Here is a 72089-nt window from a genome sequence, read left to right as displayed (position 1 = left end):
GCAATTACAGCATAATTGGCAGCCTTAACCAAAAAATGGAAAACAATCAAGTTGCAGTTGTCCAAGCTCAATGAAGCCACTAAGAAGGACCACTTCCCCCTACCATTCATGGACCATATGCTTGAGAGGCTGGCTGGACATGAATACTACTGCTTTTTTGACAGTTATTTGGGTTACAACCAAATAGTTGTAGACCCAAAGGACCAGGAGAAAATTTCATTTACTTGTCCTTATGGTGTCTTTGCTTACAAGAGGATGCCCTTTGGACTGTGCAATGCACCTGCAACATTCCAAAGGTGCATGCTCTCCATATTTTCAGACATGATTGAAAGGCTTATTGAGGTGTTTATGGATGACTTCTCTATATTTGGTAACACATACTCTGATTGCTTGCATCACTTAGCCTTGGTGCTAAAGAGATGCCAATAGACCAACCTTGTTTTAAACTGGAAAAAATGCCATTTCATGGTTACAGAAGGAGTGGTCCTTGGTCATAAAATCTCAAAAAGGGCATAGAAGTGGACAGGGCAAAAGTAGAGGTGATTGAAAAGTTACCCCCACCTTGCAATGTCAAAGCAATTACAAGCTTTTTGGGACATGCTGGTTTCTATAGGAGGTTTATTAGAGACTTCTCTAAGGTTGCCAAGCCATTGAGCAACTTACTTGTCTCTAATGTGCCTTTTGTTTTTGATAATGAATGCATGTTAGCTTTTGAGGAGCTTAAGAACAAACTTTTCTTTACATCTATCATAGCACCACCATGTTGGGATCTACCCTTTGAGTTGATGTGTGATGCATCAGATTTTGTTGTGGGTGCTGTTTTAAGACAGAGGAAGGATAAATTGGTGCATGTCATTTATTATGCCAGCAAGGTCCTTAATGAGAATCAAAGGAACTACACCACTACAGAGAAGGAATTACTTGCCATTGTCTTTGCTTTTGATAAATTTAGATCATATCTCATGGTTCTAAAGTAATTGTATTCACTGATCATGCAGCACTCAAGTACTTGCTTACTAAACAAGAGTCCAAGCCAAGGCTAATAAGATGGATCCTGCTACTCCAGGAGTTTGACATCGAAATTAAGGATAGGAGTAGAGCAGAGAACAAAGTTGCTGACCACCTCTCAAGGATACTACGAGAAGAAGAAGGAGCATACCATCTTGTAGTGAATGAAAGCTTCCTTGATGAGCAATTGATGATGATACAAGAGACCCTTTGGTTTGCTGACATAGCCAATTTCAAGGCCATTGGGGAACTACCAACCAACATCAACAAACACATGAGGAGAAACCTTATCAAAGATGCCAAATACTATATCTGGGATGAGCCATATTTGTTCAAAAAGTGTGCTGATGGGATCTTGAGGAGGTGTATATCCCATGGAGAAAGACAAGAGTTGCTTTGGCAACGTCATGGATCTGCATATGGAGGCCATTTTAGTGGAGAAAGAACAGTAGCCAAGGTGCTCCAATGCGGATTCTACTGGCCAAGTAATTTCAAGGATGCAAAGGACTTGGTGTCAAGGTGTGATGAATGCCAAAAGGCTAGCAATCTACCCACGAATAATGAGATGCCACAGAGATTTATAATGGAGCTAGAACTATTCGATGTATCGGGGATTGACTTTATAGGGCCTTTCCCATCCCCCTACTCAAATAGTTATATACTTGTGGCTGTAGATTATGTGTCAAAGTGGTGGAGGCTATTGCCACCACCACAAATGACAACAAGGTTGTAATGAGCTTCTTAAGAAAGAACATTTTCAACAGGTTTGGAGTTCCCAGGGCACTCATTAGTGATGGAGGAACACATTTCTACAATAAACAACTGGAAGCACTTCTTCTCAGATATGGAGTCAAGCACAAGGTAGCAATCCCTTATCATCTGCAAACCAACGGGCAAGCAGAGATTTTCAACAGGAAGCTAAAAAAGATTCTTGAAAAAACTGTTGGAAGCTCAAGGAAGGACTGTTCTAAGAAGCTAGTTGATGCTTTATGGGCCTACAGCATAGCCTTCAAGACCCCCATTGGGATGTCACCATACCAACTAGTATTTGGTAAGGCTTGCCACTTGCCAGTTGAACTTGAGCATAGAGCTTTCTGGGCTCTAATACTACTGAACTTTGATGAGCAAGCTGTTGGAGAAAAGAGGCTAAGGCAACTTGATAAACCCCAATTTTGGGGTTTATATTATGCTTAATTTGGGGGAGTTTTTGTCAATATTTCTCACACTTATTCACAAGAAATGCATGGTTTTGTGTTCACTTCCTAATATTGCTCAATGATATAAAACATGCTTATTTTGCCTTAGAATTGCTATGTTTTGATCCTATTTATTGCCATTCGATGCCGTGACGTATTTGTTGAGTGATTTCAGAATTAATAGGATAAGAATGGCCTAGAAGAGTGAAAGAAAGCATGCATAAGAGGAAGGAACATGAAGATAGCTGGAAGTTATGCACAAGGACGCGCACATGACGTGCACGCACAAATCATGCGCACGCGTGGATGAGGATAGCTGAAAGCGGCGCACAAGGATAGACGCATCCGCGCAGGCCAAAGAATTCTAACCGATGCGCACGTGCACTTGGCGCGCACGCATGGATCACAAAGGCAATCGGCATGCACGCACTCATGGCGCACACGCGCGAGAAGTTGCACGTGACCTCGTTAAAAGAAATCATGCCTGGCGATTTCTGAGGCTCAGTAGGCCCAATCTCAAGATGTTTCTGCATGGAAAAGACCCAAGGATGCTAGGGAGAAAGGGGGGATCAATCATTTTTACACTAAGACACATTTTTCTAGTTTTTGGGTTCTTTGTTCTTCTAAAGAGAGAACCCCTTGTTCTTCTCTAGATCTAGCTTTAATTTGATCTTCCCTTGTTGAATCTGAATTGGATTTGTTAATTACTAGTTTTGATTGTTAATTTGAACTCCTTAGTGTAATTTTGCTTAGATCTTGTGTTAGTTTATGGATTTTTGTCAATTGTCACTTTATATCCATTTCATGAATGTTGTGAATCTTGACTTGTTGATGTTACATTGATTATTTCTATGATTAATTGTGTTGTTTGAGTGATTGTAAGTTGATATTTGTTAGTGGGTATTTTTTAATTTCAATTCAATTGCAATTTGAACATGTCTTTTGTTAATGCTTACCATGTGTTTGATGAATTGTTTACTTTGATTATGGAGTAGTTCTTTTTTACTCTTGGCTTAGGCCAAGGGAATTGGGTAAACTTGAGTAATTGGGTCTAATGGATTTGATGATTTGGGAACCCTTAGTGATCAATTTGATAGCCATTGAGACTAGCCTACTACTAGGTTAATTAGTAGTGAGGTTAGACCTTATGGGTGGATGTTGACCAAACCATTTAACATACTTCAAGTGTAGAAGTAGACTTCATGGGTTTGGTTCCTTATAATTGTCAAGATATGGTTATTAGACAAGGATAGTGACCCCAATTCCCATGCCTAGCCAAGAGTTTCTTTTATTATTCATATTTGAAAACCCAAATTCTTAATTGTCTTGCTTTAGTGGTAGCTATTGTCTAGTTGAGAGTAGAATTAAATTGAATGTTGTCTCCTTAGTTTGAAATTGCTCACATCTTGCTTAGTTACTTGAATTAGTTCTTTGTACTTTAGATTATTTGTTTGCTAAGATTCCTAGTTTACTTTCTTGCTCATTTCTTACAACCCCGGATTTCTAACCAATGTTGAAGCACATGTTTGCCCATTTCTTGTGAGACGACCCGAGGTTTGAATACTTCGGTTACTTTATTAGGGTTGAACTTGTGACAACCAATTCCTTTCTAAATTTGATCCTCAAGGATTGTTGTTGGTAGAGCTATACTTGCAACGCAACTTCATTAAGAAATTCTCTTCCGACACAATTCCCGTGGCTATCAAATTTTTGGCGCCGTTGCCGGGGAATGGTTGCAACATATGCCTTGATATTGGTTATGTGAATATGTGAATATTGTAGATAGTTTGTTTTCTTTCAATATTTAGCTATAGTTTAGCTTCTTTTATTTTTGTGCTATGACTCTCAAGTTTGATGACTCGTCTCAACCGAATTCTAGCTTAGCCGATTTTGAAAGAACTTTGTTACACACTCGGCAAGCTAGACGGCGGTTGGACTATACGGCTAGTACTTCGGCCTCTCTTGAGGAACATACCGAATCACAAAATGATACCGAGAGTGACTTAGAGTCCGCTACTTCCTATTCTTCTGATGGCACTACTAATACATCTTTGCATCCTACAGGTGAACCACACATGGCGGAGCCACTCCGGATCACTTTACATGAGCAAGGAGCTCCGAATATTGTACTTCAACCATTGCAAGCAAGGTATCTAAAGGATTTTCAAGTTGCTTGTTCTACGGCTCGAAGGCATGGAGCCGATGAGGTGGCTATCATGGTTTTTGCCTTCCCTTTCTCTCTTGAAGCACAAGCAAAGACATGGTTTTATTCACTACCGGATGAGATTGCTACCAATTGGGATTTCTTGAGAACAGAGTTTCTAGATAAATCCTTCCCACCGGAGAAGACCGACTACATCCGGAAGGAGATTTTGGGTATAATACAAAGAGATCAAGAGAGTTTGTACGAATATTGGTCTCAGTTCAAGAGGCTATTGGAATCTTGTTCGTACCATGGAATGAACACTCACTTGCTCATTAGCTACTTCACCGGAGGTCTTTGTGTGAAAGATAGAAGATTGCTCACCGCTTCTAACGGTGGTTCCCTTTCGAAAAACAAGATGGAGGGAGAAGCTTGGAGTTTGATAAAGGATGTTGCCGAAGCTACACAACATACAAGGGTGAGAAGTAATCCTCTCAAGGGTGTGGTAGAACTGTCCCCTTCCGAATCAAACCTAACCAAAGCACTTCAGAATATGACCACCATCCTCACACAGATACAAAAGGATCAAAAGGAATTCTACTCCATCCAAGCCGTCCAAGCTCCATCTCTAGTTGCTCAACTTGAAGGCCCTCCTAGGATTTGTGGTTTGTGCTCTAGCACTACACATTACACCGATCAATGCCATCAAATTCAAGAGGAACATGCTCTTGTAGTGGCCAATGTGAATTACAATAATCGTCCACCTTATCCTTCTCAAGGCCAAAACCACTACCCTCATGGTATTAATCAACATCAAGGGTGGAAGGATAATGCACAAGGGATCAATCAAATCCAAAGATGGAACAACTCTCCTTCTCATTACAACAATAACCAATCTTCATCTCAATACCACCACAACAACAACAACTACTAAGCTAACCAAAATCACCACAACCAAAACAAAAATAACTACACCAAGTACCAAGCACCACACCATATACAATAATCTAACCAAACCTCTCCATCTCCCACCAATCAAGTTGACGAGCTTAGAGCTGCTGTGGATAAATGGGATGAGGGCTATAAGGCTCAATTCGAGGCCATGAGTGCTCAATTGGCCAATCTTGCCGACATGATTTCGAAGATGTCCATGTCCTCTTCCAACAATACCAACCAACCCTCAAGTTCTTCTAACCTTCCATCCCAACCCCAACCAAACCCAAAGGGCTGTCTCAACGCCATCACCCTACAGTCGGGAACTACATTAGAGGAGATACCTCCAAGGGTCTTGGAGGACATTCATGAGGAAGAAGTGATTGTTGAAGCTCCACATGAAAAGGGGGAGGTAGACAAGAGGCATGAGGAAGAAGGAGTAAACCTCAAGGAACCCAAGAGGAAAGCTCTAGTGGATGAGTCCATCCCTATTCCATTTCTTTCCATGGTGAAGAAAGCAAAGAAGACACCGGAATTTGATTTGAACATGCTTCAAGTGTTCAAGAAGGTTGAGGTAACCATGCCACTTCTTGATGCTATTCAACAAATTCCAAAGTATGCAAAATTCTTGAAAGACTTGTCTACACACAAAGATAGGATATGAGAATTGGAGACATTATCCTTGGGTAGTTCAATTTCTTCCTTGATAGAACCTATTCCAAAGAAATGTGGTGGCCCTGGGCCTTGTTTGGTGTCTTGTTGTATTGGTGGACACACTTTTCATAATTCTATGTGTGATCTTGGAGCTTGTGTAAGCATCATGCCGCTTTCTACCTTTGTGCGGTTGAATTTAGGTCCATTAAAGAAGTCGGCGGTGAGGTTTTCCTTGGCCGATAAAAGTATGATCACAGTAACAGGAGTAGCCGAAGATGTATGATGAGTAGATTTTTGACGGTTTAGAATTTTACTAATAAAATCTCGTTGTAAAGTATAGTCTCTAAACCAAGCAATAATCCTTTCATACAAAAATTTGTTTGTCACAAGTAACAAACCCCTAAAATCTATAAACCGAAGTATTTAAACCTCAGGTCGTCTCTCAAAGGACTTGCAGGGTAGTGTTCTTGTTATTGGTTGTTTATTTTGGGGTTTTGAATGAGAAACATGAAAAGTAAATGGAAATGAGACTTTATTAACAAAACAGTCTTGGCAAAGTTCGATGGTCAAGGACCTATATCATTATCACTAACCACAATCATGATAGTTGCAAGGATCAATCTCACTAAGTCATCCTCTAACTAATAGCAAAGGAAAGTCAAGTGAGTTATATCAATCCAAGTCCATAAATCCTAGTTCCCACTAATTGAATTAATGAAAGCTAGAGTCAATGGCTATCAACTATCAATCACTTGGATATTAGTAACCCAAGAGCTCCTAAGTTATCTTCCCAAGCCAAGAACATAAAATTCTATTCTAACATCCTCCCAAGCATTTCATCAAACACTTGGAAGGTACAAAAGAAAAGTATAGTAAATCACAACAAGAATGAATTCTAACAACAATTGAATGTAAAGAATTAACAACAACAATCAAGGAAATCACAATTATCATGAATTACCTCAAATTGCATTATTAAAAGAAAACAAGAGAACAAGAATAGATCCACAACAAAGTGAAGAATTACAAGAATTGAAATACAAAACTAGAGAGAAGGAGAGTAGAGGAGTAAGAATTGATAGAGGAAAAGTAAATCAAAGCATGAATTAAAGATCTAAGAGGAGAGATTAACCTAAACCTAATCCTAATTCTAGAGAGAAGTGAGAGCTTCTCTCTCTAGAAAGTACTTCTAAACTAATGCTAATGTGTATGTATGAACTAAACTAAGCTAGACCTTCCGGATTCTCTTGAATGCCGCCATCAGTTCTAGCTTATACCACGAAGATTCCGGTTAAAGAATCCAAGAGATACCCACTCAATCTAAGGTAGAACGGAGGTGGTTGTCAGGCACACGTTCATAGGTGAGAATGATGATGAGTGTCACGGATCATCACATTCATCAAGTTGAAGAACAAGTGATATCTTAGAACAAGAACAAGCGGAATTGAATAGAAGAACAATAGTAATTGCGTTAATACTCGAGGTACAGCAGAGCTCCACACCTTAATCTATGGTGTGTAGAAACTCCACCGTTGAAAATACATAAGAACAAGGTCTAGGCATGGCCGTGAGGCCAGCCTCCCAATGATCTAAGATAGCATAAGAACAAAGATAGCTACCAAGATGAAAATACAATAGTAAAAGGTCCTACTTATAGAGAACTAGTAGACTAGGGTTTACAGAGATTAGTAAATGACATAAAAATCCACTTCCGGGCCCACTTGGTGTGTGCTTGGGCTGAGCATTGAAGCATTTTCGTGTAGAGACTCTTCTTGGAGTTAAACGCCAGCTTTGGTGCCAGGGCGTTTAACTCCCATTCTTGTGCCAGTTCCGGCGTTTAACGCTGAGAATTCTGAGGGTGACTTTGAACGCCGGTTTGGGCCATCAAATCTTGGGCAAAGTATAGACTATCAGATATTGCTGGAAAGCCCAGGATGTCTACCTTCCAACGCCGTTGAGAGCGCACCAATTGGGCTTCTATAGCTCCAGAAAATCCACTTCGAGTGCAGGGAGGTCAGAATCCAACAGCATCTGCAGTCCTTTTTAGTCTCTGAATCAGATTTTTGCTCAGGTCCCTCAATTTCAGCCAGAAAATACCTGAAATCACAGAAAAACACACAAACTCATAGTAAAGTCCAGAAAAGTGAATTTTAACTAAAAACTAATAAAAATATACTAAAAACTAACTAGATCATACTAAAAACATACTAAAAACAATGCCAAAAAGCGTACAAATTATCCGCTCATCATGGTTCTAAAGGTTCTTGCTCATAGTGAGCACAAGGATGTGGTACGGGTGATTGGTCATATAATGGATATAGGTCACATAAAGGTACTTGGTGGAAAGGGGCTTGTGAGTATGATTGTGCCTCATGTTGAGGATAAGATTAATAGGCATATGGTGGTGGTTGAGTATCACAAAAGGAGTCACCATAGCCATTGAATTGACATGTATTAGGATGGAAATTATACCTATAAGTATCTGGAGGTTGTTGCTAATAGGCATGATCAATTCCTTGAGGCTCCTCCCATCTATGTTGATTCCATCCTTGGTACATGTTATCATTGAAGTTCACATTCCCTACGACACACTTAGAGCCAAACTCATAGCCAAAGTGAGAATTCATTATGAAAGGACAAAATAAAACTAACAAAGTCTAGTAAACAAGCAAAAGACCTATTCACAATATTCACATATGTACAATAACCAATAACATAGCACCATTGCAAATCCCCGACAACGGCGCCATTTTGATGACTAGATTTTTGACGGTTTAGAATTTTACTAATGAAATCTCGTTGTAAAGTATAGTCTCTAAACCAAGCAATAATCCTTTCATACAAAAATTTGTTTGTCACAAGTAACAAACCCCTAAAATCTATAAACCGAATTATTTAAACCTTGGGTCGTCTCTCAAAGGACTTGCAGGGTAGTGTTCTTATTATTGGTTGTTTATTTTGGGGTTTTGAATGAGAAACATGAAAAGTAAATGGAAATGAGACTTTATTAACAAAACGGTCTTAGCAAAGTTTGATGGTCAAGGACCTATATCATTACCACTAACCACAATCATGATAGTTGCAAGGATCAATCTCACTAAGTCATCCTCTAACTAATAGCAAAGGAAAGTCAAGTGAGTTATATCAATCCAAGTCCATAAATCCTAGTTCCCACTAATTGAATTAATGAAAGCTAGAGTCAATGGCTATCAACTATCAATCACTTGTATATTAGTAACTCACAAGAGCTCCTAAGTTATCTTCCTAAGCCAATCTATTCTAACATCCTCCCAAGCATTTCATCAAACACTTGGAAGGTACAAAAGAAAAGTATAGTAAATCACAACAAGAATGAATTCTAACAACAATTGAATGTAAAGAATTAACAACAACAATCAAAGAAATCACAATTATCATGAATTACCTCAAATTGCATTATTAAAAGAAAACAAGAGAACAAGAATAGATCCACAACAAAGTGAAGAATTACAAGAATTGAAATACAAAACTAGAGAGAAGGAGAGTAGAGGAGTAAGAATTGATAGAGGAAAAGTAAATCAAAGCATAAATTAAACCTAGATCTAAGAGGAGAGATTAACCTAAACCTAATCCTAATTCTAGAGAGAAGTGAGAGCTTCTCTCTCTAGAAACTACTTCTAAGCTAATCCTAATGTGTATGTATGAACTAAACTAAGCTAGAATGTAAAAATGAATCCTTCCCCTTCAATCCTTGGTCCTTTAAAGTGCTTTGGCGCCAAAATTGGTTGTGACTGGTGATGTGCGGAAAATGGTCCGACACAAAACTCACCGGCAAGTGTACCGGGTCGCATCAAGTAATAAAACTCACGGGAGTGAGGTCGATCCCACAGGGATTGAAGGATTGAGCAATTTTAGCTTAATGGTTGATTTAGTCAAGCAAACAAGAGTTGATTTGAGTGATTTGTATCCGACAGAAGCTAAATTGCATGAAATTTAAAAGGGAGAGGGATAATTGCAGTAATTTAAAGAGAACAGGAAGTAAAGAGGCTGAATCTTAAAGTGCAAGTAATATAAATTGCAGAAACTTAGATTGCAAGAAATGTAAATGACTAAAACTTAAAGTGCAAGAAATGTGAATTACTTGAATTATAAAAGGAATTGGAAATTGGGATTGCAGAAATTAAACAGAGAAAAGTAAAATCAAACAAGCAGAAGAGTAGAAGATGGACTCAAATTAACCGGATCTCAAACGGAAATGAAAATGAACTTGGAGAAGCATTCAATCAAAGAAATCAAAATGGAAACCGGCAGATCTCAGGACCCAAGAGACTAGATAACTAAGTCTAGATCTCACTGCCTTCCTAGATCCAAGTTTAGAGAGCGATTGCAAAATTAAAGAAGAGAGCAATGTAGAAAAGTAAATCCAAAGTTCAATTTCTCAAAATGGTTCGGTAAATCAAACAGTGAGGTGAGATTGAAACAGAATTTCTTCAAATCTCAACCCAAGATTCAAGACAAGTGTAAATGAAATTGAAAACAAGAAAACTAAGAGGAAGAGAATTCAATTCTCCTTCCCCAAGACTCAGAAGATCAAAATAACTCAAAACCAAAAGCTCTTCAAAACTACCCAGCAAAACTAAAAGGAAAGCTCTCTAAAAATTCTCCAAAGAAAGCTCTCCGAGAAAAAGCTCCCGGAAAACTTAAATTCTAAGCTATTTATACACTCTCTTCAAATGATCTTCAAGCCTTGAATTGGGCCCTTGCTCTTGATGGAATTGGGTTGACAAAAGCCTCTGTTGATTGCTCTTGGTGTTGGAAAGAAACCCACTTGTGCACCGGGCCATGAATCATTTAAGCTTGAGTCAAAGTTTGATGCAAGCTTTGACTCAAGCTTTTCTTAGCAGATTGCCCCTTTGTGCTGCCATCCACATTTGGCTCAACATTTGAGGTCAAACGTGAGCTCAAACGTGGTTCCTCCGTTGCTTCTCTTTTGGCCAACGTTTGGCCCAACGTTTGAGGCAAACGTTGGCGCAAATGTTAGCTTATCCAAGGCTTCAAACAAAGTGCTCTTCCTTGCTAATATGGTGCCAACGTTTGACCTCAAGCTTGAGGCAAATGTTGGCGTAAGATTTTGCTTGCTCCAGGGTTGGTTTTCCTTGCTGCTTGTGGCCAACGTTTGACCTCAAGTTTGAGGCAAACGTTGGCGCAAGCTTTTGGCCTCCCTGGGTGAAATGATGCTTCTCCTCACGTTTGAGCTTAAGTTTGAGGCAAACTTTAGCTCAAACGTGAGTCCTCCTTTTTGCCCTTGCCATCTTCTTTTCTTCAACCTTCTTCAAAGCTTTTTCACCTATCATCAATCAATCAAAAGCATCAAAGCTATGCTCAAAATCATGAGATTGTTTCTCTTTCATAATATATGACAATTATAGCACAAAATCTCATGAAAATGCATCAATTTATCCATGATTGATTGAATCAAAGGAAACATGAAATTCTACCCAATTGGCTTACTTATGGCTCAAGAAAGTGCATAAAATCTATTGAAAACACAAGAAAAAGACTAGTGAAACTAGGCTAAGATGACCTGTCATCACAACACCAAACTTAAAGCTTGCTTGTCCCCAAGCAAGAAAAGAATTTATTGAGAAGAAAGAATGAAATGGAAGAGGATGTTTATGCAAGTAGAGTATTATTGATAGCTCATGGGGTTGTATGCAGATATGTAACTACTCACTTCTTATTTGACATTTAGGCCTAGAAAGTCTCCTCCAAGTATCAAGCAACACACTGCTATGACCTCTCATTATTCCTTTGTCCTTGGTTACTATTTTTTTCTATAAGCTTTAGTTTAGTGTCATGTGTAACAAGCTCTTTTCTTTATTTATGCTTGACACATTATTCACTATAGACACTTGGCTCACATTCCTTCTTAGAACATTGATGCCCAGCACCTCTTTGGGTTACTAAATGTCTTGTAGTTAGGTTGCTCTTGATAGTGGACTTTCAGTTGATAATCCCGGGTTAGTTAACCCAAGTTACCAAGTGTTGATGCACTCCAAAGAACTTAATAATCCAAGCAGATCCTAGTACAAAGACACCACAGGCATATATTCCAAGGTTCAAGCTATTGGTGTCTAGCTTTATTCCTTCCTTCTTTTGTTCTTGCTGCCACCTTTGGCTTTTTCTTTTCTCTTTTTTTTGTTGTTTTTCTTTTTAACCAAGGACTTTTATTTGATTGAGATTCATAGACAGTGAGCTACTTTCTACTTAAAAGGAGAACAGTTTAGTCCTTTTATTCACTAAAAGTGAGCTACCACACAATCATACATACATGCCACCACTTACTATTATTTGACTTCCAGCTTGCAATGAACCATCTTACTTCATGTTTCAAACATTTCTTTTATTGAATTAAAAAGATACAGGGGATAGAGCAGGCATTTAGTAAACTGAAAGTAAACACACAAGCACACACTTAGACTAGCTTACTTGTTTCAAGAAGTGATTCTACTTGTACTAAATGAACACTTTAGCAAGACATAAGTCAAAGCATTTCTCAACAGCAAGAGTTAAGTATAGATACAACCTATTGGTTTGCCGTCCTCTTGTCCTTCCTTCTGTTGTGCTCCTTTTGAGTTATGAGTTCTCTGCACAATTCTCAAAGGTTGCTTGCTTCTCAAGCCCTTAGGTGACTGGTTAGTGTGCATGACTTTCTTGTAGGCTTTTGAACTTACTTTGGTGTGTGAACACCAAACTTAGTTCCTTGCCATGCTTCTTATGCATCAAAGTAACCATATGCGAAATTCTTGTGTCTTTGCTAAAGGCAATAAAACTAAAAACTAGAAACAGACAATGATTAAATGATTCATCTGATTGCTTGGAGCTAGCAACCCTTTATGCAGAAGGTGAGAATGTGTTTTTAAATGAGATTTTGGTGGAACACCAAACTTAGAATCTTTCATTCTCCGTTAAATTGTTTTGGTGTGCAACACCAAACTTAGCTTCTTGTAATACAGGTGAATCTACTTAACCTTTTTATTGAACTAGCTATGAAAAAAAAACTACCTCAGGTTGGGTTGCCTCCCAACAAGCGCTCTTTTAATGTCACTAGCTTGACATCCTTTATTCTTTGATCATGGGGGTTGAAAATCATAGTGCCTCAACTTTTCTCTTCTTACTATGAACTTCCTTCCAGTCTCCTCTTTAATGATCTCTAGGTGTTCAAATGAAAGGACCCGGTTCACAGTGTAGTATTCAGATAATTGTGGAGACACCTTCATTGGTTGTGTGTTTAACACTACTTTATCCCCTGGTGAAAAGCCTTCAGTAGGGATCTTCTTGTTTCTCCACCCTTTTGGCCTTTTCTTCTTTTCTTTCCCAGAAAATAATTCATGCCTTGGTGGTTCTTTATTTAGGGTGTTGAGGTTCTTATCTGGGGGTTTTGGATCTAGTTCCTCCCTGATTTCTTTGGTCTGTTGCACCATCTCTACTTCTTTCAATCGTGGATTTAGAAGTCTTGGATTTGACTCATTGAATGCCTCCTTCAAGCTTTGATCTCTGGCCTTATCCTTCATAAAATCTTCTTCTTGAGTGGGCTCATGCAGGGTTTTAAAAACATGGAACGCTAGGTGTTCATCATGCACTCTCAGTAACAATTCCCCTTTTTCAACATCTATCAATGCTCTGCCCGTAGCTAGGAATGGCCTCCCCAAGATGATGGGAGTGTTAGGGTCCTCTTCTATATCTGAGATAACAAAGTCAGCAGGGATAAAGAATTTTCCCACTTTTACCAACACATTCTCCACAATTCCAAGTGCTTGTTGAATAGATTTGTCAGCCATTTGGAGAACTATTCGTGTGGACTTCAGCTCAGAAATTTTAAGTTTCCTCATTAGAGACAAAGGCATCAAGTTTATGCTTGCACCAAGGTCACAGAATGACTTCTCAATTGTTATGTTTCCTATGGTGCAAGGTATGTAAAAACTCCCAGGATCATCTTTCTTCTCTGGCAACTCTCTTTGGAGGATATCACTACATTCCTTTATCATCTCAACAATCTGTCCTTCCTTCAGGGATCTTTTCTTTGTCAGCACTTCCTTCATAAATTTGGCATATAGTGGCATCTGTTCAAGTGCTTCCAAGAAAGGAATATTGATGCTGAGTGTCTTGAATATGTCCAGGAATTTTGAGTATTGCTTATCCTCATTTTCTTTTTTGAACCTCTGAGGGTATGGAAGTTTGGGGACACAAGGATTCACTCCTTCCCTCTTCTCTTGTAGTTGTGATTCAAGGATGTTCTTGTCTCTCTTTGAAATTTGTGCCTTCTTGGTTGTCTGATCCTTTTTCACTTTTCTCCTCTATTTCTTCTTGTGGAACTTCTCTGTTGTGTTGTTCATGATTGATGACTTCCTTCTTCATAGTCTTCTCACTTCCCACTGTGATTGCCTTGCACTCCTCCCATTTTGTGGCTTTTCCTTTGTCCCTTGGGTGTTCTTCAATGACATTGGGGAAGGTATTTGCTCTCTTCTCACCCATTTCTGAAATTTGCTTAGCCATTTGCCCATGTGTCTCTCAAGGTTTTTGATTGAGGCCTCTTGGTTTTTGAATACCAGGGCCTGATCTTTCCTTGCAGTTTCCTGATCTTGTCTTGCCATCTCTTGATTTTTCATGAGTTTCTCCATCATTTTCTCTAGACTTGAGATTCTTTGAGAGTCTGGATTTGGTTGTGGTTGTGTGAAATAAAATGGTTGTTGCTGGAAGTTGTTTGAATTAATTGTGGGGGTACTTTGAGGGTGGGATGTGGATGTAGAAAAGTTATTCTGGAGGTTTTGTGAGTTGTTATGTGGTTGGTGATATGTGTTTTGTGGGTTTTTTAATTGGTTAGTATTATTGGATGAATGGCTTTGGTTGTTTGTGTTGCTAAGGCTGCTATAGTTGAAGTCCCTTTGTCCTTGATTCTGGCACTCACCCCACTTTGAATTAGAATGAGTCTTCCAGGGTGTCTTGTGTGCATCACCATAAAAATTATGTTGAGATGAACTTGAAGTGTTATTCATGCATTGCACCTGCTCAGGGCTTTGTTGCTCATAATTGAATGTCCCAAAACTTTCTTTAGATTGCTTCCACCCATGTGAGGTTCGAGATTGGCTTTGTGTATTTACTGCAGCGATTTGCAGTCCATCAATTTTTTAGCCATCTGCTCAAATTGTTGCTGAATTTGTTGATGCATCACTTTGAAGATGGTATCCACACCTTCCAGTTCCAATACACCCCTTCTCTGGGCTGGTTGGCGTTGTCTTTGATGAGCAAAGAAGTATTGATTATTTGTCACCATCTCTATAAGGTTTTGGGCTTCCTCTGCTGTCTTCATTAGCTACAATGAGCCTCCTGCTGAATGATCTAATGCTTCCTGAGCTTTCTGGGTCAACCCTTCATAGAAGTTTTGGAGTCTATCCCACTCACTGATCATTTCTGGGGGACACTCCTGATTAAGGCCTTATATCTCTCCCAAGCATCATACAGCGACTCTCCATCCACTTGAATAAATGTTTGCACCTCTGTTTTCAGCTTGATGACCCTCTGAGGTGGGTAGAACTTGGCTAGGAATTTGCTCACCAATTCATCCCAATTGTTGATGCTCTCTTTGGGAAAGGTTTCCAGCCATTGAGTAGCATTGCCCCTCAAAGAAAATGGGAACAGAAGTAATTTGTAAATGTCAAGATGAACCCCATTTGTCTTGACCGTGTCACAAATCCTTAAGAAAACAGACAAATGTTGGTTGGGGTCTTCAAGAGGGCCACCTCCATAAGCACAATTATTCTGCACCAAGTGATTAGTTGAGGCTTCAACTCAAAGTCATTTGCCTGAACATTTGGGGTGAGGATGCTGCTCCCATAATGTCTTGGATTGGGGATATTGTAAGAGGCCAACACCCTTCTTGCAGGCTGGGTATTGTTGCTCACTCCCTCTTCACGCACCTCAGCCTCCATGACTTGCAAAAATCACAAACAAACCAAATGAAACATGAACATTCTAATGCTAGAATGCGGTTAGAGGGTTAGGTGACACAATGTGTCAAACAGTTAATGTGCTTAGAAAAAATAAAGAAAAATAAAGAAAAAGTGCTTAATCTAAACCACCACCTTACTTAATCATTGCTAATCAAAGGGAACATGAAATTCTACCCAATTGGCTTACTTATGGCTCAAGAAAGTGCATAAAATCTATTGAAAACAAAAGAAAAAGACTAGTGAAACTAGGCTAAGATGACTTGTCATCAGCGGTCGCGTGGATCCATTTGTGCCAGAGGCACGCCTCCAGCCATGCTCTCACGTGACTCTCTGTTCAATATTATTTCTTCCCCACGCACTTGTGATGCGGACGTGTCAGCGACGCTTACGCGTCGCGTGCGTTTTTTTTTTAATGTAGTATGTAGAATGCAATGCTTAATATGAATGCTTTGCAAGTATGCATGATTCCAGGTTCAATCAAAACTCAAAAACAAACAAAACAAACTAAAATGAAAACTGAAAAAGGAACGATCATACCATGGTGGGTTGTCTCCCACCTAGCACTTTTAGTTAAAGTCCTTAAGTTGGACATTTGGTGAGCTCCCTGTTATGGTGGCTTATGCTTGTACTGATCCAGGAATCCCCACCAATGTTTGTACTTCCAATAACCTTTGGGATCCCAAATCTTATTTCTACACCCGTCTTCAAGTTGATCATCAGTGTTCCAACCGGGTGGCAGGTAATCTGAATTCTCACTAAAGCGACCAAACAACTTCCTAGACCCATTCAGTTGAGCTTTACACCAACCTTTGCGTTTAAATTTTGAGCATACAACCATGTTGAACCTTGCAGGACAACTCTTACTACTAACCATCTTCCTTTTACTCTTGATGCCACAAAGAGCTCTAAGCTGACCATCCATCTCTAGTAGCCCATATTCAAGTAGGAAAGTAAAGGACAAGGATAGGAATTTTACCCACTTGAACGTTGTGTTGGATGGTAATGGTCTTGGGAGAGATATTTCTAATGAATTTGCAAGCTCCACTCCCTTGTGCTCTTCTCTGACAACTTCCACCTCTTTGCAATCTTCTTCAATATAAACCTCTTCCTCTTGGTGGCTTTCTTCTGATTCAATTTCTTCTTCATTGTTCACCAAGGGAATGGGAGATTGTGCTTCTTCTTCTTTAATCTCCATGTCAAGTCCAATGGGAGAGGATGCAATTGTAGATAAGAATTCATTAATGATTGAATTCATCTCTTGATCGTCTCCTTCAAAGTCTTCAACCATGATATGCTTTGGAGGTTGTACACCCTCCTCAACATCAGTTTCAAACATATTTGAGGGAGGCTCTATGAATGGACTTTCTAATGGAGGTTCAGCATCTTCTAAGTCTTCAACCACTTCTTCTTCTTCAATGGCAGGCTTAGCTTCTTCCAATTGTTCCAATACAAAATTATGCTGCTCACTGTCCATCGGAGTTTCTAACTTCTCCTCCATGCTACGTTCTTCATTAGATTCTCCACATAAAGCCATGAGGGTTTCCTGAGTGTCCGAACGTCTAGAAGATAATTGATTTATTGCTTGCTTCAGTTGATGAAGAGTTGCATGAAATTGATCTACTGATTCTTCGAAGCAAGCCTGTGATTCTTGGGTTGATGAATATGGACATGGTGTATATTGAGGTGGTGGTTCCGGGTATGGTTCATACGGTGGTTGGTGTGGTAAATAAGGATTAGGGTCATATGGAGGTGAATGGTGGAAGGGGGCTTGTGAGTGTGGTGGTTCATAGTTATGTTGTGAGGATGGTCTCCGAGCATACTTTGGGGCTTGTTGGTAGCTACTAGGCGGTCCACCATATCTATCAGCTTGGTATGCATTGTAGAATGGTCTCTGTCCATGATATCTAGGAGGGTGTTATTGCCTAAAGGGGTGATCAGATCCTCTTGGCTCCATCCATCTTTGATTGCTTAGACCTTGATGCATAGTCCTGTTATAGCTTCCATTCCTTGCAACAAAATTAGAACCAAACTCAAAGCGAGAGGGGTGAGAATTCATAGTAGTGAGAGAAAATAAAAACAAAAACTAACAAAAAGAAAATATTTTGAAAAAGATATAATTTTTGAAAAAGGATAAGATAAGATAAAAATTTTTAAAATCTGAAAATTTTTTTTTTGAAAAATATTTACAATAACCAATAATAAGGCACACGTTTGCAATTCCCCGGCAATGGCGCCATTTTGAAGAGAGAACTTTTGCGTGGTCTAGAATTCAAAATAAATTTCCGTTGCAAGTATAGCTTCTAAACCAACAAAAGCCCTTTCTTACAAACGTTTTGGTTGTCACAAGTAACAAACCCCTAAATAAATTGATAACCGAAGTATTTAAACCTCGGGTCGTCTTCTCAAGGAATTGCAGGAATGTGTGTTCTTATTATTGGTTATGAGTTTTGTAAATTAGGGGTTTTGAGAATGAGGAACAAGTATGATAAATGACAAATAAAATAAATAAATGACTGTAAAATAAACTCTTGGCAAGGTATGAGAAATTGGAAGTCCTATCCTAGTTATCCTTATCAATGATGATGAAAATTGAATCTTAATTCCACTTAGTTAACCTCTGCTAGTGCGAAGGAAGGTCAAGTGGCTAATTAGTTTGATCTTTAAATCTAGTTAATTCCTAGAAAAATATTGGGATTATAAAAGTTCAAGCTAATTAGCAAAGATAGCGATTATCAATCACGTTGAGTTTGATAACTCAAGAGTTACTGATTTCTTAACCAAAGCCAGGAATGTAGAAAGCTAAATTAAAATCATAAATATCTGGAATACCTCAAATAACATTCATTCAAAGCAGTCAAATCTAACATGGAAAATATTTATAAGCCAATTGGGCAACATAAATCAAACATAAATAAAAGCATTAAAGTATCTCAAAGTAGAAGAGAAACATAAATTATTGAGCCTGGTATGAAGAAACAATCCTAATCCTAATAGAAATCCTAATCCTAAATCCTAAAAGAGAGGAGAGAACCTCTCTCTCTCTCTAAAAACTACATCTAAAACTGGGTTTAAAAGCATGTTGAGTCTCTGCATATTCCCTGACTTTAATCTGTGTTTCTGGGCCAAAAACTGGGTTGAAATGCGGCCCAGAATCTCTGCCAGCAACTTTTGTAATTCTGCAGATCGCGCATGTCAGGCGTCCGCGTCGTCCAGGTGATCGCGTCACTCAGCGTTTTTCGTACCACGCGTACGCGTCGTCCACGCATTCGCGTCGTTTGTGCAACTTCCAACCCGCGCGGTCGCGTCAGGCATGCGAACGCATCACTCTGATTTCTTCCATTTCGTGCGGTCGCGTGAGCCATGCGACAGCGTGACTTCTCGCTGGTCATCTCCTTAATTTCTTGTATTCCTTCCATTTTTGCAAGCTTCCTTTCCAATCTCCCACTCATTCATGCCCTATAAAGCCTGAAACACTTAACACACAGATCACGGCATCGAATGGTATGAAGGGAGATAAAACTATACAACAAAAAGGTCCTTAGGAAGCAAGTTATTAATCATAGGATATTTTTAGGAAGGAATTGTAAATACATGCAAATCATATGAATAAGTGGGTGAAAAGCTTGATAAAACCACTCAATAAAACACAATATAAACCATAAAATAGTGGTTTATCACGCCCCAAGCCAAAGTCCATGCTTACATCACTTTCTCTCTGCAAATAAAGCTGAGCCCACTGAAGATTCCCAACTGCTTCAACTTAAGATCAAAGGCCCATATCTAAGACTTGCAGAATTGACTAGAAGACTAAGAAGAGTAGTATATATAGGAAGAGTTTTGAACTAGAAGAGGGATTGGCACATTTGGAGAAAATTACACTCTGTATATTTTATTTTTCTGCAACTTCTAGAGTTAGAATGTATCTTTCTTCTTCTTCATTTCCATTTTCCAGAGCTATGAACAACTAAACCCCTTTCATTGGGTTAGGGAGCTCTGTTGTAATTTGATGGATCAATCATAGTTTTCATTATTCTTCTTCTTTCTTTTCTCTTGATCTTACTAGAAAGCTTTCAATCTTCATCTAATTGGATTGTTATCTAGGAAAAGAAACTCTCCATAATTGGATCTCCTCTGAGCCTTAGAAAAGGGATGAGGAGATCATGCTAGAAATGCTTTCTCATGTTGGACCAAATTGGGGTTTGGATGGGTATAGTGACATATAACCCTACCAACACTTTGATTTGGAAATACATGTGGTATAATCAGTGACCATACCTCATCTCTTCTCATGAGCAACTAAATCAAGGAATTGGGCAATTGTTCAAGTTTAGAGAGATTGGATTGCCAAGGAATTGGGATTCAATCACTTAAGATTGCCAAGGAGATCAATGAATGCATTGATTGAGGAAGAGATAAGAATGAACTTGATCCGGAGAATGCAATACCTCCTGAACCCAATGATTTTCCCATTTCTGATATTACCCATTCTCTTTACTTTCTGTCATTTACTTTCATGCTAATCACCCCAATTTCCCATTTAAGATTCTGCACTTTATTTTCTGTCATTTACTTTCCCGCCATTTAATTTTCTGCAATTCTATATCCACTTTCTACTTAGCTCAACTAGAGTATTATTTCAATTAAAATTGCTTGACCAATCAATGCTTGTGGGATTCGACCTCACTCTATTATGAGTTTTTACTTGACGACAATTCGGTATACTTACCGAAGAAAATTTGTTGAGAGACAAATTCCTATGCATCAACGGTTTAAAAGATATTATGAATACTATAAAAATTTATAATGTACTCAATTTACTTGTTCGTATTTCAAAATACAATAAATCAAATTAAGTGGTTTTGATTTATCACATGCATCAAAATTATTAAATCAAAACCAATGTATTCGATTTACCTTGGATGTAGTTCAACTTTTATAGCTGCATGAAAGCTGCTTCTAGTAAATTGAAGTTATTAGCTTGGTTTTAAGTAAATTCAATTTACACTGAATGGTTCAAATCAAGCTTAATACCTTTGATTTACATTGAAAAACTAGTTTCGAGACATGCAGGTAACGTAGAACTAATTAGGACATTTATGAAATATTGTACTCTATTTGGTGTTTTTATTTTATTTACCCTAAATGACATAAAAAAATAGAGTACAATCTTTCATAAATGTTCTTAATGGTTGTACGTTACATGCATGTCATAAAACTAGCTTTTTTTATGTAAATTAAATATACCAAGTCCAATTTGGACCATTCAATGTAAATCAAATATATAGGATTCAATTTACATAAAAATAATATATTGGATTCAATTTACGTAATAGTTTTGATTTAGTAGGAGCAGCTTCCATGGAGTAAATCGAAGCTATAAGAGTCGAAATGTCTAAGGTAAATCGAATTCATTGGTTTCGATTTAATGGTTTTGATGCCTATGGTAAATCAGAACCACTTAATTCGATTTAATATTTTTTTATACACGAACAAATAAATACATTATAAATTTTGGTAGTACTCATAACATCTTCTAAGCCATTTATAATAATTATAAACAATTATTACAATAAAAAATTTAAAAATTTTATAAAATTATTTAATTTAAAATTGTTATTAAAATTTTAATTATAATTGTTAAAAAATGAATAATTACCATAAGAATTTTAAAAAATTATAATAATATATAAATACAAAATGAATGAACGATTTAACATGCTACAACTAACTTAACTTAGATAAGTTTATAAATTTTAAAACTTTTTTAGAAGATATTATGAGTACTATTAAAAATTTCTTAATGAATCGATTACATAAATTGACTTATAAACTTTTATAATATTCATAATATCCTCTAAAGAATTTTCAAATTTTATAAAATTATTTAAAATCAGAGAACATAGATAATAATAATAATAATAGTAATAATTATAATAATAAAGTTTAAACCTATTTATTGTATTAAGTTAGATAAAAATTTAACTATTTAAATAAATAATTTGATATTTAGAAATCAAGTATTAGAATAGTTTTTTGGGGTATTTTTCGTATTATAAATTCTTATGTAATTATGAGAAGATTTTATTTTTTAAATTACGTTTTTAAATTAATTGACTTTCAATATTCAAAAATTTATCCTATTTTTAAATCGTTCATTCATTTTGTATTTATATATTGTTATAATTTTTAAAAATTTTTATTGTAATTATTCAATTTTCTTTTTTTACCAAACACTAAAATATTAAATATTTTTATAAAATTTTAAAATTTTTTATTGTAAATATTTTTTATAATTATTATAATTAGTAAATGGCTTAAAAGATATTATAGGTATTATAAAAATTTGTAATAAACTCAATTTATTTGTTAGTGTATCAAAATACAGTAAATCAAATTAAGTTTCGATTTACCTTGAGCGTGAATGCGTGTTCGACTCTTATAGCTCTATGGAAGGTGCTTCTACTAAATCGAAACTATTAGATTTGATTGAGTGGCATATCATATACCTCCTTAATAATTTCACTTGGGTTCTAGTCCATCCAAAAATAAACTCATGTAGTGTGTGTGAGTGTATTGTCTAGAATTAGGAGTTGCTTGACAAAAAACAAAATTATTAGCTTCTCTTTAAGTAAAACAAATCTATTAAATTTCATTTGCATTGAATAGTCCAAAGAAAAACTAGTTTCAGGACATGTATGTAAAGTAGAATCATTTAGGACATTTACAAAATATTAAAATCCATTTAGATTTTTTATGTCATTTATCCTAAATTAAATAGCAATAATTAAAAATAAAATTTTTAGTGAATATTAGAAATAAAAATAAAAAAATGAGTAAATGATTAACCGTGAATAAGAATTTATTCATTTTTTTTAAAGTTATATGAACATAACACCTAACTCATATTAGTTAAAAAAATTAATTTTAATATATAAAGAGATAATATATTTTAATATAATATAAATAAATAGATTTATAAGAGGAATAATTTTTTTAATTTGTTTCTCTTAATTTTTTGTCAAATATAATTTTTTATTAATTAATAATTTTTCACATACTATTTTAGTCCTATTTTAAATGTATATAATAAAAATTCTTACTTAATAAAATAATAGAAAAGCTCTGCATACAAGCCCTAATGGCTTGTATGCTTTACAAGTTCATTAACCAATAAACCCTCAAAACGCGTTGCAACCCTACATCCAATACACGCGCTATATAACTACCAAATTTAAAAGATTTGCTTCCTTTCTTCGTTCTTCTTCTCGTTCTTCTTCTTCTGGTTCTTCTTCTTCTCGTTCTTCTCTCCTTATTTCTAGATTTGTTTCGTTCTTCGTTCTTCTCCTCGTTCTTCTTCTTCTTCTCGTTCTTCTTCTTCTCGTTCTTCTTCTCCTTCTTCTCGTTTTTGTTTACTGAAATCAAAGTTTGGATTCGTTTTGAAGATAATGGTTGATTCAACGTCAGATTCTCAGCTGAATCAGGGCGAAGTGGATTATGAATTTGAATCTAACGAAGTCCCTGAGATTTGATTTGCATACGTTTACTCTAAATTTTGTTGTAGTAATTTGTATAGCATTGTGTAGCTGAATAATTCGTGAACATTGACTGTGAGACTAACGTGTTAACATAAATCTATGGATTGAATGTAATGTATTAGTTTTGATTGATTATCTGGAATTTATAGCAGACGCTCGGGTGTAGATCAGAACTTTTTTGGGTGTATTTGTTTCGGTAGTGTGGGTGTATTTACATTTATGGCTTTTTCTGTTATTTTAGCTGAGTTGTTGTCGTTTGGGTGTATTATATCAGATATGATTGGGTGTGTTTTTTGTTTTTTGTGACGGTGTATTCTGCAGCATGTGTGTTTACAACTTATGGCTTTTATTTTCATTTTAGTTGAGTTAGTGCCGTTCGGGTGTATTATATTTGCAATAGTTGGGTGTATTTATAGTTTTTGACATGGTGTATTCTGCAGCCTCTCTCTGTTGTTGATGACCAGTTTATTCCGAAGGTTGGAATGATCTTTACCACCCTTGAAGATGCTGGAAAATTTTACAGGAACTATGCCAAGGTTGCAGGTTTTTCTACAAGAGTTCGGAGCACAAATAGGAAGGAAAACGAGATTAAGAATCAATTGGTTACATGTAGCAGAGAGGGAAAATGGAAATCTAAAATATCTCCGACCGAGAAGACGAATCCGACAGCCGGTTTAAACTGTCCTGCAAGAATTTATATACACACATTGAAGGATGTCGGTGCTTGGATCATTTCAAAGGTTCTGCTGGATCATTCACACCCCTTCTATCCAAGTAAAGCAGAGATGCTCAAACAGCACAGGGAACTAAGCATTTCCATTCGTCGTACAATAGAGAATAACGAGGAGGCCGGTATCAGACCAAGCAAAACCTACCAATCATTTGTTGCGGCTGCCGGGGGTCACCGCGAGTTAAATTTTATCCAAAAGGACGTGAGGAATTACATTACCAGCGAAGTGCGGAATGTTTCCGAACAAGAAGATGCAAAGGAATTCGGGAAATATTTGTTACGAATGAAAGAGAAGAATCAGAATTTCTTTTTTAAGCTTGAAGTCGAGGAGGATCAATCGATTAAGCTGGCTTTTTGGGCCGATGCAAGAAGTAGAGCTGCCTTTGAGTATTTCGGAGACGTCATTTCATTTGACACCACCTACAATACAAATAGGTAACAAACTGCCCCTGTTTATGATGCTAAATTAATGCATTTTTATGAATCCACAGCAGAGTTGTATATTGGCTGTTTTTTGGGTGTATACGAAGCATGTGTTGGGGTGTACCTAATGATTTTGCATTCTACACTATGGTAATTTGTTTCAGGTGTAATTTGGTTTGTGGTTCTTTTGTCGGGGTGAATCACCACGGTCAGTCAACACTTCTCGGATGCTCTTTGATGAAAAACGAAGAAATTGAATCATTCAAATGGTTATTCAATGTTGGCTTCGTTACATGGAAGGAAACGCTCCGAAAGGGTTTCTCTCCGATCAATGCGCATCAATGAAAAGGGCTTTAGAGGCCTGTATGCCAACAAAAATTCACCGTTGGTGTATGGTGCACGAAATTGTGATCATCAATGGCGCCATCAACATGGTACGCATAATTGTAATCCCAACTCTTTATCACAACTTCGCACAACTAACCAGCAAGTGCACTGGGTCGTCCAAGTAATAAACCTTACGCGAGTAAGGGTCGATCCCACGGAGATTGTTGGTATGAAGCAAGCTATGGTCACCTTGTAAATCTTAGTCAGGCAAACTCAAATGGTTATGGATGATGTGTGAATAAAACATAAAGATAAAGATAGAGATACTTATGTAATTCATTGGTGAGAATTTCAGATAAGCGAATGGAGATGCTTTGTCCCTTCCGTCTCTCTGCTTTCCTACTGTCTTCATCCAATCCTTCTTAGTCCTTTCCATGGCAAGCTGTATGTAAGGTTTCACCGTTGTCAGTGGCTACCTTCCATCCTCTCAGTGAAAATGTTCAACGCAACCTGTCACGGCACGGCTATTCAGCTATCGGTTCTCGATCATGTCGGAATAGAATCCAGTGATTCTTTTGCGTCTGTCACTAACGTCCCACAATCGCGAGTTTGAAGCTCGTCACAGTCATTCAATCATTGAATCCTACTCAGAATACCACAGACAAGGTTTAGACCTTCCGGATTCTCTTGAATGCCGCCATCAATTCTAGCTTATACCACGAAGATTCCGATCAAGGAATCCAAGAGATAAACATTCAAGCCTTGTTTGCTTGTAGAACAGAAGTGGTTGTCAGGCACTCGTTCATAAGTGAGAATGATGATGAGTGTCACATAATCATCACATTCATCATGTTCTTTGGTGCAAATGAATATCTTAGAACAAGAATAAGCTGAATTGAATAGAAGAACAATAGTAATTGCATTAATACTCGAGGTACAGCAGAGCTCCACACCTTAATCTATGGTGTGTAGAAACTCCACCGTTGAAAATACATAAGTGATAGTAGTGATCATTGGCTTCGGCCCCAGAGAGGGAACCAGAAGAACCAAGATCTGATCTAAGATCTAAAGTGATCAAAAGATGAAAATACAATAGTAAAATGTCCTATTTGTAGAGAACTAGTAGCCTAGGGTTTACAGAAATGACTAAATTACATAAAAATCCACTTCCGGGCCCACTTGGTGTGTGCTTGGGCTGAGCATTGAAGCATTTTCGTATAGAGACTTCTCTTGGAGTTAAACGCCAGCTTTTGTGCCAGTTTGGGCGTTTAACTCCCATTCTTGTGCCAGTTCCGGCGTTTAACACCGGGCAGTTTTGAGCTGATTTGGAACGGCAGTTTGGGCCATCAAATCTCGGGCAAAGTATGAACTATTATATATTGCTGGAAAGCCCACGATGTCTACTTTCCAACTCCGTTGAGAGCGCGGCAATTGGGCTTATGTAGCTCCAGAAAATGCACTTTGAGTGCAGGGAGGTCAGAATCCAACAGCATCTGCAATCCTTTTCAGCCTCTGAATCAGATTTTTGCTCAAGTCCCTCAGTTTCAGCCAGAAAATACCTGAAATCACAGAAAAATACACAAACTCATAGTAAAGTCCAGAAAAGTGAATTTTAACTAAAAACTAATAGAAATATACTAAAAACTAACTAAAACATACTAAAAACATACTAAAAACAATGCCGAAAAGCGTACAAATTATCCGCTCATCACAACACCAAACTTAAATTGTTGCTTGTCCCAAGCAACTGGAAATCAAATAAGATAAAGAGAAGAGAATATGCAATGAATTCCAAAAACATCTATGAAGATCAGTATTAATAAGATGAGCGGGGCTTTTAGCTTTTTGCCTCTGAATAGTTTTGGCATCTCACTCTATCCTTTGAAATTCAAAATGATTGGCTTCTATAGGAACTCAGAATCTAGATAGTGTTATTGATTCTCCTAGTTAAGTATGATGATTCTTGAACACAGCTACTTTATGAGTCTTGGCCGTGGCCCAAAGCACTTTGTCTTCCAGTATTACCACCGGATACATACATGCCACAGACAAATAATTGGGTGAACCTTTTCAGATTGTGACTCAGCTTTGCTAGAGTCCCCAATTAGAGGTGTCCAGGGTTCTTAAGCACACTCTTTTTGCCTTGGATCACACTTTTATTTCTTTCTTTTTATTTCTTTTTCTCTTTCTCCTTTTTTTTCGTTTTTCTCCCTTTTTTCTCTTTTTTTTTGTATTCACTGCTTTTTCTTGCTTCAAGAATCATTTTTATGATTTTTCAGATCCTCAGTAACATGTCTCCTTTTTCATCATTCTTTCAAGAGCCAACATTCATGAACAACAAATTCAAAAGATTTATGCACTGTTTAAGCATACATTCAGAAACCAAAATATTGCCACCACATCAAAATAATTAATCTGTTATAAAATTCAAAATTCATGCAATTCTTCTCTTTTTCAATTAAGAACATTTTTCATTCAAGAAAGGTGATGGATTCATAGGACATTCATAACTTTAAGGCATAGACACTAAGACACTAATGATCATAAGACACAAACATAGATAAACATAAGCATGATTTTTCAAAAAACAGAAAAATAAAGAACAAGGAAATTAAAGAACGGGTCCACCTTAGTGATGGCGGCTTGTTCTTCCTCTTGAAGATCTTATGGAGTGCTTGAGCTCCTCAATGTCTCTTCCTTGCCTTTGTTGCTCTTCTCTCATGATTCTTTGATCTTCTCTAATTTCATGGAGGAGGATGGAATGTTCTTGGTGCTCCACCCTTAGTTGTCCCATGTTGGAACTCAATTCTCCTAGGGAGGTATTGATTTGCTCCCAATAGTTTTGAGGAGGAAAGTGCATCCCTTGAGGCATCTCAGGGATTTCATGATGAGAGGGGTCTCTTGTTTGCTCCATCATTTTCTTAGTGATGGGCTTGTCCTCATCAATGAGGGTGTCTCCCTCTATGTCAACTCCAACTGAATAACAGAGGTGACAAATGAGATGAGGGAAGGCTAACCTTGCCAAGGTAGAGGACTTGTCCGCCACCTTATAAAGTTCTTGGGATATAACCTCATGAACTTCTACTTCCTCTCCAATCATGATGCTATGAATCATGATAGCCCGGTCTATAGTAACTTCGGACCGGTTGCTAGTGGGAATGATTGAGCGTTTGGATAAACTCCAATCATCCCCTAGCTACGGGCTTGAGGTCATGCCTTCTCAGTTGAACCGACTTTCCTCTTGAATCTCTCTTCTATTGAGCGCCCTCTTCACAAATGACTGTGAGGACTTGGTCCAACCTTTGATCAAAGTTGACCCTTCTAGTGTATGGGTGTTCATCTCCTTGCATCATGGGCAAGTTGAATGCCAACCTTACATTTTCCGGACTAAAATCCAAGTATTTCCCCCGAACCATTGTAAGCCAATTCTTTGGGTCCGGGTTCACACTTTGATCATGGTTCTTGGTGATTCATGCATTGGCATAGAACTCTTGAACCATTAAGATTCTGACTTGTTGAATGGGGTTGGTAAGAACTTCCCAACCTCTTCTTCGAATCTCATGTCGGATCTCTGGATATTCACTCTTTTTGAGTTTGAAAGGGACCTCGGGGATCACTTTCTTCAAGGCCACAACTTCATAGAAGTGGTCTTGATACACCCTTGAGATGAATCTCTCCATCCCCCATGACTCGGAGGTGGAAGCTTTTGCTTTCCCTTTCCTCTTTCTAGAGGTTTCTCCGGCCTTGGATGCCATAATAGGTTATGGAAAAACAAAAAGCAATGCTTTTACCACACCAAACTTAAAAGATTTGCTCGTCCTCGAGCAAAAGAAGAAAGGAGAGAGTAGAAGAAGAAGAAATAGAGGAGATGGAGATGGCTTTGTGGTTCGGCCAAAGGGGGAGAAGTAGTGTTTAGGTTGTGTGAAAATGAAGGAGTGAAGATGGGTTTATATAGGAGTGGAGAAAGGGGTAGGGTTCGGCTATAGGAGGGTGGGTTTGGGAGGAAAAGTGTTTTAAATTTGAATGGTGAGGTAGGTGAGGTTTTATGAAGGATGGATGTGAGTGGTGAAGAGAAAGATGGGATTTGATAGGTGAGGGGTTTTTGGGGAAGAGGTGTTGAGGTGATTGGTGAATGGGTGAAGAAGAAGAGAGAGGGTGGTGGGGTAGGTGGGGATCCTGTGGGGTCTACAGATCCTGAGGTGACAAGAAAAAGTCATCCCTGCACCAAGTGGCAAGCAAAAATGCTCTCTGTGCCAATTCTGGCGTTAAACGCCGGGCTGGTGCCCATTTCTAGCGTTTAACGCCAGCTTCTTGCCCTTTCCTGGCGTTTAACGCCAGTCTGGTGCTCCTTTTTGGCATTAAACGCCCAGAATGGTGCCAGACTGGGCGTTAAATGCCCATTTGCTACCCTTACTGGCGTTTAAACGCCAGCAAGGTCGTCCTCCAATGTGTGCTGTTTTTCTTTCTGTTTTTCATTCTGTTTTTGCTTTTTCAACTGATTTTGTGACTTCATGATCATCAACCTACAAAAAACATAAAATAACAAAGGAAAATAGATAAAATATAACATTGGGTTGCCTCCCAACAAGCGCTTTTTTAATGTCAGTAGCTTGACAGTGGGCTCTCATGGAGCCTCAAAGATACTTAGAGCAATGTTGGAACCTCCCAAAACCAAACTTAGAGTTTAAATGTGGGGGTTCAACACCAAACATAGAATTTAGTTGTTGCCTCCCAACACCAAACTTAGAGTTTGACTTTGGGGGCTCTGTTTGGCTCTGTTTTGAGGGAAGCTCTTCATGCTTCCTCTCCATGGTGACAGAGGGGTATCCTTGAGCCTTAAACACAAAGGATTCTTCATTCACTTGAATGATCAGTTCTCCTCTGTCCACATCAATCACAGCCTTTGCTGTGGCTAGGAAGGGTCTGCCAAGGATGATGGATTCATCCATGCACTTCCCAGTCTCTAGGACTATGAAATCAGCAGGGATGTAATGGTCTTCAACCTTTACCAGAACATCCTCTACATGCCCATAAGCTTGTTTTCTTGAATTATCTGCCATCTCTAGTGAGATTCTTGCAGCTTGTACCTCAAAGATCTCTAGCTTCTCCATTACAGAGAGAGGCATGAGGTTTACACTTGACCCTAAGTCACACAGAGCCTTCTTAAAGGTCATGGTGCCTATGGTACAAGGTATTGAGAACTTTCCAGGGTCCTGTCTCTTTTGAGGTAATCTCTGCCTAGTCAAGTTATCCAGCTCTTTGGTGAGCAAAGGGGGTTCATCCTCCCAAGTCTCGTTACCAAATAACTTGTCATTTAGCTTCATGATTGCTCCAAGGTATTTAGCAACTTGCTCTTCAGTGACATACTCATCCTCTTCAGAGGAAGAATACTCATCATAGCTCATGAATGGCAAAAGTAAATCTAATGGAATCTCTATGGTCTCAGTGTGAGCCTTAGATTCCCATGGTTCCTCATTGGGGAACTCATTGGAGGCCATTGGACGTCCATTGAGGTCTTCCTCAGTGGCGTTCACTGCCTCTCCCTCCTCTCCAAATTCGGCCATGTTGATGGCCTTGCACTCTCCTTTAGGATTCTCTTCTGTATTGTTTGGAAAAGTACTAGGAGGGAGTTCAGTAATTTTCTTGCTCAGCTGTCCCACTTGTGCCTCTAAGTTTCTGATGGAGGACCTTGTTTCAGTCATGAAACTTTGAGTGGTTTTGATTAGATCAGAGACCATAGTTGCTAAGTCAGAGTGGCTCTGCTTAGAATTCTCTGTCCGTTGCTGAGAAGATGATTAAAAAGGCTTGCCATTGCTAAACCTGTTTCTTCCACCATTATTGTTGTTGAAACCTTGTTGAGGTCTCTGTTGATCCTTCCATGAGAGATTTGGATGATTTCTCCATGGAGGATTATAGGTGTTTCCATAGGGTTCTCCCATGTAGTTCACCTCTTCCATTGAAGGGTTCTCAGGATCATAAGCTTCTTCTTCAGATGAAGCGTCCTTAGTACTGTCTGGTGCAGCTTGCATTCCAGACAGACTTTGAGAAATGATATTGACTTGCTGAGTCAATATTTTGTTCTGAGCCAATATGGCATTCAGAGTATCAATCTCAAGAACTCCTTTTTTCTGATTCGTTCCATTGTTCACAGGATTCCTTTTAGAAGTGTACATGAATTGGTTGTTTGCAACCATTTCAATTAGTTCTTGAGCTTCTGCAGGCGTCTTCTTCAGATGAAGAGATCCTCCAGCAGAGTTATCCAAAGACATCTTGGACAGTTCAGATAGACCATCATAGAAGATACCTATGATGCTCCATTCAGAAAGCATGTCAGAAGGGCACTTTCTGATCAATTGTTTGTATCTTTCCCAAGCTTCATAGAGGGATTCACCTTCCTTCTATCTGAAGGTTTGGACTTCCACTCTAAGCTTACTCAATTTTTGAGGTGGAAAGAACTTTGCCAAGAAGGCATTGACTAGCTTTTCCCAAGAGTTCAGGATTTCTTTAGGTTGTGAGTCCAACCATATCCTAGCTCTGTCTCTTACAGCAAAAGGGAATAGCATAAGTCTGTAGACCTCAGGGTCAACCCCATTAGTCTTGACAGTGTCACAGATTTGCAAGAACTCAGCTAAAAACTGATGAGGATCTTCCAAAGGAAGTCCATGGAACTTGCAATTCTGTTGCATTAGAGAAACCAATTGAGGCTTAAGCTCAAAGTTGTTTGCTCCAATGGCAGGGATAGAGATGCTTCTCCCATAGAAGTCGGGAGTAGGTGCAGTAAAGTCACCCAGCACCTTCCTTGCATTGTTGGCATTGTTGTTGTTTTCGGCTGCCATGGGTTCTTCTTGTTTGAAGATTTCTGTTAGGTCTTCTACAGAGAGTTGTGCCTTAGCTTCTCTTAGCTTTCGCTTCAAGGTCCTTTTAGGTTCAGGGTCAGCCTCAACAAGAATGCTTTTGTCTTTGCTCCTGCTCATATGAAAGAGAAGAGAACACGAAAATATGGAATCCTCTATGTCACAGTATAGAGATTCCTTGAGGTGTCAGAGGAAAAGAAAAATAGAAGGAAGAAGTAGAAGAATTCGAACTTATCAAGAAAGATGGAGTTCGAATTGTGCATTAAGGAGGAGTGTTAGTCCATAAATAGAAGGATGTGAGAAGAGGGAAGAAATTTTTGAAAATAAATTAAAAAGATTTTAAAAACATTTTGAAAAACTCTAATTGATTTTCGAAAACTAAGAGTGGAAAAGAAATCAAGTGATTTTTGAAAAAGATTTTGAAATTAGAAAGTAAAAAGATATGATTGAAAACTATTTCGAAAAAAATGTGATTAAAAAGATATGATTGAAAAGTTATGGTTTTAAAAAGATTTGATTGAGAAGATATGATTTGAAAAACAATTTAAAAAGATTTGATTTTAAAAATTAATGACTTGGCTAACAAGAAAAGATATGATTCAAACATTAAACCTTTCTCAACAGAAAAGGCAACATACTTGAAATGTTGAATCAAATCATTAATTGATAGCAAGTATTTTTGAAAATGGAAAGAAATTGATTTTGAAAAAGATTTGATTGAAGAGATATGGTTTGAAAAAGATTTGATTTTGAAAAATTTTGAAAACCTGAAAAAAATTTGAGTTAAAAATAGAATCTTCCCTTTTGTGCCATCCTGGCGTTAAACGCCCAGAATGGTGCACATTCTGGCGTTTAACGCCCAAAACTCACCCCTTTTGGGCGTTAAACGCCCAGCCAGGCACCCTGGCTGGCGTTTAAACGCCAGTTTGCCTTCTTCACTGGGCGTTTTGAACGCCCAGCTTTTTCTGTGTAATTCCTCTGCTGTATGTTCTGAATCTTCAATTCTCTGTATTATTGACTTGAAAAGACACAAATAAAATTTTTTGGATTTTTAATAATGAGGAATAATCAAAATGCAACTGAAATCAAATAAACAATGCATACAAGACACCAAACTTATAAGTTTGTATACTACTGACACTAACAAGTTGAGAATGCATATGAGAAACAACAAAACACTCAAGACAAGAGAATTTAAAGATCAGAGCAAGTAAATCATCAAGAACAACTTGAAGATCAATGAAGACACATGATAACTGCAAGAAGAACAGAAACATGCAATTGACACCAAACTTAAAATGAGACACTAGACTTAAACAAGAAATATTTTTGGTTTTTATGATTTTGTAAATTTTTTTTGGATTTTTTGAAAATTAAGTGGAAAAAGAAAATAAAGATATCAAAATTCTTAATGAGAATTCCAGGAATCATGCAATGTTAGTCTAAAGCTTCAGTCTAAAGGAATTAGACATGGCTAGCCAAGCTTCAGCAGGACATTGCATTCAAGAGCTAAATTGATGAAGATCAATCAGCTTTGGTGATGATAAGAAAATCACCTTGAAACACTAGAATTCATTCTTAAAAATTCTGAAAAATACCTAATCTAAGCAACAAGATGAACCGTCAGTTGTCCAAACTCAAACAATCCCCGGCAACGGCGCCAAAAACATGGTGCACAAAATTGTGATCATCAATGGCGCCATCAACATGGTACGCACAATTGTAATCCCAACTCTTTTATCACAACTTCGCACAACTAACCAGCAAGTGCACTGGGTCGTCCAAGTAATAAACCTTACGCGAGTAAGGGTCGATCCCACGGAGATTGTTGGTATGAAGCAAGCTATGGTCACCTTGTAAATCTTAGTCAGGAAAACTCAAATGGTTATGGATGATGTATGAATAAAACATAAAGATAAAGATAGAGATACTTATGTAATTCATTGGTGAGAATTTCAGATAAGCGAATGGAGATGCTTTGTCCCTTCCGTCTCTCTGCTTTCCTACTGTCTTCATCCAATCCTTTTTACACCTTTCCATGGCAAGCTGTATGTAGGGTTTCACTGTTGTCAGTGGCTACCTCCCATCCTCTCAGTGAAAATGTTCAACGCACCCTATCACGGCACGGCTATTCAGCTGTCGGTACTCGATCATGTCGGAATAGAATCCAGTGATTCTTTTGCGTCTGTCACTAATGCCCCACAATCGCGAGTTTGAAGCTCGTCACAGTCATTCAATCATTGAATCCTACTCAGAATACCATAGACAAGGTTTAGACCTTCCGGATTCTCTTGAATGCCGCCATCAATTCTAGCTTATACCACGAAGATTCCTTTCAAGGAATCCAAGAGATAAACAATCAAGCCTTGTTTGCTTGTAGAACAGAAGTGGTTGTCAAGCACTCGTTCATAAGTGAGAATGATGATGAGTGTCACATAATCATCACATTCATCATGTTCTTGGGTGCAAATAAATATCTTAGAACAAGAATAAGCTGAATTGAATAGAAGAACAATAGTAATTGCATTAATACTCGAGGTACAGCAGAGCTCCACACCTTAATCTATGGTGTGTAGAAACTCCACCGTTGAAAATACATAAGTGATAGTAGTGATCATTGGCTTCGTCCCCAGAGAGGGAACCAGAAGAACCAAGATCTGATCTAAGATCTAAAGTGATCAAAAGATGAAAATACAATAGTAAAAGGTCCTATTTGTAGAGAACTAGTAGCCTAGGGTTTACAAAAATGAGTAAATTACATAAAAATCCACTTTCGGACCCATTTGGTGTGTGTTTGGGCTGAGCATTGAAGCATTTTCGTGTAGAGACTTCTCTTGGAGTTAAACGCCAGCGTTTGTGCCAGTTTGGGCATTTAACTCCCATTCTTGTGCCAGTTCCGGCGTTTAACGCCGGGCAGTTTTGAGCTGATTTGGAACGCCAGTTTGGGCCATCAAATCTCGGGCAAAGTATGAACTATTATATATTGCTGAAAATCCCAGGATGTCTACTTTCCAACTCCATTGAGAGCGCGCCAATTGGGCTTCTGTAGCTCTAGAAAATCCACTTCGAGTGTAGGGAGGTCAGAATCCAACAGCATCTGCAATCATTTTCAACCTCTGAATCAGATTTTTGCTCAAGTCCCTCAATTTCAGCCAGAAAATACCTGAAATCACAGGAAAACACACAAACTCATAGTAAAGTCCAGAAAAGTGAATTTTAACTAAAAACTAATAGAAATATACTAAAAACTAACTAAAACATACTAAAAACATACTAAAAACAATGCCAAAAAGCGTACAAATTATCCGCTCATCAATGTATTTGGCATATCATGAAGAAGATTCCAAGCAAATTAAACAGGTACAAGGGACATGCAGATATTGAACAAGAAATGAGGCAAGTTATTTTTAACTCTTATAGCAATGACTCATTCGATAGGAATTGGAATGATTTTCTGCTGAATTTTGGTCTTGTGGAGAACAAGTGGCTTTCAGGTAATGTTTGTTTAAAATCTGCAGCAAAGGTGTAAATTGCATGTTTTTTCGGGTGTATTTATAGTCTTTGTTTGGGTGTATTCTGCAGATCTGTATGAAGACCGTCATATATGGGTTCCTATCTATCTAGATCACCACTTCTGGGCAGGGATGAGAAGCACACAAAGGAGCGAGAGCATGCATTCATTTTTTAACAAGTTTATCACCTGGAACAGCTCACTTATTTAGTTGGTCAAACAATACGATAATTGCCTCGGAAGCAGGGTGCAAGCAGAGAGAGAATCAGATGCTGCAGATTTTCATACGGTCATACCGTGTGCAACCAAATCCTCCATTGAATCTCAGTTTCAAGATGTGTACACTCATCAAAAGTTTAAGGAAGTCCAAGCGTAATTCAGAGGAAAGGCGAATTGCATCACCAGATTAACGAATTCCGCTCTAGGCTATTCAGTATACGAAGTCGGAGAACAAGTTTTCAGCTCAATATTCAATAAGTTTGTGGTTACTTACGACTCAGTTGCAGCCGAGGTAAAATGCCAATGCTTATTATTCGAGTCGAGAGGGATACTGTGTCGTCACGCACTAAGCGTGTTAAGCTTTGAACAAGCCAAGTGTCACCTAGATATATACTGGAACGATGGAGCAAGAAGGTAAAGAGGCGACACACACACATCAAGAACAGCCACGACGAGCCACTGATGGAGCCAAGAAGCAAGAGGTTTGACCAATTGGTTTTTCGTTCGCAAAATATTTGCGAATTTGCATCCGAATTGGAGGAGCTGAGTGCAATTCTGCACCGTGCGTACGATAACATCATGGCTGAGATGGAATCATTAAAAGCCAAAAGGAATGGGACATCTTCTTTATCCCATGAAGACGCTAACTTGGAATCCGTTAACGAGCTTCAAAGCCCACCAAGGATCCGAACAAGAGGACGTCCAAAAAATAGGCTAGGTTCAAAGTTGGACAAACAGATTGCAAATGCCACAAAGAAGAAGAAAACAAAAGTTTTAAGCGAGGTAAAAGTAATGTTCTTTAAATTTGTGGTGATTGAGTTTATTTTTCTCGTTAATAGTTTAGCTAATAAGTGAGTGTTATATTCAGATAAACTTGTTTGATGCTGCATCAGTGTTGCATTCAAATTCCAGCCAATATCAAGGACATGTTATGAATTATCAGTTTACGGTACCAGCAGCAGGGGATAACTCTTTGGGTGTATAGTTTTACAGAATATGGGTGTAAAAACACTGTTTCTCTTGGGTGTATTTTTGTGAATTCACATTTTACATTTTAAGTGTTTAGGGTTCAGGGTTTTAGTCTCAAAGCATCATGGGGGGGATAGATTTCAGGGTGTATATTAAACTTTATTTGGGTTTAAAAAATCGCAGGTTATAGGTGTATATTTGATTTGATGTTTTTCTTCATATTTTAGTACCTGTAATTCATAAATTTTGAATACAGCACAGACAGTTTAACAGCACAGACAGTTTGGGTGTATATTTTAAGCAATCTTGGGTGTATATTAAACTCCCGTTGGGTGTAAAATTTATAATCTGTGTTTAGATTTGCCTTGATGTTTTCCTTCATATTTAACCACCTGTAATACAGCTTTTGAATACAACACAGACAGTTTAACAACACATATAGTTTAACTATGGAAAAAAATTTCACTGAATAGAAGTTGTTTATAAATGGCAATTTTTTACAGCATCTGTTCAATTTACAAACTAGCTAGCAGTTGGATTACACATTTTCTATATCAGTAGAATTTATCTGACAAAACGGACTCAATAATACGGAGGATGGCTTCGACAGTCTTATTGCATTACTCGCTCTAATTGCTTCATCTCTCTCTTTACTCATTTCATTGAATAGTATCCGCGAAGCATACTCTACTCTATAGTGGTCCACCTCGTCCTACAATTAAAAAGTATATTCTGTTTAAACAGCAATATTAATTCAGTAAAGTAATACAGAGTTATATAGTTTTAAAGACAGTTACCTATTTCCAATTATCTCATTCATACTTCTCTTTTTTAATGTTTTCCGGCTCAATTAACTCAAGCCACTTCATAACGTAGATAGCGTAGTCATATCTGAAAATGAAGAAAATAAATTACAAATCTCATTTTGGAAAGTTTAATGCTCATAGTCACAAATTTATACGTTGATTTTTGGCCTGATATCTTAACGTATGATGCTTTAATTTCCTTCTCCTTCTCGCCTTTCTTCAGAGGTTCCCCGCCAACATATGCTCTCATTCTTGAAATTACATATCCCTTAAATACCAAAACAAATCAGTAATACACCCGAATGAAATACACCCAAATGAATGCAAACAATGATTATTTAGAACATACTAAAGATATAAAATACACCCAAATTAATGCACAAGATACAAGCAACTGAATAAACAACATACACCCAACTTGATTAACAAAATACACCCAAATGGTACCACAAAATACACCCAAAGGAGAACACAGAGCCAACTTACAGTGAATTTATTAAACTGCTTTCTCTGATCGCTTGGAGCTTTCTTGTGTAGCAGGTCAAGTATATGAAATCTCCGCTTTCTTGTATCAATCACCCATAACCACCAATGGTCCGCGTGGCAAACAGGTGCAAAAATCTGAAGGATTGCCATATTTCAACAGTGTGTTATTTTATTTGGCATATAAGTAAAGAACGGTACTAACAAATTTTACAAATGAAAACTTACATATGGATGCGAAGTTAATTTTTTTGCATCTATAAAGGGAATAAAACTTGGGTAGTCTTCCACCCTGAATTCTTTATTGGTTTTAGGTGATAAGAATTCCCCATTTGGGTGCTTCGAAATGGCCATGTTCTGCAATAATTGTGAAACAACAAATGAAATACTGAAAATACACCCAAGTGAATACTATAAATACACCCAAATGACTACACAACTTACACCCAACTGAACTTAAAAAATATACCCAAATGAATACAGAAAATACACCCAAAATTCGTAGAAGTAACACTTACCACAATATCGGGGGGGAGACAGTATACTTGTTCTTGAAACCTTTTATCATTTGTCTGGTTGAGGATGAGGCACATGGCAGATACAATCTAGAAATATATGCTAAAATCAATTTATATTAATAAACATTGCAGTAAACTTTGGTGTAAAAACATTAATGTTATTCTAATATTACCTCAGCTTCTATAAAAGTTGCCGCCTAGAGTGATGCAATGTGCATTTTTGTCAAAATGTATTTATCTTGGACCATCAGAGTGCACATGTTTTCATACTCGTTAGTTCGGCCATCTGCGTATGTCTTCACTCGCGTCCCCCAGATGTAGCACTTCTGTTTCATATCATCCGTATTCAGATTTATTCCCGCAGGAGTTTCAAACCTCCCAGAACTTTCTCCCCCAGTCTCCCTTTGAATTTGTGGACTTTTACTTTCTTCTTTCGCTGCATTTCTTGCTATTTTTGTACCAAATTATCTAATTGTTCTAGCAAATTTGCAGTTTCTGGAGATTTTGCCCTTTTTGCCTCCTGCGTTGATGCTCCCTCCTTCGTTGATGCTTCTTCTTGGCTTGAAACAGTGAGGCCAAGGCTGAATGATGGCATCTGATCTGTTCTAGGAGCATACGGTATTGTCCGTGCCATCATCAATAGGGCAGCAGCGTCTTCTACAGCTGGATAACTGCGTCATCATGTATAACGTATTACAAAAATAAGAATATACGGATGATAAGCAAAGATTGATTTCAGTCTGATTAACTTACATTTTAGTTGGAGTTGGGGGAAGCGTGGGTGTGCTTTCTTGAAGTTGTTGGGGGGGTTCAGGAGTGCTGCACAGTTACACACAAATTAATCATGGCTTAAAAAAAAAACTATTCAGGAACAATATACACCCAAACTGTTAGCATATATACCCCCGAACTGTAACCCAATATACACCTAAACTCTAAACAAATAATACTATTTCTTACGTTTTTGTAGTTCTTTCAATTTTGTAGCAGAGGGGTTGGTTCAAAATCTGTCTCAGGTGTTTCTTCAAATTTTGGCACAGTGGTTGTTTGGGACACTGGCACAAAAACTTGAATCGGAACTCTAAACAAGAAGAAAAATGAAAGGTTAACAATGCCTTTAAAAATAATAAGGTTATAAGGTTGAAATATTCTTGAAAAACTCACATTGCAAGTGCTTCCGACGGTGTCTGTTCCCTCACAACCATCATATTCGAATCAGCCGACTTACTGGCTGACTGTTGAACTGGACTCAACCTAAAATACAACCAAAGAAAGTCAATAAATACACCCGAACAGTTCAAAAAGAAGACAGGCTTTGTTTTTTGAGAACTTACATACTTGCAGTTTTTGCTTTTTTTTCCTCCCTTTTTTTTCTCGAATAAAATAATAAAGGGCTTTTTTTTCTAAAAAAAATATATACAGAATTAGAAGTAGAAGGTAATAGAAGAACAAAAGTAACGGTTCTTTGAAAGAGAAATTACATGCTCTCTGCTGGCTTGTTTACACTACTTTGTTCTGTGCATCCTTGAGAGGAAGGATCATCACTTCCCAAGTTCACATCCGGTATTCTAAACAGATTTCATGTTATTCAGACAAAATATGATATAGGTATAAAATAGACCCAAATGAATGCACAAGCTACAACCAACAGAATGGATAATATACACCCAACATAACAAACGAAATACACCCAGCTTAATAAACAACATACACCCAACTTGATCAACAAAATACACCCAAATCATGATAACAAGATTTTATTAAATAAAGCTTCTTACGTTTCAGAGGAGACATAGCGACCTTCTGTCGATCGCAGGTCAGTTTCGTTCTGCCTGTGAAACAAGAAACAATTATTAGCAAAAAAACACACTAAAATCTGAAATATACACCCCAACAAGACATACCCCTCTGCTGCAGATTTTTCATCGATTCCCCTTAATAATTCATCTAGATCTTCACTTCCTATTTATATCTCTCACTACATTTATAAAAGAAGATGTTAACAAAAATAATTATAATGATAGACGGTAATATAGCTTACGAGGTACTGTACCCATCATTGTATTGATCTTCTTCAGGAGATGAATGCTCAACAATAACCTTTTTCTTTTTGGATTGTGTTTTGGGTGGAAAAAACAAGTATGAATCAGAAATAAAAAATTAATTTTATCACAGAATATTATCCAAAGAAGTGCTTACTTTTTTGGTGTTCTTTGTGTCTTTTTCTTTTTCTTTTGCTTCTCCACCGGTGATGATTCTTCGCTTCTATAAGTTAATAAGAGATACTTCAGTTAATACACGAAATCTTTATAATGAGGCCAAAAGAAAGGAGTAATAATTTCAGAACATTACTCATCACTTGATTCAGATTCTGAATCAGAATCTGAATCCTCTTGACTCTTCTTTCTTTTTTTGGAGTCCATTCTGAAAGGCAAACAATCATTATTTAGAACATACTAAAGATATAAAATACACCCAAATGAATGCACAAGATACAACCAACTGGATCGAAAATATACACCCAACATAATAAACAACATACACCCATTTTGATAAACAAAATACACCCAAATGGTTCCACAAAATACACACAAGTCGACGAAGAAATTACACCCAATTATGGTACTTACTTTTTTCCTTTTTTGCTTGGTTGTTTTCTTGGTGAATCCTCTGAGTCTTCTTGAGTCTCAGACTCAGAGGTAGAACTATCACTGTCAGTTGTTTCTGTCTCCGAAGACGATGTTGAACTCGCCTTCCTTTTTTTGTTTTTTTATTTCTTGTTTTTTTCTTTTTTCTCTATTTTTTTCATTTTCTCTCTTGTTTCCGCCATCTTTACAATCCCCTGAAACATTAGATATTTTAGTTAGCAGCATTCAGGTAAATAAAATACACCCAACATATTACGTTCACTTACCAAAATTTCCTCTGTTTCTGCACTCATTCTTTCGACCAACTGCTCCTTACTCCAGTTGGCAATCCAGGGTTTTGGCGGTCTTTCAGCCCTCTTCTTGCCCTTGTTTTTAGAAAGATGAAAGTAAATTATCATCAGGGCAAAGAGGCAGCCATCAATTGCCTTCTTCTTTTTCTCCTTGTAGTCGATTATGCCCTTGACCATAAAGGTTAAAACATGCCCCCCCAGTTTCGCTCCGTTATGCTGTCCATCTCAAAAATTGGGGCCAGGTGCACAGGCGAGATTTTGTTTATTGTCGTTGGTAAAAGGAACGCCATATGTATATAGAGGATGAAAATCCTCTTGAACATTAGGCGTTCCTCTTCATTACCAACGCCAATATCCATCATCTCATCTGTAAGACTTTTAAGGGTCTTACCCTGGAATCTTCTAAAAATTACTTTGTCATCCTCAAAAAGTTTCTTATAATCGACTTTCTGAGGAAATAGATCTCCTACAAAAAGGAAAACAACAAAGTATCAAATTCGGTTCAAATACACCCAAGCATCAACTTAAATACACCCAAGCATCAATTAATATACACCTATAGTTTTTAGCGAGTTACCTGTTGCATTGATGCCAAGCGCATCACCTATTTTTCTTGGTGTTATTTTAAAAGAATCATATCCCGTTTCCAGTTTGTTCTCCCCTAGTTTGAAGTTGTTAGCCAGCTCCCTTAACACTTGGTGATGCACCCTTAGTGGTGGGATGTGCATCAAGCCACCGAATCCCAAATCCCTCACAATTGTTTTCTTTTCCTCACTCATGTTTCTGAATTTATCACTTAAGAGATGTGTTGCACACTTAAGGTCTTTTGTTTGCTGTAAACAAAAATAAAATTATAGTCAGATATAATTCTATTATATAAAACTGATTTCATGTAAGACATATATTTGTTCTTACATTTCTTCCAGGTTGGTTTCTCGCTGTCATTTTCTCTGAAATGAAAAATGCACCTAAAGATATCAGTAAGATACACCCATATATATGAGTCAGATACACCCATTGATAACAGTAAGATACACCCATAGATATGATTCAGATACACCCATATATATCAGTCAGATACACCCATAGATATGAATCAGATACACCCAACAATTTATGCCATATACACCTAACAAGTTACTCCATATACACCCACTAAATTATGCAATATACACCCAAGAACAACCAATATTACAAGGACAAGAAATATTAGAATAGTTGCAACATTTGATTATATTACACTATATCAGTTCAGAAATTTACATCCAACAAATTATGCCATATACACCCAACAAATTACGCAATATACTCCTAAAAATCAGTTATGAGATAAACTAGAACAAGAAAATCAGTAAAGCGTAGAATAACTAAGAAGAACAGTAAAACCTAGAAAAACGTAGAAGAACATTAAAACGTAGAATAAGAAGAATATTAAAAACAGTAAAATGAGAGATAGAACAAGAATAACAGTAAAACCTAGAAGAACGTAGAAGAATAGTAAAACCTAGTTCTTCGATTTTGAAATGTGAAAAATCTACAAGATGAGTAAAATAGTAACGTATCTTGAGTAATATTTCTTCGTTTTCTGTTGAAATTGTTGATCGAGAGTTCTATCTTTTGTTGAAGGTTTCTGCTAATCTCTGCGACGAGTTCTATCTTTACGGTTTGGAATGTTGCTCGAAGTTTGAAGGTTTGTGTTTTGTTCGAAGGAGAAGTGGAAGAGTGCGCCATAACGAGCGCCTTTTGCGAAGCGTAACGGTTGAGTTATGCGCGTGGCACTGACGCTCCATTCAAAGGGAGTGAGTGCGCGTGTCTTTATCTTGGACTGGGCCAACTTGTAACACTTGTAGGTTTTTTTTGCTTGTATGTGTAACATTCCCCATAAAATAATTAAAAAAAAAATGGAGAAGATCTATTCTATCATTATCAAGATCCTTTTAACTCAAGCACATGGCAGTTAGCACTTAGCACCGCACGGAATGGAACACAAGGTTCTTGGCTGTTGGCTCTACTTAAATCTTGCCCATCACTCCGCTCCTCTATCAAGGGTTTCTCTCTCTCTGACATCACACTCACTTACTCCACTACCTAACAAAGTACATATCTTAAATAACATAACAAACATTAGACACCCCTCACCGCATTCACATTCACATTCACATTCACATACCCAAATTAATAATCCTTCCTTTTCATAGTTACAATACAACCACCACCCCCATCATTAAATCTTTTCACGTTTCCATTCCCAAACACATACTCGGGCTTCTCACTACTCTCAAAGGGGAACAAGATCTGAAGGTAATTTCCACTTTCTCTCTTACTTTTCCCCTTTCTTGCTGTTCCATTGAACTCGCACTTTTTCCCCTTTTAGTATATCAAAATCTTTCATTGGATTTTCTTGTTGCATCAATTTTATACGTGCAACTAAGACCTATTTCTAGTTTTCCACGCAAAAGTAGAAACAAGCTCTTAAAGGGAACTGAATTATGTTTTCGCTACTAAATTTAGTGAATTTTGCACATTTTTAACAATTTTGCATATTTTGTCTGAATTTGTTGTAGCTTTGAATGCTATTGAAAATAATTGGTGAAAATGAGGATAATAACAAGGAGTCAAAGTAGGAAAAAGATAGGAAGGTACAATCAGAATCAGAATGAGAGTGAAGGTGATGGTGGAGATAGGATCAGTGATTTGCCGGATTCAATTCTGTTGCATATAATGTCATTTATGATGATTCATGACGTCATTAAGACTTGCATTTTGTCAACAAGGTGGAAGAATCTTTGGAAATCCATGCCTAATATTAAATTACACACTGCAGACTTCAGGAATCATTGTGTTTTCTCTGAATTTATTTCCGGTATTGTGTCGTGCCGTGATGGCCGCGGCGATGGCGATCACCCCTTGATTAGCCTGGACTTCAGTCGCCATGGCTATTTGCAAAACTATATCTTGACCGATCTCATGAGATATGTGGTGTCGAAAGATATACAACATCTGAAAATTTATGTTCCATATAATCTTGGTTTGCCTTCTTTTGTGTTCTCTTGTAGCTCCTTGTTATCGCTTGACCTATCGGTTTCTTCGTATGATCTCAAGAGGAGAACAAGAATATCAAAGCCTTTAGAACTCCCGTCGTTGGTGAGTTTGCGCCTTGAAAGTGTTGCAATTTCTGTAGACGAGAATTGCCAAGCAGAACCCTTCTCAAAATGTGTAAAGTTAAAAACCCTGTCCATCAACAATTTTCTGATGATCTCGCCTGATTCTGACATAGACAGGTCAGGAACTCTCGTTATATCAAATGCTAAGCTTGCCAATTTGACCATCAAGGAGTATAAACGGTACAAGATTTTAGTGTCTACACCTAATCTAAGATCATTTACTTTGGATGGTTCTCCTTTTCAACAGTTACGTGGGAAGAAAGGGATGGCTATTGAGCTTCAATCTTCCTCACTAGCATAAAGGTAATTTCCTCCTTTTGTTTCTAATGGAGTTCCTTTTGGCCTACAATTCTTAAAATTATTTTGGAAATTTTGAACAAAGTTAGTTAGTCATGACACTGATATTGTCTATGTTGCATTTCAGTAGTCATATCATGTTACATGTAGTATCATTGTCAATAAATGAAAGCATTGGTAATATTCTGTTGGGTAATGTGAGTAGAGCTGTAAATATCTTCTAAGATTAATGTTGTCAAATTAACATAAATCTGGTTTTGAAAAAAGGTTATTTTACAACTTTACCTTTTCCTATATAGTTACAAAAGCTTAAAACTTGTTTTTCTTAGAAGCTATCTTGTATAGCTTTTTTTTTTTTGATGAAAGAGATGAAGACTGTAGACATGATACATGACAGAACTCAATAGTGTCGTTTGATTTATGTAGCCGACCCCACCTAGTGGGACAAGGCTTTGTTGTTTGTTTGAAAGAGATGAAGACTGATTTTTTTTGCTCGAAAAGTTGAAACGAACATGCTGAGAACTAATTAAATCTTTGATATAACAATAACTTGAGACTTTTTCCCTAGTGAGTACTTAAAGGTAACTTTTCAGCATGCATGCTTATTTGTGGAGTATTGAACCGCTTATGTAAAAATGTTATTGCAAATTGTTGACATACTTCTATAGTTCTGTCTTGCAATGCTTTTGTTCTTCAAAGCACATCCAATGAAATTATAGCTAGCTAGCTCATAAATTAACCTGATGTCAATTGCATGATAATTAAAGAGAGAATAGATTGTGACTTTTTTGCTAACTTAAAAGTGCAGTTTCTTTACATTGCAGTGACATTACTAGCGCTATTAGTATATTGACTATCAAGTTTTGTGAAGTCTCATTGCATGAGAAATTGTAACGTACCTTGTATGGTTTAGGGGAAGGAAATAGAAAGTAAGGGGATTTCATTGTTGTAACTAACTCTGCCAGCTTGGCAAAGTAGTGGTATTGTATATAAGTTATGCGTACACCAAAAATCAGCCATCAAATCAGCTACTCGTATAGAATACATATAGAAATACAATATACATTGAAAATGAGCAAAGCAACACATAGTGTGCACATAGAATTTTTGGTATATAAAAGATAAGAATCATATTGGAAATTAGGCTGGACTGGATCCATAGGAGAGTAATAGGCTCTCTTATGCTCTTTGTATCTTCCCTTTCTCTGAATATTTCTTACTACATTCACTAATACATTTTCAGAGGCAAGAATGATATCTTAATAATATTGTTCAGCCCATCTGCTTCTATTCCATCTTCTCTATTTTTCTACTCTATTATCTGTTTTATCTTTTAGTTGAGCTGCAAAGGTACTAGGATCTTACAGAAATCTACAAGGATTACATAATGTTTCTACAAATTTTGTTTTGATAGACCTGCTCAGAGCTTTTGAAATAATGGAAAAAACGAAGTAACTTGCTACAAGATTGACACAAAAACAAGCACGAGTTTCGTAAAATGTTTTTCAATGGAACATTTAGAAGTTGGCAATATAGTGAGATGCTGGTACATATTAATTACGTAAGTTGCTAAATGAGTCTTATTTCAACATGCATTTATATCCAAATACATGTTGTGAACTTGTGATCTTTCTCTCTTTCTTGTTTTGGCTTGGCTTGTTAGATACATTATGAAGAATGTGTTGTACAAAACAGGTAAATCTTGATTTGCATGGTCTTTTCATTTATCACTTCCTAATTTGTTTTGTTAAATGTTGCAGTTGTAGAAGGTAATAGAAGAACGTTTTCATTGAAGGAAGTAGAATTTCTCATAATCAATTAACTGGAGCAATACAATCAATCTGTAGCTTATTTATGTTGATTAGGTGTATGATATTATATTATGACCATGACCATAGTTGTAGGAGTAGTAATATTAAAACAAGAAATTCATGAAAGAATAGTGTTGAAATAGAAAACGGTTCATAGTTGTTCCTTAACAATAGGGAATTGACTAAGATAAAATAGTTGTTCCTTATAATTTACATGGATATCATTATTTGATATGTACATAGCTCGCTTGCAATTGCAAGGAGCTTGTTCTAAATGTAATTCTTTCTTTTTTTTTTTTATTTCTGATTTTATCCGGGTTATTTGTCTTATTCAACAGGGGATTAATGATTGGAATGTCCTTGGTCATTTATTGTAAATAGCATGATTGAAAACACTTGCAAAAAAAAAAAAATTCTATTTTATAATGACTATTAAGCATGATTGAGTGTAAAAATCCCTGAATTATTTTTGTAGGGAAGAAAGAGGCAACAGCAACTCATCGTGAAAAAATCGTTGTTAAAGTTACTCTTATTATTTCGATTGAATGTTGGAGTTATTAAATAGTTAAATTTCAAGTCAATTCATTTGCAACATTTCTTTAAAAAGCTATTATATGCACAAAAGAATCAACTATTAAATTAGTTATTGTACGAGACTTTGTTAGTACGGATTGAGGGAAGGATCAAGGACTTGCCGGTCTCGTTGATGATGTGATCGGATTTTTAGAATGGGGATGACACCTGCAAAGACACTCTATCGCTCAAGTTAAAATGGATCTAAGAGATATAAGTGAGGATTAGGAGTGTGTAATGTACCCAAGGGAGCATTTTGCTCCCTTTATATAGTTTTGTCTTGTTATTTTATCTTATCTTATTTGTTAAGATAAGAGATGTATTTGACTTTAAATGTTGGTTGGTGATGACCAATTAGTTTGGACCATAGAGAAGGTTTTGGGCCTAGGAGCCTTGTTGTTGGACCGTTTTGGGGTCTCCGGAAGCTAGGCCCGGAACAGTTGCTCCTGAAACGGGAGGGTAAGATTGCTTAATCTCTTCGCTGACATAGTTCATCTTTCTGTGAGTCGGGAGGTTGCCGACCTCGCCTAGGAAGGTGGAACATTGCCTTGCGTTTTCAAAGGTCCTTGGATTTTCTGGTAGGCTGCTTCGACGTTTCTGTTATGGCTTACGAGTTCAGTTTCTCGTATTATCCGAGACATCTAGAGTTAGCAAATGGGATGAAAGGCTGTTTCCACTTCTGTCTGTTACCTTTCGCGATGGTGAGTTTTCGTCCGTTATGCTTTCCAAGTTGTTATAATGACGCTTAATAAAGGGGGAAGTTTGGATTTTCCATTTCTGCTCCTCGTCACTCCGTATTTTCATTTGAAAGTTGAGGGTTTTATTTCTTCCCTTATTGTAACTGTTCTCTCTTTACATTTTCTTTTATTGTTTTTCAACTTTTCTGCTAAGCGTTTTTTGTTTTTGGTACTGTGCCTTGGCTTGGTTGTGCTTGGTTGTTTGAGGCTTTTAGCATTGCATTTCTTGTGTCCGTTGCTACAATCGTCACTTTCGTAAGGCTTTTGAGAACAGGTTGGTGTTTTTCATTTTCTCCTGTCATTTCGCACATTGTTTGCTTCTAATTCCTCCTTTTGTGTGTTTCCTTGCATTGTAGTAGTAGAAAATAATGGGGTGCCATTGTTTTGGTATGGCTTAGGTTTTAGTAGTTTTAGTGCAGGATTTGTATTCTTCTATTTCTAGGGAGTGGGCTGACGGTGGGCCCCTTTGGCTATAGCTATGGTCCGGCGGAGACCCGAGGCTAGGGTGCGTCTACTAGGTGGGAGGCATTCCTAAGGACTATTATTGTGTAACCTCTGATGTGTTGAGTACGCCCTCCCGACTTACAGAGGTGGATCTTCAGAAACTATATGCCAAGGGTGTAGTGTGCGGTGGGGGGGGGGGGAGGGGGGATGTTGAGCGTCTATATGAATTGGCGCTCTCTAGGGAGAAAGAGGGGGTTTGCTATATCAACCTTAATCCCCCTTGGTTGCCGACTTGATGTGGGTTTTACGAGTCCATGTTTACGAAGTTGGGAGTGTAGTCCCCTTTTCCACATTCATCCAGGCCCTCCTGAATCGGTGCTTGGTAGTGCCGTCTCAATTGCACCCGAATAGTTGGGCGGCCATCCAGACTTTCGAGTTGGTTTACGAATATTTGGAGCTTCTTGCTCAGGTGGAGGTCTTCTTGTATTTTTTTTTTGTGTACTATCCCGAGTAAGGAGGGGAGGCACAAGAAAGGCTATATGTCATTCCGTGCTCAGCCAAACTGTCCGATTTTTGGCTGTTCGAGGATTCCTTCCATGGCTTTAAGGAGAAATATTTCAAAGTTCATCCCACCTAAGGACATCAATTTCAACGCTACTTACTCTAATTTCAGCGTGGGTTTACTTATGAGCCCCCCGGCGAGAATAAAGATATTGTCAACGTTTTGTTAGCTGTCCTTGGGGACAGGCCGTTGAATCCTTGGGATGTTATAGGTGATCCAAGGTCGTGTCGGTCATACGCGATGCGGATTTTTCAAATAAGAAAATAATGGCAAATTTTTGGCACCGTTGTCGGAGATTAATCGTGATTAACAAACTACGAATCAATTGATTACCTAGATTAGACCCTTTTGCTTTTATTTAGTTATTGTTTTTGTTTTATTTCTCCCTTGGGAATTCCCTTCGTCACTGTGAAGGGAGTTTCAATTTGATTTTTTTGTTGTTTTTGTATATGCAGAATGACAGGGATAAAGAACCTCTTCAATCCGATCCTGAGATTGAAAGAACTCTTTGACGACAAAGGAAACAAACTAGATATCAAAGAGTTGAAGAAGAAATTGAAGAGGCAGTTGAAGAAAAGTTTGAATTCAACATGGCAGAGAATGAAATCACAAAGCTAATGCTCTTAAACCTAGGAGGACCCTTGGATCTTCCACTACTCCTAATCCAAGGAGTTATGAAAGTAGTATTGCGACACCTACTATTAATGCCAATAACTTTGAGTTGAAGCTCTAGCTTGTGACACTAGTGTAACAAAATTGTCAATTTAGTGGGAGCCTACAGGAAGATCCTAACTTGTTCATCTCGAACTTCCTGCAAATTTGTGACATGGTCAAGACAAATGGTATCCCGCCTGATGTTTATTGGTTGTTGCTATTCTCTTTTGCTGTAAAGGATCGGGCTAAGCAGTGGCTGGATAATCAGCGCAAAGAGAGCATAACCACATGGGAGGACTTGGTCACTAAGTTCCTAACCAAATTCTTCCCACCTTAGAGGTTAACCAAGCTCAGAACTGACAGCATGAAGGAGAGTCCCTTTATAAAGCTTGGAAGAGGTACAAAGAGAAGCTGAGAAAGTGTCTGTCTGACATGTTTACTGACTGGGTCTAACTTCAGATTTTTTTATGATAGGATCACCCCATCCTCATGGGTTTCATTGGATAATTCGGCTGGAGGATCAATGCATATGAAGAAGACCACTGATGAAGCATTGGAGTTGATTGAAATGGTAGCCAACAATTAGTACCTCTATTCCGAAAGATCAATGAGGAAGGGAGTTATAGAATTAGATGCCTTGGACACTCTGTTGGCTCAAAATAAATTCATGTCACAACAAATCAATGCAATTACTCAACAATTAGGATACATGCAAGTTTCAGCAGTTTTAGCAGTGAATGCTCAAGAGAACTCTTATGGCAAGAGTAATAGACTACATCAAAGTGAAGGTTTGGAGTATGGACATTCTTCTCTGGAGCAAGTATATTACATAGATAATCTTTCAAAGCCATCTCGCAATGATTCCTTCTCCAAGACCTATAATCCTAGACGGAGAAATCACCTAAATTTTGGGTGGAGAAATCAAGGTCAGAGGGGCAACAGTTTCAACAATAATCATCAAGAAAATCACTTCCAACCTCAACATAACCCTTTCAACCACCATCAACACAACAGCCACCCTCTCAACCTTCAAAGTCACTCTTACCAACAACAATCACCCCTCACCCAACCATCTCAAGACTTTCAAAGGCTCTCCAATCTTGAAATGGCTATAGAGAAACTCTCCCAAAATATATTTACATTCATGCAAGAAACAAGAGGTTTCATTGACAAAACAAGGTCTAACTTCCAGAATTAAGGTGCCTCAATTAGAAAGTTAGAAGAGCAAATAGGCCAAATTAAGCAAAAATTGGCAAAACCCACAAATGGCCTTCCCAATGACACAATTTGAAACCCAAGGGAAGAATGCAAAGCTATTTATCTGAGAAGTGGAAAGGTGGTAGAACAAGAGGACAAGGAGGAGACCGATGACAAACAAGGGAATGAAGCAAAAGGGGACACCAATAGTCAAGTGGAGCACGTGACCCCCACCTCTCAGGAACACATATTCAAGCTTCAAAAAATGCATCAAGAGAGAAGGTCCAAGTGCTAGAGTATGAGCCAAGAATTCCATATCATCAAAGGCTTCAAGGGAAATACAAGGAAAAGCAATACTCCAAATTCTTGGAGATATTCAGGACACTGCACATAAACATTTCATTCATAGAAGCACTTGAATAAATGCCCTTGTATGCTAAATTCATGAAGGAATTGTTGTCCAAGAAAAGATCCTTGATGGAAGGCCAAACAGTGGTGATGACCAAAGAGTGTAGTGTAATTATTCAAAGGAACTTGCCAACAAAGAAAAAAGATCCAGGGAGTTTTCAAATTTTCTATAATATTGGCAATACTACCTTTGAGAGAGAATTATATGATTTGGGGACAAGTATTAATTTGATGCCTCTATTTGTGATGTAGAGGCTAAAAATTTAAGAGTTGAAACCCACAAAAATAGTTCTACAAATGGCAGATAAATTAATGAAGCATGCACATGGAATAGTTGAAAATATCTTTATTAAAGTGGAAAAATTCTTGCTCCCAATGAATTTTGTTATTCTTAACATGAAAAAAGATGAGAATGCCTCCATCATTCTAGGGAGACCTTTCCACGCCACTGAGAGAGCCCTCATTGATGTTGAAAAAAGTGAATTAATGTTGAGGGTGCATGAGGAACATTTAGTTTTTTTATGTTTTCAAGACCATGCATCACTCAAGTGATCAAGAGGATTGCAAGAAAGTTGGCACCAAGGATCCAAACTTGAAGGAAGCATCTAATAAATCACTTTCAGGAGATCTTTTTCCATGCTTGGAAATAAAAGAAGAGAAAGACAAAGTGCAGCAAATTGGAAACTTATTTGAAACTAACAAGAGCTTGCAACCAAAGCCTCCATTTGCAATCAACAAACCCTCCGACATCAAATCTAAGTTTGGTGTTGGGTGTGCATCAAATAAGGAGGAAGCTCCCAAGAAGAAGGTGTCAAAAGGGTGGAGGAACAAGAAAATTTCTACTCAAGATTTTTCACCAGGTGAAGTAGTGTTATCTCACCATCCATTATTGTCATATACTGTGAACAAAATTTTTTCCCTTGATCATGTTGAGCTATTACATGAGGACACAAGGAGGAGATTCAAAGTGAGAGCGGAAGAGTTGAAGCATTATGATCACCCTCCACCTTAGCAAGGAACAACCGTCATGCTAGTGATGTTAAAAAAGCGCTTGTTGGCAACCCAACGTCAGGTATTTTCTTTTCATTCTTATTTTTATTTCATATAAGGTTGTGTATGTGTTTCTAGATTAAGTTTGGTGTGCTAAACCCATAGGACAATTGCACTTCACTGGGTACTTGGCCTAGTTTCACAATGATTATGTCAGACTAAGTTTGGTGTTCTCACACTATGTTTGGTGTTGCCACACTTCACCTATGCAAAGTCCACCCTATGCAAATACATTAGCAACTTAGTTATTTTACTTTATTTTAGCTTTCATTTCATTTGTTTTAATTTAGTTTATTTTATTTGAATAAGCCTCTGTATTACTTGATTGCCTTCACTTGATCAACATGTTTATCCCTATTTCCATCACCTTTATTTTTTTTCTTTGTTGCTTGAGGACAAGCAACCATTCTATGTTTGGTGTGCGAGGCTATGCTCTACATAGTCTTAGAGAAGATGAAGGCAACAATTATGATTAAGGTGGTATCATTTCCTTTAAGCTTCTAGCTTTCAATTTTTCTATTTACTTTTTATTCTATTTTTCTATTTTCATGTTTTCCTCATGCTTACTGAATTTATTACTTATGAAGTCCTCTTAAGAACTATAAACATATGAAAAAGAATTGCAGAGATGGAGAAAAGTTGAATTTGACAAATAAAAGTCCTCTGATAATAAGTGGTGGTGCACTAAGTGTGATGATCATGAATTAAGCTAAAAGGGATGATGATCTCGTATGAAAAGGAAGGATGATTTCTTACGAGCGTGAGGTTTAGAAAGGTATTATGAGATCTCTGACTAAAAGAAAAGAATCATTGAACGTGAATTGAAAAAAAAGAAAAAGAAAGAGACAAAAGAAAGAACAAAGAAAAATCAAGATAAAAACCAATGATTGCAAAACTCTGAGCATCAATGATTAAAGAGCCCAACTTATCTGTCTGTGGTGTGATTGTCCAAGGATAGGGCTTGGGTAATTAGATCCGAGGCGTGCCTTGTTGGTGCGCGAAATTAGAACTCGCACAACTTAACCGACAAGTACACTGTGTCTTCCAAGTTATACCTCAGGTGAGTGAGGGTCGATCCCACGAGAATTCTCAGACTGAGCAAGCAATGGTTGTCCTGTGGGACTTAGTCAGGCAAATAGTAAAGGTTTTTTGTAGGTGTAAAGTGCATAAACAATAATAAGCAATTAAATAAGAAAAGCAATAAAAGGTTTGGAGTAAAACAATGATGAGAAAATAGTTAAGGTCTGAGAGATGTTTATTTTTTCGGATTAAAACATCTTACCAACTTTTTTAACAATGAGTGATTCATTCTATGGCAAACCATAAGTGATTAACCCTAATCTCTTAGTGATTTAATCTCCCCTAACCTTTATCAACCACCACTCTCGTGGTCACTCAATTCTGATTAGAGGGTTAAGTTCAGAAAACTAGTTTAACCGCCACAAAAACCCTAATTACCCAAAAGTAATAGGATTATATGTCACATATCCCAATTAGTTCATGTAATTAGCAATTTAGAAAGATTTTTTTCATGTTGTAGCTCAAGCGAGATAACTCTCTCGAGAATCACAAGAGCTCATGTAGAAAAGGGTCATACTCTCGTTCCACCCAGTTCATAAGATTAAGAACGAAAATAACACCTTAGAATTGAATCAAACATTAATTAAAATAGAAGAAAAATAGTTCTAATCCATAGAAATAAATAGAGCTCCTAACCTTAACCAGGAGGTTTAGTTGCTCATGACTTATAGAGAAAACAGGATTCTGAAAAGTGCGAAAGGAAGAAGATCCTAAACCTAATTGATCTTTTCCTTTAAATACTAACCTAATAATAAATGCTAGACCTAAAAGATATTATTTATAAATAAATATTACAAAAAGAAAATAAAATAAACTAATAAGTGCTCAATCCACTTGGAGACCCAAAGAGGTGTAAAACGGGCTGCTGCTGGCATTCAACTTCAAGATTGGGTGTTGAAATGCCAGAAGAGGGAAATGCGCTTCTAGTCTTGTGGCCCCTTGTTGGTGCCAAACGCCAGGTGGGCGTTCAGCTCCTAGGGAGGGTGCTGCCAGCATTTTCCTTTCTTGCTCCAGGCTTATCCAAACTGCTCCAAATTTCACCTAAAACCATAAAAACCCAAGAAAAACTCAAAGTAGCATCCAAAGGTAATTTTTGCACTAAAATCAAGTAAAAGTAAGTAAAATATAATTAAAAACAATATAAAAATAACCAGAAAAAAGGTATAAGATGCTCACGCATCACAACACCAAACTTAAACTGTTGCTTATCCTCAAGCAACCAAAACAATATAAGACCAAGGAAGAGAGAACACATAAGATTCGAGTTGTCAATCAAGCTCAGGTCTAATCACTGAATGGAGCTAATGGCACTCTATTTCTGAATAGCTTTGTCATCTCACTATACTTTGAAGCTCAGAAATATTAATGTCCTTAAGAACTAGAACTCGGATGATATTATTGATTCTCTCCTTTAGGCTCTAGTTGATTCCTGAACACAACTTTTCTTTTCCACGGTGCTTTGCCCCTTTGATCCTAGCCGTGACTCTAAGTGTTTTGTCTTCAAGCTTAACTTGAAACAAGAACACCACAAGAACTTAACTGGGGGAACATTTTGGGTTCGAATTTGTCTTTTGCTTTTTCTCCTAGACAGTGGTGCTCAGAGCCTTAGGCCTACTCTGTAACAGCATTAGGTCACGACTTTAAGTGTTCAGTCTCAAGGGTTACTTTACACTTTCACACCACAAGCATATGGTTAGGAAAAAGCCCTCTTTTGAGCTTTAGATCGCTTTTGACCCTCCTAACCATTGATGCTCAAAGCCTTGGACATTTTTTCTTTGATTTTTCCTTTCTTTTCAATTCTTTTTGCTGTTTGTTTTGCTTCAAGAATCCTTTTCTTATTTCAGAGAATCTATAATATTTTTCTAAATTCCTGTTCCTCAATAACCAATATACTCAACTCCAATATCAAACATGCACAATTAATTCATACATTTAGAAATAGAGGTGAGGCCACCATATCAAGGCAATTAGAACACATAAGGAATATATAACTCGAATTCTTATGCACTTTATTATTACTGTTCTTCTTAAAACTTTATTTAAGTTTAATGGGTGGTACATGAGATATTTTTCAAAATTAACTTACTAAACTAGAAAGCAAGAAATCCTAATAGTGATCATGTAACTCAGAATGGAAAAATAGAAAATCAAATAAACTACTGAAAACAGAGATAAGATAAGGGAGATGAGAGTGAAACTCAACCACCTCAGTCATGGTGCCTGCTACTCTCTCTAGAGGATCCCTTATGGTGCTTTAACTCTTCCAATTCGCGCCCCTGCTTCTTCTGCTCCTCAATCATCTTATGAAGGATGATAGACTAGCCTCTGTGTTCTTCTTTCAATTGGTCCACGATGGATATTGATGAGCGGATAATTTATACGCTTTTTGGCATTGTTTTTAGTATATTTTAGTTAGTTTTTATTATATTTTTATTAGTTTTGAGTTAAAATTCACTTTTCTGGACTTTACTATGAGTTTGTGTGTTTTTCTGTGATTTCAGGTATTTTTTGGCTGAAATTGAGGGACTTGAGCAAAAATCTGATTCAGAGGCTGAAAAGGATTGCAGATGCTGTTGGATTCTGACCTCCCTACACTCGAAGTGGATTTTCTGGAGCTACAGAAGCCCAATTGGCGCGTTCTTAACTGCGTTGGAAAGTAGACATCCTGGACTTTCCAGCAATATATAATAGTCCATACTTTGCCTGAGATTTGATGGCCCAAACAGGCGTTCCAAGTCAGCTCAAGAATTCTGGCGTAAAACGCCGGAAGTGGCACAAGAATGGGAGTTAAACGCCCAAACTGGCACAAAAGCTGGCGTTTAACTCCAAGAAGAGTCTCTACATGAAAATGCTTCAATGCTCAGCCCAAGCACACACCAAGTGGGCCCGGAAGTGGATTTTTATGTCATATACTCATTTCTGTAAACCCTAGCTACTAGTTCTCTATAAGTAGGACCTTTTGCTATTGTATTATCATCTTTTGATCACTTTAGATCTCTAGATCATCTTTTGATCATGTTTTTATGATTGAACCCTCTTTGGGAGGCTGGCCTCTCGGCCATGCCTAGACCTTGTTCTTATGTATTTTCAACGGCGGAGTTTCTACACACCATAGATTAAGGTGTGGAGCTCTGCTGTACCTCGAGTATTAATGCAATTACTATTGTTCTTCTATTCAATTCGGCTTATTCTTGTTCTAAGATATCACTTGTTCCTCAACTTGATGAATGTGATGATCCGTGACACTCATCATCATTCTCACCTATGAACGTGTGCCTGACAACCACCTCCGTTCTACCTTAGATTGAGTGGATATCTCTTGGATCCCTTAATCGGAATCTTCGTGGTATAAGCTAGAATTGATGACGGCATTCAAGAGAATCCGGAAGGTCTAAACCTTGTCTGTGGTATTCTGAGTAGGATTCGAGGATTGAATGACTGTGACGAGCTTCAAACTCGCGATTGTGGGGCGTTAGTGACAGACGCAAAAGAATCACTGGATTCTATTCCGACATGATCGAGAACCGACAGCTAAATAGCCGTGCTGTGACAGAGCGCGTTGAACATTTTCACTGAGAGGACGAGACTGTAGCCATTGACAACGGTGATGCCCAACATACAGCTTGCCATGGAAAGGAGTAAGAAGGATTGGATGAAGACAGTAGGAAAGTAGAGAGACGGAAGGGACAAAGCATCTCCATACGCTTATCTGAAATTCCCACCAATGAATTGCATAAGTATCTCTATCTTTATTTTATGCTTTATTCATAAATCACCTATAACCATTTGAATCTGCTTGACTGAGATTTACAAGATGACCATAGCTTGCTTCATACCAAAAATCTCCGTGGGATCGACCCTTACTCGCGTAAGGATTATTACTTGGACGACCCAGTGCACTTGCTAGTTAGTTGTGCGAAGTTATGATAAAGAGTTGAGATTGCAATTGAGCGTACCATGTTGATGGCGCCATTGATGATCACAATTGGTTAGATTTTCGAAGTCCTAGCCAACTCCTAAGGAAAGACTAGAGTTAGTGGAATTTCAGTTAATTAGCCGACATAACAATCAATCATGAATAGTTGATAACTCAAGAGCTTCCAGTTAATGAATTAAAGCCAATAATATAAAAAGCTAAATTAAAATCATAAATATCTGGAATACCTCAAATAACATACATTCAAAGCAGTCAAATCTAACATGAAAAATATTCATAAGCTAATTGGGTAACATAAATCAAACATAAATAAAAGCATTAAAGTATCTCAAAGTAGAAGAGAAATATAAAGTAAAAGGAATATTGAACCTGTTATGAAGAAGAAATAAATCCTAATTTCTAAAAATCCTAATCCTAAATCCTAAGAGAGAGGAGAGAGCCTCTCTCTCTCGCTAAAACTACATCTAAAATTATGGAAAGTAAATTCTGAGTCTCCTCTTCATTCCTCCACTTTGCAGCCTTTAATCTATGCTTTCTGGGTCGAAAACTGGGTTAGAAATAGCCCAGATATCTCTGATTGTGAAATCTGGTCCGTACAGGTCACGGCAAAGTGACGCGGAGGCCTCATCCACACGCTTGCGTGGATTGAGGTTCGCAGATGCGATGTGTCCGCGTGGAGCGAGCGTTCGCGTTGTCTTCCTGTATGGCTACTATAACAAATTATATATCAAATCGAAGCCCCAGAAGTTAACTTTCCAACACAACTGGAACTGCATCATTTGGACCTCTGTAGCTCAAGTTATGACTATTTGAGTGCGAAGAGGTCAGGCTGGACAGCTTAGCAATTTCTTCAACTTCTTGTGTTCCTTCCACTTTTGCATGCTTCCTTTCCATCCTCTAAGCCATTCCTGCCCTGTAATCTCTGAAATCACTTAACACACATATCAAGGCATTTAATGGTAATAAGAGAGGATTTAAATAAAAGAAAATAAAAGCCAAAGAAGCATGTTTTTAATCATAGCAGGAAATCAAGAAGGAATTGTAAAACCATGCAAATCATATGAATAAGTGGGTAAAGAGTTTATAAAAACCACTCAATTGAGTACAAGATAAACCATAAAATAGTGGTTTATCAACCTCCCCACACTTAAACATTAGCATGTCCTCATGCTAAGCTTAAGAGAAGCTATAAGGGAGTGAAGAGGAATGATAGGATATATGAAATGCAACCTATCTTTATGAATGCAATTACATGCAAAATGTTTCTACCTACTTGGTTAAAAGTAAATAAGTTTTCCAAGACAAATATGAACCAAATTCCACTAATTCAAATCGTACAATAAAAAGCAAGTAAACTTGTAAAAAGATAGCTAATGAAAGAAGGGAACATAGAATCAAGCATTGAACCCTCACTGGTAGTGTATATCAGTCTAACTCTCAAGTGTCTAGGGTCAATCACTCTATTCTTCTCTAATCATGCTTTCTAAACTTTGTTCTTCATCTAACCAATCAACAAATATTTAATGTATACATACAAACATCATGAGGTCTTTTTCAAGGTTGTAATGGGGCCGAGGTAAAGGTAAGGATGTATATATAAGGCTAAGTGAGCTAATAAAGTGAATCCTTGATTAGTCTAAGATCTCACCTAACATACATACTTTATATAATTTGAAATGCTTTACCCAGCTACCCAAATTTTTCCACTTTTGCATTACATGCTCATGCATCAAACTTATTTTTGAGTTTTGTCCCATGTGCATTGATTCTTTTTATTTTGCATTTGGGGAAATATATATATTTTTTTCTTCTTTTTTTTGTATCTCCTTATTTAATTACTTAATAAATATATTTTTTTGTTTTTTTTTTCAATGCACATGGTAATTTAATTATTTTGATTTCACATGAGTATGCTTCCCAAATTTTCAAAGAACATATTCAATTTAATTCCCTACTTTTTTTTATCATCCCATGTTCCCATAAAATTTCCCATACTTAAATTATACACAATATCTATCTTAAGCTAACCAAGGATTCAACTTGGGATTTTTATTTTGTTTTTCTGCTTAAGGCTAGTAATGTGGTTTATAGAACAAGAGGGGATTAAAAAGTTCAAGGGGGCTAACACGGGTGATGCAAAAGGTAGGCTAATTTGGGACAAGTGAGGAAAATTTCAAATGATGGCCTCAATCATATGCAAGCATATAAATACACTAAATAATGGACATATAGATTGAAACAAAGTAAAGATTGCAATCATAGAGAAGAAAACACACAAGAATAAAATATTTATGGTTAAATAATGTAACCATATAAATAAGCTCAAAATCTCACAGGTTGTGTGTTCTAGCTTTTAACTATGTTCCAAATATGACTTCCAAACAAGTTTAACACAAATTTTTCAATTTAAATTAGTGAAATACTATAAAAATTTCTTGAAAAAGAAAATATTACTTCAACCAAGTAGTAACTAAATGCATAAAATCAAACAAACATGCGATCAAATATGCAAATGTAGCAATGAACAAACAAAGAAAATAGAATATTGGTGTTGAGAAGAGAATAACTAACCCGTGGAGATCGGTATCGACCTCCCCACACTTAAAGATTGTACCGTCCTCGGTGCATGCTGAGATGTGCAGGTGGATGGGGGTTGTGGTTCCTTAGCTGGTGCTCTTTTTGTCCCTTTCCTTGCTGTGGGTTTGGGTGTAGCTTTCTCTTTGCCTTTCTTAGTGGCCATTCTGAAAAAGGGAGGAAAAAGTAAATTAAATTCTAAGAGATAGAGCAAGGAAGAGGAATGAGTGAGTGATAGTCAATGCATGCTATAGATCAATGAAGGTTACACATGGTCATGACAACATGTGAAAAGTTCATCAAAGGGAATAGAATAAGTGCATGAAAGGGTAAGTAGATGCAAGATGTTTATTGGCATGCCGGCAAGGGCATGCGTAGCATAGATCAAGCATCACTCCATAAAAAACCATCACGTTTATATTGACAATTAAAATCAATTAATATAATAATAAATGGAATTTGTGAAAAGCAAGCATTAAATAGAATAATGTAGAAAAGTGCATGATGCCATACGGACTTTTTCACAAACACATAGCATGCATGGTAAATAAGTTATTGAAAGTATTCAGTTGAACAAACAAGCAACCTTTTTAAAAAAAGAAAAATTATATAATTGTCAAACAATTCCTTGAAAAATCCACAAGTAAAATAAATAAATTTCCAACACCAATAAAAATAATGCAATGAATGAAACTATGCAAATAAATTAAATAGAAGTGAAGAGGGATGAGAAGAAGAAAGTAAGAAAAGGAAGAAGAAAGAAGAAAAGAAATAAGAAGGGAAGAAAAGAATTAGATACAGGGAAGAAAAGAGAAGATATTTGGCTGCTCTGGATAAGTTGTGCGGCGCAAGCGACGCGGACGCGTGGGGGACGCGGTCGCGCAACTTGCGCTTAAATTAATCGACACGGTCGCGTCGGTCACGCGGACGCGTGACATATTTTGTGCTACTGGCGTTAGGGCAGCCTCGCGTTCGCACAAGTTTCTGTTCAAAATTCATTATTGCCAAATTCCAGGGTGACGCGGTTGCGTGGTCGATGCGATCGCGTGAGTGGCCATTATAGGGATCTAACGCGGATGCGTCAGCCATGCGTTCGCGTGGTATGGCTTGTGCTTCTAGCACGAGTCCTGCACGATCCAGCTCAACTTTCGGCCATACACCCTTTTTACGTCGATTTACAGGGCACGCGTTCGCATGGGTGAAGCGGACGCGTGGGAGGCATTTTTCCCACATGACGCGGTCGCGTGGGATGATTTGTGCCAAAGGCACGCCTCCTGCCATGCTCTCGCGTGACTCTGTGTTTACTTTTCTTTTCTCCCTAATGCACCTGCAACGCGGACGCGTCAGTGATGCTGTCGCGTCGCGTGCGAAATATTTTTTTATTTCTTTAATATTTTTTAATTTTTAATTTTTTAATTTTTTATATTTATTTATTTATTTATTTATTTATTTTATGCAGTATGCAGAATGCAAAATGCAATGAATGACATGCAAAAATTTCAGGTTCAATAAAAATTGAAAAACAGAATAAAATTAAAACTAAAAAGAGAACGATCATACCATGGTGGGTTGTCTCCCACCTAGCACTTTTAGTTAAAGTCCTTAAGTTGGACATTTGATGAGCTTCCTGTCATGGTGGCTTATGCTTGTACTGATCCAGGAATCTCCACCAATGTTTGGAATTCCAATAGCCTCCGGGGTCCTAAAGCAGGTGCAGAAAGCCTTCAAGCAAGCTAAAGCAAGTGACAAGGCCCCAAGAGTATTGATTTCTAGATTGAATTCTGGGGTCCCAAACCTTGCTTTTGCACCCGTCTTCTTGTTGAGCAATATTGTTCCATCGGGGTGGCAAGCAGTCTGAATTCTCACTGAAGCAGCCAAACAACTTCCTAGACCCATTCAGCTGAGCTCTATACCAACCTTTGCGTTTAAACTTTGAGCTTCCAACCATAATGAACCTTACAGGACAATTCTTACCACTGACCATCTTCCTCTTTCTCTTAATGCCACAAAGAGCTCTAAGTTGACTGTCTGTCTCCAGTAGCCCATATTCAAGTGGAATTAGAAAGCTAAGGGATATGAATTTTATCCACTTGAATGTTGTGAAGGATGATGGCAACTTAGGGGGAGGTGTTTGGAATGAACGTGGAAGCTCCACTCCCTTGTGCTCTTCTTTGACATCTTCCACCTCTTTGCAAGCTTCTTCAATTTCAACCTCTTCCTCTTGGTGGATTTCTTCCAATTCAATCTCTTCTTCATTGTTCACCAAGGGCATGGGAGGTTGTGCTTCTTCTTCTTTAATCTCCATGTCAAGTCCAATGGGAGAGGATTCAAATGTAGATAAGAATTCATTAATGATTGAATCCATCTCTTGATCGTCTCCTTCAAAATCTTCAACCATGATATGCTTTGGAGGTTGTACACCCTCCTCAACATCAGTTTCAAACGTCTTTGGAGGCTCTATAACTTGACGTTCCCATGGAGGTTCAGCATCTCCTAAGTCTTCAACCACTGCTTCCTCTTCCTCTTCAATAATTCCGGCTTCCTCCACTTGTTCCAGTGCAAATTCATGCTCCTTACCGTCCACTGGAGTTTCTAATGTCTCCTTCTTGCTACGTTCTTCATTAGATTGTCCACATGAAGCCATGGGGGTTCCTTGAGTGTCCAAACGTCGGGAAGCTAATTGATTTATCGCTTGCTCCAGTTGATGAAGGGTTGCATGAAATTAATCTACTGATTCCTTGAGGCGAGCCTGTGATTCTTGGGTCGATCCAAAAATTGGCAGTGGTGGTTCTTGGGAGTAATTGAGGTGGAATTGGGGTGGTTCTACATATGGTTCATACAGTTCATAGGGTGGTTGGTATGGTGGATATGGGTTAGGGTCATATGGAGGTGAGTGGCGGAAAAGGGCTTGTGAGTGTGGTGGTTCAAAGTCATGTTGAGGATATCTATCATTTTGGTATGCATTGTAGAGTGGCCTTTGTCTGTGATATCTAGGAGGGTGTTGTTGCCTAAAGGGTTAATCAGATCCTCTTGGCTCCGTCCATCTTTGATTGCTTTGACCTTGATACATATTCCTGTTATAGCTTCCTCTTCCTACAACACAGTTATAACCAGACTCATAGCCAAAGGGGTGAGAGTTCATAGTAGTGAGAGAAAAAAATAGAAACTAACAAAAAGAAAGTATTTTGAAAAAGATATAATTTTTGAAAATTTTTTTTTGAAAAATATTTACAATAACCAATAATAAGGTACACGTTTGCAATTGCCCGGCAACGGCGCCATTTTGAAGAACTGAAGATTGATGGCTCAGAAGTTATAGTAAACTCTCGTTGTAAGTATAGTTACTAAACCAAGCAATCAACCTTTCTTACAAACGTTTTGGTTGTCATAAGTAACAAATGCCTAAATAAATTGATAACCGAAGTATTTAAACCTCGGATCGTCTTCTCAAGGATCTGCAAGGAGGTATGTTCTTATTATTGGTTATGGGTTTTGTAAATTGGGGTTTTGAAAGTGAGGAACAAGTAAATTAAATGACAAATAAAATAAATAATTAATTATAAAATAAACTCTTGGCAAGATATGAAAATTCGGAAGTCCTATCCCAGTTACTCCTATGAGAATGGAAGTTAATCCCACTTAGTTAACCTTTGCGTAAGCAAGGGAAAGTCAAGTGAACCAATTGGTTAGATTTTCCAAGTCCTAGCCAACTCCTAAGGAAAGACTAGAGTTAGTGGAATTCCAGTTAATTAGCCGACATAACAATCAATCATGAATAGTTGATAACTCAAGAGCTTCCAGTTAATCAATTAAAGCCATTAATATAAAAAGCTAAATTAAAATCATAAATATCTGGAATACCTCAAATAACATACATTCAAAGCAATCAAATCTAACATGCAAAATATTCATAAGCCAATTGGGTAACATAAATCAAACATAAATAAAAGCATTAAAGTATCTCAAAGTAGAAGAGAAATATAAAGTAAAAGGAATATTGAACCTGTGATGAAGAAGAAATAAATCCTAATTTCTAAAAATCCTAATCCTAAATCCTAAGAGAGAGGAGAGAGCCTCTCTCTCGCTAAAACTACATCTAAAATTATGGAAAGTGAATTCTGAGTCTCCTCTTCATTCCTCCACTTTGCAGCTTTTAATCTGTGCTTTCTGGTCCGAAAACTGGGTCAGAAACAGCCCAGATATCGCTGATTGTGAAATCTGGTCCGTACAGGTCGCGGCAAAGTGACGCGGAGGCGTCATCCACACGCTTGCGTGGATTGAGGTTCGCAGATGCGACGTGTCCGCGTGGAGCGCGCGTTCGCGTTGCCTACCTGTATGGCCACTATGACAAATTATATATCAAATCGAAGCCCCAGAAGTTAGCTTTCCAACACAATTGGAACTACATCATTTGGACCTCTGTAGCTCAAGTTATGACTATTTGAGTGAGAAGAGGTCAGGCTAGACAGCTTAGCAATTTCTTCAACTTCTTGTGTTCCTTCCACTTTTGCATGCTTCCTTTCCATCCTCTAAGCCATTCCTGCCCTGTAATCTCTGAAATCACTTAACACACATATCAAGGCATTTAATGGTTATAAGAGAGGATTTAAATAAAAGAAAATAAAAGCCAAAGAAGCATGTTTTTAATCATAGCAGGAAATCAAGAAGGAATTATAAAACCATGCAAATTATATGAATAAGTGGGTAAAGAGTTGATAAAAACCACTCAATTGAGTACAAGATAAACCATAAAATAGTGGTTTATCAACCTCCCCACACTTAAACATTAGCATGTCCTCATGCTAAGCTCAAGAGAAGCTATAAGGGAGTGAAGAGGAATGATAGAATATATGAAATGCAACCTATCTTTATGAATGCAATTACATGCAAAATGTTTCTACCTACTTGGTTAAAAGTAAATAAGTTTTCCAAGACAAATATGAACCAAATTCCACTAATTCAAATCGTACAATAAAAAGCAAGTAAACTTGTAAAAAGATAGCTAATGAAAGAAGGGAACATAGAATCAAGCATTGAACCCTCACTGGTAGTGTATATCAGTCTAACTCTCAAGTGTCTAGGGTCAATCACTCTATTCTTCTCTAATCATGCTTTCTAAACTTTGTTCTTCATCTAACCAATCAACAAATATTTAATGTATACATACAAACATCATGAGGTCTTTTTCAAGGTTGTAATGGGGCCGAGGTAAAGGTAAGGATGTATATATAAGGCTAAGTGAGCTAATAAAGTGAATCCTTGATTAGTCTAAGATCTCACCTAACATACATACTTTATATAATTTGAAATGCTTTACCCAGCTACCCAAATTTTTCCACTTTTGCATTACATGCTCATGCATCAAACTTATTTTTGAGTTTTGTCCCATGTGCATTGATTCTTTTTATTTTGCATTTGGGAAAATATATATATTTTTTTTCTTCTTTTTTTTGTATCCCCTTTTTTAATTACTTAATAAATATATTTTTTTGTTTTTTTTTTCAATGCACATGGTAATTTAATTATTTTGATTTCACATGAGTATGCTTCCCAAATTTTCAAAGAACATATTCAATTTAATTCCCTACTTTTTTTTATCATCCCATGTTCCCATAAAATTTCCCATACTTAAATTATATACAATATCTATCTTAAGCTAACCAAGGATTCAACTTGGGATTTTTATTTTATTTTTCTGCTTAAGGCTAGTAATGTGGTTTATAGAACAAGAGGGGATTAAAAAGTTCAAGGGGGCTAACAAGGGTGATGCAAAAGGTAGGCTAATTTGGGACAAGTGAGGAAAATTTCAAATGATGGCCTCAATCATATGCAAGCATATAAATACACTAAATAATGGACATATAGATTGAAACAAAGTAAAGATTGCAATCATAGAGAAGAAAACACACAAGAATAAAATATTTATGGTTAAATAATGTAACCATATAAATAAGCTCAAAATCTCACAGGTTGTGTGTTCTAGCTTTTAACTATGTTCCAAATATGACTTCCAAACAAGTTTAACACAAATTTTTCAATTTAAATTAGTGAAATACTATAAAAATTTCTTGAAAAAGAAAATATTACTTCAACCAAGTAGTAACTAAATGCATAAAATCAAACAAACATGCGATCAAATATGCAAATGTAGCAATGAACAAACAAAGAAAATAGAATATTGGTGTTGAGAAGAGAATAACTAACCTGTGGAGATCGGTATCGACCTCCCCACACTTAAAGATTGCACCGTCCTCGGTGCATGCTGAGATGTGCAGGTGGATGGGGGTTGTGGTTCCTTAGCTGGTGCTCTTTTTGTCCCTTTCCTTGCTGTGGGTTTGGGTGTAGCTTTCTCTTTGCCTTTCTTAGTGGCCATTCTGAAAAAGGGAGGAGAAAGTAAATTAAATTCTAAGAGATAGAGCAAGGAAGAGGAATGAGTGAGTGATAGTCAATGCACGCTATAGATCAATGAAGGTTACACATGGTCATGACAACATGTGAAAAGTTCATCAAAGGGAATAGAATAAGTGCATGAAAGGGTAAGTAGATGCAAGATGTTTATTGGCATGCCGGCAAGGGCATGCGTAGCATAGATCAAGCATCACTCCATAAAAAACTATCACGTTTGTATTGACAATTAAAATCAATTAATATAATAATAAATGGAATTTGTGAAAAGCAGGCATTAAATAGAATAATGTAGAAAAGTACATGATGCCATACGGACTTTTTCACAAACACATAGCATGCATGGTAAATAAGTTATTGAAAGTATTCAGTTGAACATACCAGCAACCTTTTTAAAAAAAGAAAAATTATATAATTGTCAAACAATTCCTTGAAAAATCCACAAGTAAAATAAATAAATTTCCAACACCAATAAAAATAATGGAATGAATGAAACTATGCAAATAAATTAAATAGAAGTGAAGAGGGATGAGAAGAAGAAAGTAAGAAAAGGAAGAAGAAAGAAGAAAAGAAATAAGAAGGGAAGAAAAGAATTAGATACAGGGAAGAAAAGAGAAGATATTTGGCTGCTCTGGATAAGTTGTGCGGCGCAAGCGACGCGGACGCGTGGGGGACGCGGTCGCGCGACTTGCGCTTAAAATAATCGACACGGTCGCGTCGGTCACGCGGACGCGTGACGCATTTTGTGCTACTGGCGCGAGGGCAGCCTCGCGTTCGCACAACTTTCTGTTCAAAATTCATTATTGCCAAATTCCAGGATGACGCGGTTGCGTGGTCGATGCGATCGCGTGAGTGGCCATTATAGGGATCTAACGCGGACGCGTCAGCCATGCGTTCGCGTGGTATGGCTTGTGCTTCTAGCACGAGTCCAGGCACGATCCAGCTCAACTTTTGGCCATACACCCTTTTTACGTCGATTTACAGGGCACGCGTTCGCATGGGTGACGCGGACGCGTGGGAGGCATTTTTCCCACATGACGCGGTCGCGTGGGATGATTTGTGCCAAAGGCACGCCTCCAGCCACGCTCTCGCGTGACTCTCTGTTTACTTTTCTTTTCTCCCTAATGCACCTGCAACGCGGACGCGTCAGTGACGCTATCGCGTCGCGTGCGAAATATTTTTTTATTTTTTTAATTTTTAATTTTTTAATTTTTTTATATTTATTTATTTATTTATTTATTTTATGCAGTATGCAAAATGAAAAATGCAATGAATGACATGCAAAAATTTCAGGTTCAATAAAAATTGAAAAACAGAATAAAATTAAAACTAAAAAGAGAACGATCATACCATGGTGGGTTGTCTCCCACCTAGCACTTTTAGTTAAAGTCCTTAAGTTGGACATTTGATGAGCTTCCTGTCATGGTGGCTTATGCTTGTACTGATCCAGGAATCTCCACCAATGTTTGGAATTCCAATAGCCTCCGAGGTCCTAAACCAGGTGCAGAAAGCCTTCAAGCAAGCTAAAGCAAGTGACAAGGCCCCAAGAGTATTGATTTCTAGATTGAATTCTGGGGTCCCAAACCTTGCTTTTGCACCCGTCTTCTTGTTGAGCAATATTGTTCCATCGGGGTGGCAAGCAGTCTGAATTCTCACTGAAGCAGCCAAACAACTTCCTAGACCCATTCAGCTGAGCTCTATACCAACCTTTGAATTTAAACTTTGAGCTTCCAACCATAATGAACCTTACAGGACAATTCTTACCACTGACCATCTTCCTCTTACTCTTAATGCCACAAAGAGCTCTAAGTTGACTATCTGTCTCCAGTAGCCCATATTCAAGTGGAATTAGAAAGCTAAGGGATATGAATTTTATCCACTTGAATGTTGTGAAGGATGATGGCAACTTAGGGGGAGGTGTTTGGAATGAACGTGGAAGCTCCAGTCCCTTGTGCTCTTCTTTGACATCTTCCACCTCTTGGCTCCGTCCATCTTTGATTGCTTTGACCTTGATGCATATTCCTGTTATAGCTTCCTCTTCCTACAACACAGTTATAACCAGACTCATAGCCAAAGGGGTGAGAGTTCACAGTAGTGAGAGAAAAAAATAGAAACTAACAAAAAGAAAGTATTTAAAAAAGATATAATTTTTGAAAATTTTTTTTGAAAAATATTTACAATAACCAATAATAAGGTACACGTTTGCAATTGCCCGGCAACGGCGCCATTTTGAAGAACTGAAGATTGATGGTTCAGAAGTTATAGTAAACTCTCGTTGTAAGTATAGTTACTAAACCAAGCAATCAACCTTTCTTACAAACGTTTTGGTTGTCACAAGTAACAAATGCCTAAATAAATTGATAACCGAAGTATTTAAACCTCGGATCGTCTTCTCAAAGAACTGCAAGGAGGTATGTTCTTATTATTGGTTATGGGTTTTGTAAATTGGGGTTTTGAAAGTGAGGAACAAGTAAATTAAATGACAAATAAAATAAATAATTAATTATAAAATAAACTCTTGGCAAGATATGAAAATTCGGAAGTTAATCCTATGAGAATGGAAGTTAATCCCACTTAGTTAACCTTTGCGTAAGCAAGGGAAAGTCAAGTGAACCAATTGGTTAGATTTTCCAAGTCCTAGCCAACTCCTAAGGAAAGACTAGAGTTAGTAGAATTCCAGTTAATTAGCCGACATAACAATCAATCATGAATAGTTGATAACTCAAGAGCTTCCAGCTAATCAATTAAAGCCAATAATATAAAAAGCTAAATTAAAATCATAAATATCTGGAATACCTCAAATAACATACATTCAAAGCAGTCAAATCTAACATGCAAAATATTCATAAGCCAATTGGGTAACATAAATCAAACATAAATAAAAGCATTAAAGTATCTCAAAGTAGAAGAGAAATATAAAGTAAAAGGAATATTGAACCTGTGATGAAGAAGAAATAAATCCTAATTTCTAAAAATCCTAATCCTAAATCCGAAGAGAGAGGAGAGAGCCTCTCTCTCGCTAAAACTACATCTAAAATTATGGAAAGTGAATTCTGAGTCTCCTCTTTATTCCTCCACTTTGCAGCCTTTAATCTGTGCTTTCTGGTCCGTACAGGTCGCGGCAAAGTGACGCGGAGGCGTCATCTACGCGTTTGCGTGGATTGAGGTTCGCAGATGCGACATGTCCGTGTGGAGCGCGCGTTTGCGTTGTTTACCCATATGGCCACTATGGCAAATTATATATCAAATCGAAGCCCCGGACGTTAGCTTTCTAACGCAACTAGAACTGCATCATTTAGACCTTTGTAGCTCAAGTTATGACCGTTTGAGTGCGAAGAGGTCAGGCTGGACAGCTTAGCAATTTCTTCAACTTCTTGTGTTCCTTCCACTTTTGCATGCTTTCTTTCCATCCTCTAAGCCATTCCTGCCCTGTAATCTCTGAAATCACTTAACACACATATCAAGGCATCTAATGGTAATAAGAGAGGATTTAAATAAAAGAAAATAAAAGCCAAAGAAGCATGTTTTTAATCATAGCACGAAATCAGGAAGGAATTGTAAAACCATGCAAATCATATGAATAAGTGGGTAAAGAGTTGATAAAAACCACTCAATTGAGCACAAGATAAACCATAAAATAGTGGTTTATCATCCATAGATTTGCATAAAATTCTTGAACTTTCTGAATTCCGACTTCAGTCACGAGGTTGGCCAGAATTTTGCAACCCCTAATTCAAACTTGCTCTTGAATTTCTAGGTACTCATCGGCCTTCAATTCAAATTTTACTTCCGGAATTACGTTCTTCTTGCTAACGACATTGTAGTAATGTTCCTCATGAAGCTTGGTGTAAAATCGGTGGAGTTCGTAAGCAACTGTTGAGGGAGCTTTTTCTTTCCTCTTTCTTGAGGATGATTCTCCAACCTTTGGTGCCATGGAAAGTGAAAAGTGGAGCGTCCCAACACCAAACTTAAAACTTTTGTTCGTCCTTGAGCAAAGAGAAAAGGAAAGGAAGAGAAAGGATGCAAGGTGAAAGGAAGAAAGAATAGGAGGGAGAAGGTGCGAGAAGAGTGAAGGAGGTATGTGATGCATGGGCATTATGTTATGCTTTTGTATACTTTTTCATGTCAAAAACTAGTTCATAATGCTTAATTATTTAGTATTTTTGTGCTTAAGTCATATATTACTTTGATCTCTTTGATTTGTTGAATTTTTATAGAAAACGGTATAAAAAAAGCAAAAAGCATAAAACAAAGCATTCATGAAGGGGTGGCGCTGGAATTGAAATTGGCGCTACCCTGGGAGATATAGTCGTGGGGTGGTGGTGAATTCGGTCATGGGAGGGGTGGGGAAGAAATTGGAATGAATATTTGACTTATGGAGAGAAGAAGTGAAAATATACTATTAGAATTTATGGGGATATGCTAAAGAAATAATGGGGATGCAAGGGGATTTTGGTGAAAGGAGAAATAGTGAAGGGGAAGGGGTTCAAAAAGATGTGATATGAAAAGATATGAGTGAAAATTAGGAGATTTAGTTGAATATTCAACTTATTGATGAAGCTACCCCTCCAGTGGTGTTGAGCGCTGAGAGTGACCATTTTTTTTGTTTTTAGTTTTGTCTTCTTTTTTTTTTGTTTTTATTTTACTCCCTTAGTGGCGTTAGACGTCCAATATGGACGTAAAATGCCCCAAGGGGACCAAATTGTATCAAGCAAATGTCCAATTTGGATGTTCAATGCCCATATCCCTATATCTCCCCTTGGCGCTGAATGCCAGGTTGGTGTTTGGCGCCACCAGGGAGTCTCCTCGAAGGTGTGCCGTTTTGCTGTCTTTGTGTCCCTATTCCTGTTTTGAGTGCTATACATGATCACAAATGTTAAAATAATGAGAAAAATTATGAAAATTACTATAAAATAAAATCATATGAAATCAAACTCAAATAAACTAAAATTTAATAAAAGAAAGTAAAAGTAACTATAGGATATGTATCGTTGGATTGCTTCCCAACAAGCGCTTCTTTACCGTCATTAGCTTGATGGACAGCCATTGTTATGTCAGCAGGTGGGTGGATTGCTTGCGAACAATCTCATCCCCTAGGTAGTGTTTTACTTTGTGGCCATTGACGATGAATCTGTTGTCTGCATTCCGGTCTTTAAGTTTTACATGAACATAGGGGGACACTCCGATGACCACAAAGGGTCTTGACCATCTTGACTTGAGCCTTTCAAGGAATAACTTGAGCCTAGAATTGAATAGCAAAACCTTCTAGCCGGGTACGAAAACTCTGAAGGCGATCTTCCTATGATTCCATTTCTTTTCCCTTTTGTTATAGACCTTGGCATTATCAAAGGTAGCATGCCAGAATTCGTCCAGTTCATTTAGTTGGAGCGACCTTTTCTTTCCTGCAGACTTGGCATCAAAGTTCAGAACCTTGTTGCCCAGAATGCTTTGTGCTCCAACTCCACTGGAAAATGACAGGCCTTACCATGGACTAACTGATAAGGTGACATCCCAATGAGATCTTGAAGGTTATCCTGTACGCCCAAAGTGAATCATCAAGTCTTCTTGCCCAGTCCTTCCTTGAAGTGTTCACTGTCTTCTCCAACATCCTCTTGAGTTTTCTATTCGAGACCTCATCTTGTCCACTTATCTGTGGGTGATAGGGGGTTGCCACCCTATTACGGACTCCATACCTTTGCAGAAGTGAGTCCAGCTATTTATTGCAGAAGCGGCTGCCTCCATCACTGATTAGTGTCCTAGGGGCACCAAAATTGCTGAAAATATACTTCTGTAAAAATATCGCACAACTCGGGTGTCATTAGTGGGTGATGCTATAGCTTCTACCCATTTGGACATGTAGTCTACTTCCACCAGGATGTAAGTATTCGAGTATGAGGGTGGAAAAGGTCCCATAAAATCTATCCCTATACGCAAACAACTCAATTTTTAGGATCCCTTGC

At 37.5% G+C, this 72089-nt stretch overlaps 1 protein-coding gene and 1 non-coding gene across 5 annotated transcripts; both read left to right on the top strand.

Moving 5' to 3' along the window:
- Positions 1-31261: 31261 nt before the first annotated feature.
- Positions 31262-31369, top strand: LOC112713714 (small nucleolar RNA R71). Its single transcript, XR_003158683.1, has one exon. It is a non-coding gene; the product is annotated as a small nucleolar RNA R71 (small nucleolar RNA).
- Positions 31370-43202: 11833 nt separating this feature from the next.
- On the top strand, positions 43203-46783 carry LOC112711078 (F-box/LRR-repeat protein 13). 4 transcript variants are annotated; one of them, XR_011865844.1, is made up of 5 exons: positions 43203-43537; positions 43801-44517; positions 44648-44703; positions 46112-46258; positions 46458-46783. XR_011865844.1 is itself a non-coding variant. In XM_025763630.2 (4 exons), exons 2-3 carry the CDS (start codon positions 43832-43834, stop codon positions 44694-44696), a joined length of 735 nt encoding a protein of 244 aa, XP_025619415.1. In that variant the 5' UTR covers positions 43278-43537; positions 43801-43831; the 3' UTR covers positions 44697-44703; positions 46458-46783. The 4 variants fall into 4 exon arrangements, 3 of the variants coding, with proteins under 3 accessions (XP_025619415.1, XP_025619414.1, XP_072059137.1); XM_025763630.2 differs by lacking the exon at positions 46112-46258 and having other exon boundaries at positions 43278-43537; XM_025763629.2 differs by having other exon boundaries at positions 43374-43537; positions 46112-46783.
- Positions 46784-72089: the final 25306 nt, after the last annotated feature.

This window comes from Arachis hypogaea, chromosome 9 (assembly GCF_003086295.3).
Source record: "Arachis hypogaea cultivar Tifrunner chromosome 9, arahy.Tifrunner.gnm2.J5K5, whole genome shotgun sequence".
NCBI lineage: Eukaryota > Viridiplantae > Streptophyta > Magnoliopsida > Fabales > Fabaceae > Arachis > Arachis hypogaea.
The sequence above is the reverse complement of the archived record's forward strand: the minus strand, read 5'-3'. Positions and strand labels throughout refer to the sequence as shown.

Excerpts from the sequence above, each read along its gene's own strand:
- LOC112711078 (XM_025763630.2), top strand. The coding sequence starts at position 43,832 with ATGAGGATAATAACAAGGAGTCAAAGTAGGAAAAAGATAGGAAGGTAC. Across the intron at positions 44,518-44,647 it reads CCTGATTCTGACATAGACAG|TTACGTGGGAAGAAAGGGAT; the intron begins GTCAGGAACTCT and ends CCTTTTCAACAG.